General features: G+C 38.7%; 3 protein-coding genes and 3 long non-coding RNA genes across 8 annotated transcripts; 2 read left to right on the top strand and 4 right to left on the bottom strand.

The window, feature by feature from the left end:
• Positions 1–8,928: 8,928 nt before the first annotated feature.
• On the bottom strand, positions 8,929–9,483 carry LOC124192062. The gene is made up of 2 exons (XM_046585205.1): positions 9,335–9,483; positions 8,929–9,265 (listed from the first exon to the last, which is right to left on the bottom strand). The coding sequence occupies exons 1-2, from the start codon at positions 9,464–9,466 to the stop codon at positions 8,939–8,941; spliced, it is 459 nt and encodes a 152-aa protein (XP_046441161.1). The 5' UTR covers positions 9,467–9,483; the 3' UTR covers positions 8,929–8,938.
• Positions 9,484–27,484: 18,001 nt separating this feature from the next.
• On the bottom strand, positions 27,485–28,721 carry LOC124192164. Its single transcript, XR_006873598.1, has 2 exons — positions 27,911–28,721; positions 27,485–27,848 (listed from the first exon to the last, which is right to left on the bottom strand). It is a non-coding gene; the product is annotated as an uncharacterized LOC124192164 (long non-coding RNA).
• Positions 28,722–32,214: 3,493 nt separating this feature from the next.
• On the bottom strand, positions 32,215–39,113 carry LOC124192163. Its single transcript, XR_006873597.1, has 2 exons — positions 38,191–39,113; positions 32,215–35,872 (listed from the first exon to the last, which is right to left on the bottom strand). It is a non-coding gene; the product is annotated as an uncharacterized LOC124192163 (long non-coding RNA).
• A 655-nt stretch (positions 39,114–39,768) lies between these two features.
• On the top strand, positions 39,769–44,817 carry LOC124192013 (structural maintenance of chromosomes protein 4-like). Of its 2 annotated transcripts, XM_046585136.1 has the most exons (13): positions 39,792–40,059; positions 40,137–40,607; positions 40,687–40,898; positions 40,963–41,149; positions 41,215–41,709; positions 41,772–41,996; positions 42,072–42,401; positions 42,471–42,675; positions 42,747–43,015; positions 43,087–43,353; positions 43,432–43,691; positions 43,756–44,020; positions 44,086–44,817. In XM_046585136.1, the coding sequence occupies exons 2-13, from the start codon at positions 40,206–40,208 to the stop codon at positions 44,758–44,760; spliced, it is 3,792 nt and encodes a 1,263-aa protein (XP_046441092.1). In that variant the 5' UTR covers positions 39,792–40,059; positions 40,137–40,205; the 3' UTR covers positions 44,761–44,817. The 2 variants fall into 2 exon arrangements, with proteins under 2 accessions (XP_046441091.1, XP_046441092.1); XM_046585135.1 differs by having other exon boundaries at positions 39,769–40,607.
• Positions 44,818–44,857: 40 nt separating this feature from the next.
• On the bottom strand, positions 44,858–48,584 carry LOC124192014 (protein spinster-like). 2 transcript variants are annotated; one of them, XR_006873548.1, is made up of 8 exons: positions 48,500–48,584; positions 47,618–47,757; positions 47,342–47,557; positions 47,069–47,269; positions 46,844–46,978; positions 46,075–46,336; positions 45,875–45,978; positions 44,858–45,800 (listed from the first exon to the last, which is right to left on the bottom strand). XR_006873548.1 is itself a non-coding variant. In XM_046585137.1 (8 exons), exons 3-8 carry the CDS (start codon positions 47,548–47,550, stop codon positions 45,681–45,683), a joined length of 1,032 nt encoding a protein of 343 aa, XP_046441093.1. In that variant the 5' UTR covers positions 47,551–47,557; positions 47,618–47,757; positions 48,500–48,581; the 3' UTR covers positions 44,858–45,680. The 2 variants fall into 2 exon arrangements, 1 of the variants encoding a protein (XP_046441093.1); XM_046585137.1 differs by having other exon boundaries at positions 45,875–45,975; positions 46,071–46,336; positions 48,500–48,581.
• A 1,481-nt stretch (positions 48,585–50,065) lies between these two features.
• LOC124192220 lies at positions 50,066–51,905 on the top strand. The gene is made up of 5 exons (XR_006873617.1): positions 50,066–50,227; positions 50,291–50,692; positions 50,771–50,811; positions 50,902–51,251; positions 51,361–51,905. It is a non-coding gene; the product is annotated as an uncharacterized LOC124192220 (long non-coding RNA).
• The last annotated feature ends 19,743 nt before the right edge of the window (positions 51,906–71,648 follow it).

Below are 71,648 nucleotides of genomic sequence, written 5' to 3'. Positions count from 1 at the left end.
ACTATGGGAATTCAGAACTGGTGTTCGATCCGAAATGGAGGAATAAATGAGTTAATAGACTTGCGACACGGCTTCATTTACCACGTCCATTCCGATTCCAGGTAAAAATTATCTTCATTCTGTGTGAATACGCTATATTTAAGTATTTAAACTATGTTAATAAGGTGGCGCTGCTCCCGACATCGGCTCATAGCAATCGATACGTTATGGTTTCCTTTGAAAGAAATAAGTATGCGGTTTTTGGGAAGCATTCTCATCCCAATGATCAGCAACTTATAGAGAATCCAGAGATGGAAATATGGTGCCGCATCGAAGCCATAACCTTATTGTAAGCCGTAAAATAGCCGTAAAAAGTTAAAAATTCCCACGCTTTAAGGGTGGTAGTACTGTATAGCACAAGAATTATTTCTTTGTCTCTTCAGTAAACTATATCGCTTAATTACTTAAGAATGTTGAGTAATGGGCAAGACAAATCTTATTTCGGAGAAGAAAAGAAACGCCGATGGACTCGCTTTGTTGAACAATATGGAATACTGTACGGTGAATTGGAAGAATTAATAAATCTTAAATTCTACCCATTTAAATCATACTCGATTCACTTCCTACACTTACTCCTTAGGGACATGGTAGAGCCTGAGCCCAAGGAGTACTAATCAAATCATTTTATTCCTCAATTTTTTTCTCTCGTTTAGAATTTTCGTCGTTAAGAATTTTGCCTTTTGCGCTAAGCTCCACCTCCTGTCTGGAAACTGGCTTCATTCGAGATGGCCAATTCCAACCATAAGTTCTCCATCCATACTAATACACCATGGTATTATGGTCTGGGAAGATTCATCAAAATTATGGGTGGGCTGTGGCCAGGGCGATGAAAATCCGGGCCACTGTTCGGGCTAAAGAAAAAAACAAAACAACAAATATCAACCCTCCGAGGCAATTTTTGTTCGGGGTGGGCGACGGGTTGAACCGTCGGGTCCGCCATCTAAAAAGAAAAGCAGTGGCGCCATCTATTAGTCACATAGAGAAGCATGCATTCAATATGCCTGCGGCCTCGAGAAAATACTAAAAAAGGTTAGATCTATTGCCACGAAACGATGTGGCGCGACGGTAGAAACTTTCTATTGCCATCCTATCTATATTTAAGACATATTTTGTGCAATAGAGTTGGCTAACTTCCGAAGTTGCCAGTTTCATGAAATTGTGAAAAACGATTGGACACGAACCAGTAAACAGTTCTTGCATGGCGGCTTACGGAGTTTCCCCCGTTTTAGTTTTAGTTTTTAATTTTCCCATTGAAATTATCTCCAGTTCAATTCATAGTTAGATAACTAAATTCCATAGTTATCAGGCAATCTTTTATGATTTATTTCGTCTCGATAGTCATTGTAATTTATTTATTATTAATTTTTAAGTAAAAGGCATTTTGTTTTCAAAGACCCCGCAACGGTTTCGGGAATCAACCGCGTTTGGATTGGCTACGACTTTTAACAGCCACTGAATCAATTTGAAGTCGATTATTTGATTTGAAGTTGCGGGTATTGTGCACAATATCTACAACAAGAAATTCAAATATTGTTTTTGACGATTGAATTCGTAAATAGTTATAAATTCAGCTAGAACGTACTTTTAGACTGTTAATGCTATGCCTGACTGTTCTTCTTAATTTGCACCATAGATTTAAGAAGAACAAAAAGATGCTGATGATGTTGTTTAATTGCCCCAAGTTGTGTTACCTTTGGAATTAGTCAATTGAATAAAAAGATGAAAACACCACAATAAAATTTTACAAGTGCCAGCTTTGATCTATCTTTAGTAAGTAACCACAAGAAAATTTTAGCCATCGATATTGGGGTTCGTTAAGGTCAGGGACATTGAGGTCAGGGAGATTCAGGCCGGGGCTTGAAAGTCCCGGCCACTGGCCTGAATGTCCTAATCCTTTCAGGCCACGGTACTAGTATTCCATTTTCCTCTTACGTATTCGCAGAATACGTAAATATATTGTAATAAATATAATTAAAAAGACACTATTCAGTGCTTTCTTCTATCCCAATTTGTCTTAGCATCAATGGCGTCTCTTTTTTCTTCGAAACATGATTTGGCCCTACCTTAAAATATCTGGCAACGATCTATCCGGCCCAAAAATCTCGAACGTTGATTTCAATTCTGCTTCAGTAACATCGGGACACAGATTTGAAACAGAGAAATTTTCTTCTGAAATTTTGAAGCAGACAGGAGTTGATAAATAAATGAATTCATGTGATTGGCAAACGAACCTCACAGCCATGAGGTGGTGGGGGATTTCGATTAGCGGTTTGCTGATTCCAACTTTCCTGCTTTTATCTCATGTTGACGAATGCTAGTTTAGCATTGATCAATTTCGATGATACACTTCTGTTGCAGGACGGGTAGAGTTAAAAATAGAGATTTCTCTACAGAAGATTTTTTGGATGAGTTCAAAAACGGCACTGTTTTTCATTTTTCTTTCTATTTTGCCATACACTCTGAATCTTGAAGAATCCAGTTTGGAGTGTTCATAAATACCAATTCATTAAGTCCAGACTATACTTCAAGGGCTTTGAGACAACATTTAGAAAAATAGTGCATTTTAGTTACTGTTTTTCAATTATTTTAATTATAGGAAAACCATATTAGTTTTTTTATTGTATTTTTTCTATTCCGAACAGTGGAAAATTTATTATTGGAAAGAATCATAGCTATCGAATGTTTTTTCTTAGGCTTACTAACAAACACTACCTTCTTGGCCACCTCTGCCTGCTCATTTAAAACTTTATACTTGCATTGGAAACTCTTTTCCTCATGATTGTTTTATTTGGAATATTAGAAAAATTAATTTTTAGAAAAATTTAAATAACTATAATTTAAATCTTCCACCACTACCGCGTAAATTGCTAATATTCTGTAATAAATATGGATGTAACTAAAAAGCAACTGCATTTTGTGTCTAATTTGCAATTTGATATTTTACAACAAAAATGGAAGAGGTTAGTATTTTATTTATGAATTTAAACTTTGGAAAAAGATTTTTATTTGTTAATGTTTATAACTTGAAAAATAACTACAAAAATTGGTAGAATTGAACGTTTCGGGCTTAAAACAGTGTGATTCTGGATTTTGACTAGGCTTTTAGAGAGGAAAATGCCAGAAAAGGTAGACGTCATTCCCTGGTACGTCAGATCGTAGCGAAGACTGTTATTTCTTCGTGAAATACAAATGTATTGAGCCGCACATGAGACGTAGGTCTATATTATATCACACGAAAGCGTAAGCGAGACTGCCCTCACACGGCTTCAATGCCGAGCGCCTTAAACGCTCTCCGTGCCAACTGGCGGGCAGCTCGACAAGACGGATATGGATACACAACAAAGACCAGTTACGCTCTGGCGCGCCAACTGTGACCAGGTTTCCAATGTAGGAATCGCATAATTTTCAATGAAAATTATGAAATCAAGTACACAAGTTCAAATAAATAAAACCAGAAATGGTACTTTTCGAGTCCTTTTTGGTAAAGCAACGTTATTGCAAGGTATTTCTATCACTAATTTTTGACAATCATATATATTATAAAGTTTTGTAAGAATTATCAACGAAGCCAAACCTGAAATTCATTTTTTGGTAACTTCTCCAGCGCAAAAGATACCGAAATATGATGATGTTTCGAATTTTTCTTCTATTTAATAGCTCAAAGATGCACCTATCATTTGATAGTTTTAATGGTTTTTTCCGACGATAAGGTTAAATGCTTCTTTACCTTTAAAATGACGAATAAATAAGTTTGAAAGTATTTTACAACTGTATGTGGTTTGAAGGATACTGGTTTAGAAAAAAGCTAAGCATATGTAATACCCAGATTGTGGGATTACAGAGAGTACCCGCAGACAAGTAGAAAGGTGACAAGCGGGTGTATTTGCCGTCCGGCAAACAGGAATGGAGTACAGCAAGAGAGAGCGAGACATGAATGCATGCGGTTTATATAGGGGGTTAATGAGGATGGCAGATGAGACGATCCGTGGCCGGCGTGCCAAGTCACATCGGGCTGGTGCACCGACTCGTTCCGGGCTAGCGCAGCGAGTCATCTTGGGTTTGTAAGTGCTGAGTCCGCATGGTGTCCGGTGTGACGTCGGGTTGTGACGCCAGGCTGTGACGTCCTCAGGAGCGGCCATCTTCGGATGGGCTGGGCTTTACACATATCGGGGAAAGGGTCGGTAAGAAACTACGATTTCCAGATGATAGCTAACTTGAAAAGTTGTAAATGGAGATCTCTTCAGAAGGAACGCGTTGAAATTGGTGACGTCATTTACATTGAAGCTAAAAGCGGAGCGGTTAAACGTCAAGGTCAATCTGCTACGTTTGCCACCGAGTTCAATCAACTAAGTTCTCTGAAAATTTGTAGAAGCGTTAAAGAAGAATCAAGCTCATTTTCCACAAAGTTTGGAGACTGCTTCCAATTTCTCCTTATTCAGCCAAGCCTGTCTGGTAAATACTGAGAAACCTTAAATAATTCCCCTTTTTTTGTAAGTTTTCTGAAAATTTGTAGAAGCCGGGATTTGTTCTTTCTTTCCATCAAGATAGCAGGTATAAACTGTAATAAATTCTTTATCGTATGTATTCCAATTCTTTGTTTTTTCAATACCGTTCAGACAAGAAGACAATGAAAGAAGCCCAGAATCAATCAACGGAGACGAAAACAGATTCACTTTTCCTTGCAATTAGAGAAAAAATTTCACCAAGTGTAAAGATTTGGTTGATGAAGGCGTAGATGTGATGAAGACTGGCAATTTCTTCTTGAGTGAACAGCAAACAATTGTCAACGTGCCACCTCTCTTTGCAGCTACTTTATCAGACCACATTCCATAATCATCAATCTTCTTATTGAAAAGACGTTGCAAGACGATCCAGATTGTCTGATGAAACCGACCGGCACAGATGCAGAGCATGATATTGATTACAGGAGCTCAAGGGCGCCGTATGTGTTTTTAAGAATAAGTCCCGAAAACACGGCTTAGACTGTTGGGATAAAGGGGCCGTACATAAAGGAAGTCCACTATTTTTTCCGCATTTTTGACCCCCTCCCTCTCCCACGTCCAAAAACCGTCCAAACGTTCAGACCCCTCCCCAAAAGGACGTCTAACAGTGACGCCCCCCCCCCCCTGAAATTAAATGTACAAATTAGATTAAAATTATAGCTTTTCCATAGGAAGAGGCATTGAAAGATGACGAAAAAACAATGAAACAAAAACAGCTGAAATGAGTTTCAAGAAAGAAAAAATGGCTTTCGTCTGCTTTTTATGCCGCGTATTTCAAAATTTTTTATTCTATTCGAATGGACGTCCATAAATTTTTAACCCCCCTCCCCCACGTCCATTTCCGTCCAAAAATCCAGACCCTTCCTCTCCCCCTAACGGTGGACGTCCTTTATGTACGGCCCCAAAGCAAAATTTTTGAAAAGTCTAATCCCATTCCGAAGACACCCGTTTCTCAATCCAAATGGGACAAAATTTATCCAAAGAGTAAAGGAATTGGCTATTCTGTACCTTTACTACGATGGCTAGGACTGCGCAGGGGAAAAAAAATCAAAATCAAGCCTTTTTCATGTGGCAACGCATCTTGGAGAAATATCGCTGCTTCCCAATCTTATATATTGTTTTTAATCTCTACAAATTGACACTTTAAACTGGGGACGCAAAAAGCTGAATATCTCCCACGTTTTTGGATCCACTTGATTTTTGTTTGAGATTATCGTAACTACTCACTTCATGGATTTACTCATTTCGGATCCAACGGAATTGCAAGATGTTTTGCACTTGATTGTTTTAAAATTCGTGAAAAACCTGAAGAAAGAAAAGCTGTTGAAAAGAGAACTTTGAAACCCGTGCACACTATTCAAGTTCAAAGATTTAATGAAAACCCTGGCTTTCTGTTTTGAATATGTTGTTAAAATTGACTCTCTCTCCTCATTATGAAAGACGGAAGGAGGAAGAGATCATTGCAACAATTCTTTTCCTCTCACGCCTTCTAGTTTGTATGTAAAAAACGGAAGCGGAGCAGCCGGAGCTATTATTTTTGTTGAATCAGGTGGGGATGTACGTCGAAGTGTTCCAAGATGAAAGGACAAGACCAAATCTTTTAATTGATTTCTGCGAAATCCACCAGGGCTCTGGTAACGATTTTAATTTGATTTTTTTTAAGGGGGGGGGGGAGTCGGAGCTTTTCCTAGTGAATTGGATGAGTTGGGCCCCCTTTTTGGAGCTTCTTTTCGAAATTGAGAATCGGGATTGCTACTCATGGCACTTACCAATTTTTTCTGCTGTTTCTTGATTGCTAACAATATTTCAATATTATGTAATTTTCGCAGTATAATCTTTGTTATATTTTACTGTGACTGTCTGTCATGCTAACAAATTGGAAATTCCAGCTAAATCTGTAATTTTTTTTATGGTCCAGAGTTAGCAATGACACGGTATGGTCAATTGGTTGTGCAGCCAAACCGTGTAATACATTTTTTTCCAGCGAAGAATTTTTAATGGCCATGGAGGAATATATAGAAGAAAAATTCGTTCCACTAGAGACTACAAGTTTAACAGTACATGGCTTCCAATACTACACCAATAGTCCCCATCTCACTACAATGTATACCGGTAATTATACAATAAATTCTTTTATTAACCAAGCTTACATTTCCCCTATCTGATGTAAGAAAATCTCTTTCCGAGCCATAATCAATCACCATCGACACATTTTTTTATGACTTAATTGTTTCTTTTTTAAAATAAAATCGTTATCAAGATCACATTGAGGGAAGCATCCAGCTCCAAAAGGAGGATGATCCTTTACAGTGGAAGCAGTTGACATTAATGACTGTCTATTTGATTTGTTTTTTTCATTTGATTCTTTTCACACTTCTTTATTTCTGATTCTTCAATTCTATCCCCGGGTACTGTCTTAAGTCAATAAGACGAATCCATGTAGACACAGACACAAACTTAAAGAGGAGTTTCTACACGAATCATAGTACATTGACAAATATATACTCGTCTTGTCACGATCCACGCGACTCGATCCAGGGCAAAAAGGAATCCCAAAAGGAGAAATCTTAAAATTAAAAAAAAAAAATTTTGTCGTCTTAATTTAGCATACATTTCGATTCAACAAGGAACAATCATGTTTGGCTGTTGGGCGATTGGCCTAGAATGATATTTCTTAATAACAATAACTGTTTGAAACCTTTTTGTGGATATCTGCGTCATTGTTGAATCAACTAGTTGTTAAATTCACTTTTTTAGAAAATTATGGTGGTCTTCAAGAGGTTTCAAGTGGTGGTTTACATTGTTTATGGTATGTAACTGATAAATGGTGTGTAAAGATTTTGTATCATAAAAATAACATGATCTGTGTGGAAATCACAGGGAAAACCACCAAAAATGACCTGATTCTGAACTGCAATGGGGTACTAATACATGGTCCTGTTTTCCTAATGCCAAATTATGAAGAATTTGAATTAGTTAACATGGCCCTATGACTCTTGGAGTATCCAAGAGGGAAAAGTTCTTGTCCTTCACCGCCCAGTTGAAAGCAGAGAATTCTCTTTAGTCATTGATATGTTCGTTTTTCTTTTCACGAAAAAATAAATCCAATGAAGAAGCCCTCGTTGAAGCAAATAATTCATCAAAACCTCGGAGGCATTTGGTTTCTCTTTGAATTTGGAAGCGACTGAACTTTGTGGAAGAAACTAATGATCGCCACATAAATTGATAATTGAAAAATGGCTATACGGAAGGAAGGAAGCGACAAAGGAGGAACATCGACTAATTTAAAAGTGACTACCCCAGTGTACCCTGCTAAAAAGTTCCCAGATTTATGGAAAATGGTCTAAGGACCAGCATTGCCAGTTCTAGAAAAAAACAGCAGAAAACTTTCGTTTTGATTTGGGTTCCTGGTGGTCGAAGTTGGAATCCGGGATCACACAGCAGACGACTGTCGTCATGGAAACATAATTTTACGGCACTTTCACTAAAACGTCGTTTCTTAGAACTGGCAAAGCTGGTCACTTCTTTCTGTAAGGGCTTATGGAGCGATGTTCCCCCTTCTCCTCATCTTCCGCGGCTATACTTTAAAATTCCAAACCAAAATTTAAAAAACAAACTGATATCCAGGCTTGCAGACTAAACTTTTACGCGTCTTTTCTTTTAAACCTTTTTCAATCACACCAATCGACCAATGCCAATTTGTAAAAATAAAAAATTTGGTGTATTTATTCAAAATAAGTGGATTTTTTTTTAGAAAAATGCGTGTGACCCGATATTTACCCTGGCCATCTCGTTCCGGGTTATCTTAATGTAGTTTTTTGGGGAACTGTCCCTGTACGAAACCTTTAAAGGAAAACATTCCCTTAATTTTATACTTTTAGGAAAATTCTGCCTCATCACTAATTAGGTCCTGGCCCGGGCTCACAGCTCACAGATAAAGACTACATAAAGCCTTTTAATATTACCATTCAGCCTATTCCCCATTTCCCAACACACCCACCGTGGCGCTTCTCGCGAAACGTCAGGGCCGGGCTCGAGGCAGGCTTCACTTCCAGAGAAAAAAGGCAATGGAAAGTCCTGCAATATGAGTGGCTAAACCAGTACTAGAGCTATAGAGTTGAGTCAACATTAACGATGAATGTTATAAAGCTATAGAATACTGCTATATCCCCCGCATGAAAACTCATTCTTAAATGTTAATAATAATATTAACGTAATTGATTCGTTTAACAATATAGCCTTTTCCTGTTGAACATGTCGCAAATATAGTCAACTGTCATCACTCGAACTCTAAGAATACTATTTTTAAAATAAAAATAAGTAAACTGTAGTCTTCAACTACATCCCATAAATGAAAAAAACAAACAAACAACACAAATCCGTTGACAAAATTTTATTTACCGAAAATCAAATATGGGTCTTATATGCAGGAGTAACAGGTAATTTTGCAAGGAAGATAGTTGAAAAAACCCACAAATTTCACACAAGTTGGCAGAATTGAGAATCAGATATTGCAGTGAAGAATAATTTAAAATAATGAAACGCAAATTCTCCTTTGAGATCCACTCAGTCGTCGTGAAACCGTCTATCCAAGAAACCTTTTGCTCTTCTGTTTGTCCATATCCTAATCTGTTGGTTGATGGAACTAGTCTTCTGCAACGAGTCTTAGTTGTTGGCCTAGGCCGAGGCATTGCCAAAATCGGACAAATTGCGTTTTCCAAATCCTAAAACATTATTAGAAAGCCTTTACAGTTAATAACCGAAGAAGAAAAGCAAGAAATCAATTTTTTTACCTCCAAATCAACACACCGGGATTTGAGTTCTTGAGGCGCATCTTTGGCAAATGTCTTGAACGCGTCCATAATGGGACGATAATCGGTGCAACGGCAGATATTTCCACCTAAAGAAGATTCGATTTCCTTCATAGTCACTCCAGCTCCACTTTTTTTGCAGCAAACTAAATTCGAGTAAAAAGATTTGCAAACGTTTGATAAAAATATTTTCCATATTTCATAATCCTTTTTTTTTGTTGTTGTTATTAAGAAATGAACTTACAAAGATAATGGCCAAACGAGTAAATGAAATTGATGTCAAACTTCTACTGTTTACATTGCAAAAAAACCACGCAGTTTGAAGAGCTTCTATCACGAAGGTGATTTTGTGATTTCCAACGATTTTTCCATGATTTGTTTTAATGGTCGCATGGTATTTCATTAGACTTACCGGTGCCTCCATGGAAGAGCTTTTATCTTCTGAAAAGTCTGCTAACAAAATAGAGAGAATACTAATCCTTTTGAAGAACCTGTTGGTAAGAACCCTTTTGAAGAAGAAGATGAAATTGAAAAGTCAGTTCCAACTAACCAAGTTCAGTTAACAATAACCGAGTCGCTCACAGTGTCACCGTTCCATGGATTAATTAGTCGCTGCTTTGAAAACCACCTAAATATATTTGTCGATAGCCAAGACAAGTAAGGTTTCATCGTTTATGACGTTCTTTTGTTTTTAGTTTGATAATCGATCTTTTATTTAGAAATCTGGCGGAACTGATGGATCGCTTTGTAGCAGATTTAAAAATCCGAGGTCCTTCACTAGCCCAAGCAGAGATAAAGGGTTGCTGTGTGTTACCTTGGTGTGCAAATCTTTTTGTTTTCTATAAAAAATGTCTTCTGCAATGTGCTCAGTTGAGTACAGGTCAACCTATGCTTTCTTTAACATCCGTCTTTGAGAAATACCTCAGAGAATACGCGTCATGATTACTTCAGAGTAATTTACCAAGGTACGAATGGTTAAAATATTTTGTTCTTAATCCTAAACAACAAATTTATGTTGATTAACTAATGATTACAGATCAAACAACACCAGCTCAATAACTCCAGTTTTACCCATGAGCATGAGTAGCTTGACAAAAGACTTTACTAGAGAATTGCGTGACTTGAGTTCAGGCGGTGCTGCTGGATTAATTCAAAATTTTCAGAGCCTTCTTAAGGAAGGTGACATGTCCAGCACTTCTCCTTAATATTCCAAAGACGATATTGCTCGAATCTGCACGTAAATCCATGTTATTTTACATTCTTGTGCCAATCATTCAGTAGAACGTTCGCTTATCCTTTCGGATCCTGACTACAGCTGAATATTGTCTAGAAACCACACAGCAACTGGAAGGAAAATTAAAAGAAAGGTTGCTACATTGCAACCTACATACATTGCAACACCACCTATCTCCGAGGGAGATAGTATCTCCCTGGCGTTCGTTAGCACCTCCTCTAAGAGTTCTCTCTCCTTTTATCCGATTTTTTTATATATTTTTTATATATATGATATAGAATTCAATCTATTGTTTGTTGACCATATTCAAAACTTAAAAGGAAAGTCCCGCTATTAGTTATTACAAAAACAGTAGTTACTTGGACGCTTGGTCGTTTTAGTAATTAGGGGCCTCAGTGTTGTAGCTCGGGGCAGCATACGTAGTCTATATAGTCTAAAACCAACTAGTGTATTAAGGTGTAGTAAGGTGTTGCGTATGTTGATGTTGTTGTGTAGTAAGGTAGCTACGTGGTCCAGTATTCTTTCGCTGCTGTCGTGAATCCACCATACCAAGGAGTCACTTGTACACTCGTGGTCGACCCAGCGAAGAATTGCGAAGAATAGCTTATTTATTTAATAAAGAAATGTCGACCCATAAACAATACAACACCCAACAGCATACGACCAGCATATGACGCCATAGTTAACTAGACCATTAATCAATGTATACATTGATTTTGAATAATAACTAGCATTAATAAATATAAAAAATAGTAGGATCGATACAAAATTTAATGTAAAAACCAGAATATTTAGATTTTTACCTATGATCGCGCACTGGTAATACGATGAGGGAGGCAGTTGGTGACAAGTAGCGCACTACATTTGTTGTGTCGGATATGCTCACTCGACTGATTTTCCTTCACCTTTTCTCTCTCCTTTTATCCGATTTCCTTTTCTCCCCCTCACCTCTTAAGCCTTGTGGCTTTTTTACCTGCTTGATAATGATGCAAAACTTCCGTCCTTATCCAACCTCTACCCCGCTGCACACCACTGCACTTATGGCAGCCATTTCATTCAGTGTGTTGCCGTGAGTTGCGACGGAGAGATTCCGTTTTTTTGTTGTTTTAAATTGTGTTTGTGTCAGTGTTAGTGTGTGTGTGTGTGCTTGCATGACCTTGAGACCAAAGGTAATGTCCAATTTTGCCATCTTTCCTCCTCTTGCTGTTTTTGTTTTTAACAGCCTAATTAAAAACAAAACATCATCTAACACATTTTTTTGGCTTCCAATTTTTGGGGTTTCTTCCGCCATTGCAAAGTGCCTTGTCAATTTTCTCGCTTTCTTGTGTTGTTGTTTTTTTACGGTGGCGGAATCAACTCTCGGTTCTTCTTCTTCAGATTGCAATTTAAAAAATTCGTGGGGGTATTTTATAAAAACGACTACGCGAGTGTCTGTGCCCACTTACCATTTCATGGACGACGCCGACTGTTTGATACTTGAAATTTGTACTATTTTTATTTTCAATTGGTGGCGGTTGCAACAGCCTCCTTTCAACCTGTTTGGCAAGCCATTCTTTTTCTCTTTTTTATTTTCTCCTTTAGATTTGAGGAAGCCAACAAACCGGCAACCCGGAAGCACTTGCAAGCTAAATCGTCGTCAACAGCAACAACAAGAGGTAGGAAGATTTAACAAACTCTTCTTCTTCTTCTTTTGGTGAGGGGGGTGGGAGGGTTGACTTGTAGAAAATGATAAAAGGTCCTGTTCACGTCCCTTTACACAATGTACACAAGGACGCAAATCATCATCAGTTTCCAGTCCGAGTCTCTCTAGTGGGATTCTGCGAGGCTTTGTCGTTTATTTTTACAGGTAAATTAGCCTACCCGACGAACGTGACGCGACAGGACTGACAGCTTGTTGTCCTTCTTTTTCTTCTTCTTCTTTTTTAAGGCCAGCAAAACCAAGTAGCACGTGTGATGAACTTTCCTTCCATTTACTACTCCCCTCTGTTCCTTTCGCCAGGTTTTTTTTAATGTCGAAATTTCTCTTCTTCTTTTTGATTTAGGTTGGGTGTTAAAAGGCGTACGACGTCGACTGGGCGGCCCATACGGCACGCTCTGTCACGGAAGCCAAGAGTGAAGAATATGTGAAAAGCCTCATAAGGTGAAATACAACAGAGTTATTATTGAAAACTGGACAACAGAGAAAACTCAGAAACTCGTGTCTAGGTGGGATAAAGCCCAAAAATGAGTTAAAATTGCTGAAAACTATAGAAAGATGACCAAGAAATCATTACTTATAGATCTAGCAGATATTGATAATTTCATCCGAGTCTCCAATCAATTTCTGGGTTGAATCTAAAACTAACACTCAGAAAAAAGCAACAGTTCTTGCAATGATAAAAGAAGGATTTGGGTTTATGGACCTGATGTGGGGTCAGAGTGGTTGGAGTTTCTTTCACAGTGGCAGCAAACCAGATTTGGAAATTGTGCAATCTTGTCTCATCTATATAGCAACTAAACTATCTATTATTCTTCGTCAGAATTGAAAATCAAAGGAGTTGATTATCAATAAACTCAGATACCATAACCCTTACACTGGACAAATTCTGGATAATCCTTTCAAATTAACCTCATTATTCCATCTAGGATAAAAATGATGGGATAGGATACCCTTTAGCCTTACTTTCACTTTGGTTTATCGTCTGCTCTACAGAGTGGTCCTCTCGCAAGAGCGTCATGACATGGGATCCAGAAGAAGAAAACAACAAATTTTGGGAAACGCCGAGGTTTTCCAAAAGCTGATAAAATTTTCGCATGTCAAGCCATCCACTTCTTTCAGAAACGCCGAGCCGAACTCTTAAATTTATTTTGAAGTTTTCCCTTTTCTACCCCTTTTTGCTCCCAATCTCCCCGTTTATTTTGCTTATACCTGTAAAAATTAATCGGCATAAAAATTTCTCAGGGATAACTTGCTCTACTTGGGTCTTTCAAAAATGTTATTTCAACAAACAAAGAGAACACTGAAAAAAGAAATTTTTATATTTCCCAATAAAAAAAAAGACGAAAAGCCTCTTTAAAAATCTCGAAGGCGCCACGAAGAGGCTTGGTCGTTTTAAGTGGAACACTGCCCTTTAATGAAGAAATGCCTTGAAAAAAAAACCCAAATCAATTAGATAAAAAGAAAAAAACATAAAACTTACTTCTTATATTGAATTTATCAATTTCTCGTTGAGAATTCCCCTTACTTCTGAGGGCACACAAGAAAACATGGAGTTTTTGTAATCCTCCAAGTGAGCAATTTCCCTCTTTTTTTCGGTAATTTTATAATGTAGATGCTCTATTTTTTCCCTATTAGAGGCATCCCACAGCTCCAAACCCCTGCACCAAATTTTACGAACAGAGTGGTTAAGCTAACACTTGTGGTGGAGTCACATAAGAAACATCAATCTATCTGCTGACTCCCTTTACACAAGAGCCAGCACGAAGAGATAGACTGTTACTGTTGGTGACTATCTAAGTGTTATGCTACTACATCCAGAGGGCTAAACAACAAGCAAAAACAGTCGTTACATAAGGAAAGAGTGATTTACATCAACAGTTAAACAAACACAAAGACTAATCAGTTACCTGATTTTACTCATCAGTTCTTCAATTTTTGATGAGCCGACTACTAACTCCCGTTCTTGTTTCTTCGTCAGTATTTTGCTGATCTGTTCTTGGTGAACCAAGAAAGACCGCAATTCTTTCTCCTCGACATTTTTTAATTCGGCTTCTCTAAGGCTTTTGAGAATGACAAAAATGGCCGAAGGTGGCCCATGTATGTAATAATATTCACCTGATGGAGGTTCTTCTGAGGGCACACCAGTAAACACAGAGTTTTTGAAATACTCCAAGTGAGCGTTTTCCTTTGTTTTTACTGTAATATTATGTTGTAGATGTTCTATTTGCGCACTTATAGAAGCATCCGATAGCTCCAAACCCCTGCAATGGAGAAAAGAGTGATTAATATCATCAGTCACACAAACACAAAGACTAATTAGTTACCTGAATTTACTCCTAATTTCTTCTAAGACATGCCTTTAAAAAAAACCCGATTCAATAAGATAAAAAAAAACATATAAAACTTACCAATTGCTCGTTGAGAATTCGCCTAACTTCTGACGGAACACCAGAAAACACGGAGTAATATCTAGCACATTGTTTACGGAATGTAAACGAAAAACATTGTAATGTAAAAATGATATTTATTAAAATATTTGCGGTGAAATCACAGGGGATGACAGCAATTTTACATCACACACCCCCAAAAATGACCTGATTCTAAACTATGTGAATAGAAACCCTTCGGGAAAACTCTCCATTGGCAACACATTACAAGTTTATGGTTTTTTCAGCAAATGTTTCAAGTTCTTTTTCCCGAAGATGTGCCTTTAAAAAAAACAATTCAATTAGAAAAAGAAAAAAAAAACTTAAAAATACTTACGAGCAAAGATTTCAATGTTGAGTCGCTCGTCAGGCAATCCACCTCTTTTAGCTTTTTCGTTTCTTTAATCAGCCGTTCATTTTTAAGATCTAAATTTTCCAAAGTTTTTTTCAAGCATTCCATCTGAACATCGGCAGCGACGTGTGACAGCTCTAAAGCGCTGCAAATAAGAAAACATAGATTAACATCAATACACAGTTATACCCAGTTACACACACAGAAAAATACTAATTAATTAACTTATTTTCCTCTCTAAATCATTTTTTTTTCTCTGACATGGAATTAGCTATTTCATAATTCTTGTTCTGAAGGTTCTGGAGTAACTAATTTTTGCGCTCCGAAACTGAGTTTGAGGCTATTAGCTCCCTATTTTCTCTTAATAAATTTAAAAGCCGTTTCTCAGTTTCGGCGATTAATAAGGGAAAAGATTAAGGGCGTTTGATTTCTATTTCTAACTTTTCATAAGTTTTTTATGCTTCCAGCTGAACATTGAAAGTGTCACTGGACAGCTCTAACGTGCTGAAAAATAAGAAAAGTTAGATTAACATCAATGCACATTTGTACACAGTCACATACACACAGAAAAATACTAATTAATTACCTTATTTTTCTCTCTAAATCACATTTTTTCTCTGACATGGACTTAGCTGTTTCACAATTTCTTGTTTTGAAGGTTCTGGAGTAACTCATTTCTGTGCTCCGATACTGAGTTTGAGGCTCTTAGCTCACTATTTTCCCTTAATAAATTTCAAAGCCATTTCTCAGTGTCGACGAGAATTAAGGAGAGAAAGGAATCAGGGCTGTGTTTCTGACATGGACTTTGCTTGTTGACAGTGTTTTTGAATGTGAGCATTCTCCTAACGTGGGATTGAGATGTCCTGCTATCACTAACCCTTTTCATCCTTAAATTTACCTCGAATAAATCAATGTCATTCAATTTCTGCATTGGTTTGGCCTTGAAGTTTTCTGAAGCTATCTGTCACAGGAACATTGAATGGCCAGAATGTCTGTCAGCGTCCCAAGAATGAAATCAATTCTTGCTCATTGTAAACTGCAATTTGTTTATCTAATGCATACTCTTCTCCTGTAAGCAACATATTTGTAAATTATATTCGTTGTTTAATTTGTAAAATCCCTTTTTTCACCCTCTTTCTCCACTCTATCTATTGATCTCTACCTTTTCATCTCCTAACCCAGCTATCGAAGTAGCAAAACTATGTAATTACATCAGTTTGTAGATACAAAGGGAAACAGGTATCATCACATCCTTACAAATTCTTGGAAGTTGAACGGTCCGAACCACCAACCAAAGTTCCATTTACAACAATGGGAAAAGAAATATAGACAAATTTACATTGAGAATCATTATAGGGATAGATCTCTTCATATTTTAGCTAAATATTAAATTTTGACAATGAAAAAACTATCTAAAAATCGTCAAAATCGATCTGGAGGTAAAAACAGATCAAGGCAAATAAAATGGATACATCTAGCGATCTAGCGACTAGGCATTAGAAGAGGCAGTGCAATGAATTCATGGCTGCGGGGGATTGTTTCTAAATGTAAAAAAAAACAAAATCTTCTTTCTCGATTGGTTTACTTTCGAATCATGCGTGTTGCGGACAGATTGCTGAGCGGTTTAAACTTGATACCATGTCAACTGTTATAATTCAAATGCAATGGGTTCAAATTGGATCAAAAAAATTAAAAAAATGAGAGTTTGATTCTTTGCCCTTTAAATGGAGGCACACGAAGAGCCTTCTGATTGATTTGCAATATTCTGAGTTATGGTGACAAGATAATTTTTGTGTGCAATATGTATTGAACACTGCATTTTGACATCAGTCACTTTCAGGCTTTTAGAACTGTTAAAAGGAATCCTGTTTTCCAACTAGCCACTTTAGCTTTTCAGACATGATTTTGTTGAATCTCATTCACCGGGATTTGTAGCGTACAAACAATAAGTATGTTACGACGACATATTATGTGAAAAGTGATATACTTTAATGTTTAATTACTTTTCATTCAATAAAATTACTGACTGAAATTTTGTTTCAAAATTTTTATTTATTTGTTTATCTAGGCTTCTAGTGTAAAACACTTATTACTTGTATAATACACTAAAATTCCTGTTTCAAAGGCTATTCGTAGTTTTAACCCAAATTTTGGTGTAAAAATCGAGTTTTTCGTGCAAAGCTTCGAACATTTCGGTTAGGTACATTTTTTACGGGGTAAAAATAGCAAAGAAATTCATAAACTTTTTAACAGTGGGTTTATTTGTTTCCGAAGCCTCAACAAAGCCAGCTAGTGTAGTTCTACTAACCTTCGTTTTCCTCTTTTGTTGGACGACACAAAAGTTAAAAAGGGGGAGACCCTCGGCAAAAAAGGCAAAAAAACACTTTCTTGTTTAGGCCTGCACAGCTATGAAAGGAAAAAAAGTCTTTTTGTTTTGCACTGATATAAGATTCTGTAAATGTGTTAGTTTACAGTTACACTGGGATGCAATGGTATTTAGATCGTGTTTTTCAAAATCTTCAAAGTCTTTACCTTCCAAATCGATACAAAATGAATTGTATATGAAAGCCTTTTCAAAGTTTACCTTCTTGTTTATCTAACAAAAAGCTGGAAAATGACAAAAGATTTAAAAAGTTTGGTTACGAAAAACAAGGGCGGTTTATTGAGCTATTGGGCCAAACAATCTGCACTTTCTACTGATTTACGGAAAAAATTGTTCTGTTGGAAATTTCTCCCGATTCAGAATAATTTATTTAGACTTTGAATTATTCTTTTAAGACAATAATGCTGGTACCTCCACTGCAGCAACGACTTCTAAAGTAAATACTGCTCCCGTTCAAACCCAAATACAAGACAAAATTTAATTGGTTAATTATGATCTTGTCGGGCTGCTTCAGAGAGATAAAAATGGTATTTTAACTGAAAAACCATCAAAAGAATTAAAAGATAAGAAAACACCTTAAACGCAAGAAAGAAGATGTATACATAGCCGAAAATAAAAGTCGGCACAAAACCTGGCAGACCAAGTCTTGAAATGAATCATCCGTCACTACTGAAAACCATCGTTGACTTAGCCATATACAGCTCTGCGTCACGCGATTAACGCCAAGCTAATACATGTCGAAATATTAAAAATTTTGAGGAATTACACTCCGAAAAAGAAATGGTTTTAATTTAAGCTGCAGTGGGTTATATTTGCGATTCTTGCCAAAGAGGAGTGGTTCCCTCGAAGGCAGGCGACATGTTTTGACAGTCCCTGTCCGATTGATACGATCCCAGAATGACCAACAATTAAGAACATGACGGTAAATTTTATTCCTCAACCATTCGTCATTTAGAAGAGCTCGCTTCTTTAATTGGGCCACATGAAGTGAGCTGACTTAGCCAGGATGATAAAGCCCCTTTCGGCAGCGAAAAACCAAAGTCCTGTGCTGATGCATTATTTGTTGTACAGAATCTCCCTTCATTACCACGACTGGGTTGTGTCAGCTGGCCACAAACTAATACAATCAGTCTATGGTTCTACCCAATCAGTTATTGTGTGGGAACACAATATATTGTGTGAAAGTCGAAACTGTAAGATACTCTGGCCCAACATATATTATACCATCCGTTCTGGGAAAAATTATTCGTCAACCATCCTCAGTCATGGAAATAACATTCAAAGATTGTTCGACTTACAAGAATTTGATTCTTTCACCAGAATAGGCATTTATCGTTCAGTCAAACCTATCTTTATAACGTAAATGGTGGCCCAGCTGAAAATCTGTGCTATAGAAAAGTTATGGATATGACCATTCAGAACTTTTTGAAACTTGATTAAGATGCAATTGTTATTGCATCTAATCCATCAGTTCACAGTGCCTTCAATTGCGTGGAACGTCAAATCCCCCCCCCCCTTAGTAAAGAATTGAGTGAAGTTGTGCTGCCACTTACGGATCAAATTTGAATTTGAACGAAGACGAAACTCTGGACCCGGAGTTGGAAAGAACAAAAATTAACTTCGTCGGCAAAACTATGGTCTGAATGAGTATGTATAATTTTCAGTAGTGGCAAAATATATTACGCCAGAAAATTTAAAGCTCCACAAGGAGGAATTATTGAGAAAATCTCAGCAATGGTTTGAAAACACATTAGGTCAATACTTTTTTAAAATTGTAAAATGCAGCGATGTAGACTGTTGCAGTCAACCTCGAAGCTAATACTTTAATCTCCTGCAAGATCGATTTCTCCCTCCTCTCCTTCCACTTTCTCAAACAAGTTCATTAAACATCCAAAGACGGCTCGAAGCACATTTTTCAGCCTTTGTTTGTTTCTGTTAAATTTGAATGAAACACAAATTCATTTGACAAGCAAGTTCCTAATAGCGTTTTTTGCCCATCCATTCAAGGAGTTCTTATGGATTGAACATGCGAAACATGCCATCTTTTTCTTCTAGTCAAGTTATGCTGAGGAGTCACATTAATTCAATATTGCACTCTCAGGCTATCACGCGATGAATTCGTCGGATTCAACCAACCAGATAGTTGATCATCGGAGGCAGAAAGAACTGATTGCTGTTATTGCTACTAACGAGAACGGCGCATCTGTTAATTCTATCTAATTCTCTCTAAGCACTAATACAAGAAATAATTAAACAGCATTCCAGGCTTAAGCTTTTTTTAATTTTCATGGGTAAACGAGAGTGATATATTTAAAATTTTATTAGAAAATGCAAAATGTTGTAAACTACGATAATCCTGAACAATTCTATTATAAGATAAGTATTACTAATGCTAACATAATAAAAAAAACACTTCCTACTATCCTCTACGTTAAGAATACCCGTTGGCGCAGTATCCTATATTGATAAAATTGCAACTCGGCATCCGCAACTTGTCTATTCAGGTATTTTTCCGAGGCGTTTGCCTATCAAAATTCAAAAAAATAATAGAGTTGACTACTGAAGTCATTTTCGTTGTCGGTAAAATAGTAATAAGTTAGCTATAAGCTATAACGCAGGCACAGAGAGCAAATACTTAAAGATGATCTCAAGAAACATCTACTAGTCTATGAACGCAGATGATCTAATGATCAACCAAATCTACTTTTGAAATTGTCAACGAAACTCCCCATGCAGTGTAACCAACTAGCAGACCATTATGTTGCAATTTTTACTGAAAGTGGATGCAAACGTGAATATCGAAGACCGTCAACGTAACCCAGTTTTGCACCTTATTTCAAGGACGGAATGTCTGTACCTTTTTCAGTGGAAAACTCCCACTTATTTGTTGCATGCAGAAGTTTCCACTTCCACAGGCAAATAAATCATAACTGAAAGCTTCCATGACGACCGATGCAAGAGTTATGGCCGCATAGTTTTCCAACCTTTCCAAGACACTTCAAAAATAAATACCCAAATGTAGATTTCTGCAATCTCTTGGACAAGTACTTCAGTAGCATCAAATCCTTATCCTGTTTGTCCACCATTATAAAGTGTATGAATTGGGACTCCCATGTCATGACTCACCCAAAACAGTTCAAGTGTTGATTTCTCTTCATTGAATTTTTATTTTTATTTCATAGGACTATTTGAGCTGTTTATTCAGTGTTCAAAATTTTAAAAATATCCTACGCATTTTAAGTTCTTGTACATATCTGCCTAATGTAAGTAATTAAAAATTGATTAAAAATTCCCGACCACCTGTTGAGCAAATGGAGCAGTTACACATCCTGCGTTGCGCATTTTCCGTAAATGTGCCAAATCAAATTTGTGTCCAATCTGTGTTAGGCGTCTACAGCGTCTTATGGTAAAACCAACCATTTCACTTTTAAAATATTCTTTTCTTCTCGATAACTAATTTTTACCTCATTGTTGTACCTAACAGTAGATACGCTATTCACTTGGTGATAAACTAGTGCGCGAAAAAGGGAATTGGGTTCTTCAAAAGGAATGGTCACTTCGATGATTTCCGGTGGTTTGGTGGAGTTGACTACGATGTCTGGTCGAAGAATACCTGTTGACGCGTGTTTCTTCGCCCGATTTTTGAATGGTGTCCACTAGCACCTCCAAAACCTCGTCGTGGGCACGACCACTAGCAGGAAGGTTGACGTGGCAATTGCTGGTGACATGGGATTTGGTTTCTATGTCTGCTTTGCCCCTGCGGTCAGAGAGTGTTATTCCCAGTGCACCAAGGAGAGGCAGGATGCCAAGACGGCTCTGATGGATCAGTCGCCGTTCATTAAATGACAGACTAGTGCGGCAAGAAGTTAGTTTAGCCATGTCGTTAGAAGAGTCCGGCAACTCTACCCTGGTGTCGAGCGCTAGCGAGAGAAACTTTCCAACAAGTCCGGATGACAGAGCAGAGGACACGGACGGCTTTTTACAGAAGGGGAGGAGAATACGTCAGCAATCATTTTGGATAACGATTCATCGCCGGAAACATAGATCCTAACCTTCAACCTGCGGGCCGCCTTCCTTTTTCTAGACCAGGTATTGTTTCCACTCTTATAGAATCGACGGGTGTCATACAGTCCTCCACTCGTTGATCCAGATAGAAAGTCGGATATGGGAGGGGGTACCACGTGTGAACTGCCAAGTCCCTTAGAAATGTGTTGCTCAAGTTGAGATGGAAAAATTTAATAATCGTGAGGTGGATGATTTTTTCTGTCAATTTGTTGGAATGCCCAAGCAATAATCCAAACATCAGCATCAAACTTGAGCTGAGAAATGCCTAGCCAACCTGGTCAACATGGTCTTCAAGCTGGTCTTTTGGCAAAAAGAAAGACAGTGTGAGCCGTGTGGAGGACGTTGAATATATGGCGAAGGAATTCAGCACAGCGTGTGTTGCGCTCTTCTAAAAAACGACTAGTCCCCATACTCGCCCTCAGTCAGTGAGCGAACTTTAACCTCAAGGATAAACAGGTTAGTATCTGGATAAGCCTAGCCTTTCGTTATGACGAGGGAAGAGTACTCGGTAGAATAAAACGCAAACCAAGAGCAGAGGTCTTAACCAGCATGCCGTCGAGAGTGGATTGAAAGTCGACTTGGGAAGGAACTAACCAAGGAGATGTCATCGGCGTAGGCGGTGGCTTTGAGGAAGAAGGAAAACAGAGAAAAATTACCGTTATTGGGACCTTTAGCACACCATACAAGGCATTATAATGGTTCCAGTTTGTAAAGGAATACAATAAACTTTTAAAATTATACATTTTTCTGTGGATATAATCTTAAGGTTAGTGCAATATGTCACAGTTAAAAGCATAGACTTGAGACATGTTTTTTTTATTGTAGGCAACAAACTGGTCAACAATAAGAAAAATACATATAGGTCTAATGCATTTCATTTTATAAAATTTGAAAAAATTAGCTTCTACACGAGTGTATACAGTGATCATTTCCAGATATGAAAGTCGACCTAACGTTTGCTAATGTTGATAAATGTAAGAAAGGAAAAAAATTTCTGGCAAAAATGGTAGGTCAAACTCAAAAGACATTTTGCATACAAAGAGATAAAGCAGCAGTAATGCAATAATGCCGCATAAACTAATTATTTTTTTCAGGTGTTTTTAAACGAATGGTTTGGCCTTCTCAAAGCCCCCGCCTAACCCCTTTCGAGTAGATTTGAGATTTTGTGAAAACAAGATTGGAGTAATCTGATAAAGTTAGCAAGAGAACTATTTGGAACAAACACGACGAGAAGGCGTGGCATATAAAGTAACGCCTAGATTGCAAGAAAATATACAAGCACTATGAAAGATAGGTGCGAAGCTGTAATTTTGGCTAAGGGTGGACATACTAGATATCGATTGTTTTTTTATATTTTGAAACCAACTCAGATTAAATAAAATCTTTAATTAAAATTGCATCGAGTTCAATCATTTCTAATACGTTAGATTTTCACAGGTCCCATGTTACTTGAAACCTTCCCCTCATTAAGTATCTCTGGTTGTTTTCAGTTTCAGCGGCACAATTAGACTTCATAAGAAGTTGTGATTTTTTATCCCTAACTTTTGAGTGAGCCAACTCCAAGAGACATGGAAGGGTTCTGATACAATATTTAAAAAAATATATCCATAGTTATATTAATCAATAAAAGCTGCAAATTTTAGCACAAAAGATTTAAAAATGATTTATTATTTATTTTATATTTTTAAAAACCAACAAAATTATACTACGCAGACGGGAACATAGAGGGTGTTCTTAATCGATAAACGATGGTGTAGCGACCTGGAGGTGCTCCTAAAAAATTACAGTTTATAACTTTAAAAGATCTATTCTTCTTCTTCTCTGAAAAAAATGAGAAAAATTCTAGTCTTAACCGTTTCCAAGTATAGTAATGTTAATAAGGGTAAGTGTTATCACGTATAGGACCAGAAGAAAACATGCAAAAGTGGGGAAATGTTCTTAATTGGTTGATGGGTACTGTATAGCAAAGTTAAAAGTAGCTTACAGTTTCAATAAATAAAGTTTTTGTTCACTTGACCATTTGTGTTGGAATTTATTGATTCCTAATATATCGACCCTAATGCCAATAATATTCTTGTGTAATTTTTAGGGACCTCAACAGAGATCACTTTTTTTACCCTCTCTCTATCCACTCTATCTATTGATATCTACCTTACTTAGCCCCTAAACCAGCTATCACAGTAGCACATTTCATATATTTTACGTCAGTGTGTAAAAACCAGGGCAACAGAAACAACTAGTGCCACCTCTTTAATTATTCTTGGAAGTTGAACGGTCCGACACCACCAACCAAAGTTACATTTTCAATAATGGGCAAATAAATGTAGAAAAAATTTACATTGAGAATCATTACATGGATGAATGTCTTCATATTGTAACTAAATATTAAACTTTAACAATAAATAAACTACCTGACACTGCCAAAATCGATAACAAGGCCAAAACAGATCGAGGCAATATGAAAAAAATTATGAAACATTTCAAATGTAAAATTATTCGTTCAAAAGTTGAAGCATGAATAAGTACGGTAAAACTGAATAAAAAATATGAATAATAACGGTTTTTATGTAAACAAAATGGGAACAGAATTAATTTAAATATTCTAACATTTTTTTAGGGCTGATAGAACTGAATGTTCCCAGTAACTCTTAAGATAATATCCTTCGGGCGTTTTTCAGCTACGATTTTAAATAATCTAAAATCTGATAAACTTAATGAAATTGGGACTGTTGTTGGTCCCTTCTAGCTTCAGGGAATTATGGTAGCCTAGAAATTATGGTTATAGATACAAAGAAGAAATTTGTTTCATTACTTTTTTTTATTTGTTTTTCGTTACCTTAGCAATAGTTGAGGATTTTTTAAAATTAGCATATAGCTTGGTCTGTTTTTCCTTTTTATTGTGATGATCCTTTGAATAAATGGATGCGACGATGTAAGTCGACGTAGAGTGGACGACGTAGGGGCATCATGGGGATGATGAGAAGAGAAAGACTCAGGCAGTGCGGGGCACGGCGGTGAATGTAACGGCCAAGGAAGGAGAGACGAGCGTGCAAAGGGAAGAAGAAAAATGTGATTCGGAGAAAGAGACAGATGTGAGACGTTACATTTAGGGCATATTCTCATGGCATTCTTGTATTCAATTTTTGATTTTTTAGGGTCTTCAAAATAACCTGTTTTCCATTAGAAATCATATTATTTAAAATAATTTTCCTCAATGGAAAAAAAACATGAAAAGTAACGTTTTTTACATGTCTATGAATTCCTGCTTTTGTAAAAAAAACTTTTTCCAATGTTTCAGTGACACTATGGCAGTCAAATGTCATTGAGGATGAAAAATCTCGTTAATAACGAGATTGTAAATGCTCGAAGCTTGTTGAAGTTGTCAAAAATATTGAATAATATGCAAGCTACAAAAAAAAGAAAAATACAATTGAAAAGAATAAATATATCATATGGAATAAATTACTAGGTCCCTCTTATTCGAAACTCAGTTCGGCGAACTTTGTTTTTACAAGATTCACTAATAGAAATCCTCTGGATTTCACCTAGGCACACTGTATGGCTTGCTCATAAGTTTTTTCTCCAATTAAACTACACGAGGTTATTACGAATTTTCAGTTTTCAAAAGAAAACTATCTTCCATTAAGCCAGATAAAACGCCAGTCAAGATGAAGCCAATGTGATGGACGGGAGGGTCAGAATTCTCCATTACTTCCACAGTCAGAGTTCTCCATCACATTCACAGTTCAAAAAATGTTAATGGAAAACTTCTGGTGAAGGAATAAATTAAACAGATCAGATTTCAGTTAAAACCAGAGGTGGGCTAGCTCAGGCGGGGGTGAGCTTTTGAAAAACAATCAGTCTAACGCTTATGAGGAGTTGCGGCCATCGACCGCTACGATTGCTAGGAATAGGGGGCCGTCGCTGAGCTCACCCGCGCCTGAGCAACCCGTGTGGCTTTCGGCGTGTCATAGATTCTGCGTGCCATAATAGAAGCGTCCTGTCCTTAATTAGAGTAGTCAATGCTACATCCTGATTTTCAAAGTTGCACCAGCACCACTTGGCTGGCACTGGCACTGGCACTGGCTCCTAACTCCTGTTCGACTGTTTAAGGGTTTCTAAAAGTGGAAGCATTGGAAAGAAAAATGAAAATTTCATTTATATAACGTGTAATGAAATGTACTATGGCACCTCTTCGTCTACCCCCACCAACAACGTGTAATCAACCATCTCCCCCATGTTGGCCATATGACTGGCCAAATTTTGCACTAATAATCGTTCTTGCTGGAGTAGTGTTTGTATACGCTTTATTAGGTCACATAATATCCCTGCAAAATGCTTCAAAGGATAAAGAGCTATAAATTAGGTTCTTCGATTCCTCCAACAACTGTTGGATCAGAAGTTGTTGTTTACCAAATACTTTGACTGTCATCAAATCTGTCATCTGTCATCAAACATTAAATAAAAATTTCATCAAATAAAATCTTTGACATCAAAACTAAACTATTTTATTGCGAGGATAAGAGACGGACAGTCAAAAAGGCAGAAGAAAAGGCCAACAGCATCAAATACAACACATATACCACTCAAACATCAGCGACCAATCAATTTATTTATGTTGATTAAGATTAAAATGCAGTGTGAAAAAAAACGATATGAACAAAAAAAAAGAAAGAAACGGAAACATTGGTTTCGATTTACAACTTACTTCTTGGCGAGAATTGCCATAAACTCCTGCGACATGTTTGGTTCTCCAGGAGTTCCGTCATTTAATTTTGTATTTTGAACAGTAGATAAAAATAAATCTATTTATTAAAGAATTAGCCAACAAAGTCAAAAATAATGTAAAACTTTTACAACAGATGAAGATGGTGTCGATCACCATGGCATAGACGCGGTGAAGAAAAACAAACTAGATATAAAGTAAGTGCCTAACAAGGTGGTTATCACTTGGGCCATGTAGTAGTGGGTCGGCGCCTCAGCGTTTGATTTCTTTTGATTGATGGATTGATTGATTGAGTTTCATATGAATTCTCAACGAAAGAAGTGGGAGGAATCTAAGCAAAAACAATCAAAAGAGCTAGAACAGAAAAGAATGCAGTTGGAGGATCTAGGCAAAAACGGGGGGAAGGGAAAGACAATTCTCTATTGCAGGCCAAACTTAATTGATCCCAAAATCAACTTCAAAAACTTGCAATTGCCCAAAGACTCAATCCACTTCCCGGATATCTTTTGAGCATTTGGAACAATCAGCAATTTCTTAAATACTAGAAGGACTGCAAGGAACAAGAAAATTTTCCATATTCCTGGGTAAATCCTCAAAACGTGATCCACTGCCCTCTTTCGGTTTATTCACATGTTACTCGAATGCATCGACCAAAGAGAAGGAGTACGCGAAAATGGAAGAATGACTGCTGTCATCCGCTAAAGTGTTTTTTCCAACACTCGCACAGTTGCTTTGCTCGTGCTTTCATGTTTTCATGCAACCGCTGTTCCTGGTAATATTATATATTCCACAAATTAATTGAATTCTTACAAATATTTTGGTATTCATTTCAGAATGTTGGAGAAATTTATTCGTGGCCAAGGCCCTAGAAGTTCGAAAAATGAGAAGTAAAGTTTAAAAGCAACATTTCGCATGGTTGTTTGTGTTTCAATTAGGCTTACACCCTGGCGGAGCTAGTTCTTTCTTTACTCAAGGATTAATTGTCAATGAACAGTAGCTGACTGTCCCACAGTGGTTTGACAAATGGCTGTCAGTCGTAGAAAAAGAAACCGTTCGCTGTCGTAAAACAGGCTTTTAACAAAATTCCAAGTTGTTTTCTAAGAATGGTTGACTACTCTACAATTAATCAATAATCACTGTAGAACAAAAAGTTTTTAATTTTCATCGAGACTCGACTAACCATATTTTGCGTATTCTTTACCTTTTCTTCTTGTCGTTAGGTTCAAACTTCAAAATCAAACAGAATATTTAATCTGCTGTAGTTCTTTTTATTCAGAATAAGCTAGCATTATACAAACAACCATTCAGCTTTTACAGGACATGAAATTCATTTGTCTTTTTTAATCATACCTGATGTAACGAATATACTAAGATGCTTTACGAAATGTACGTGGATTGCGAAAATCTAAATGTTTCCATTGCTCGAACGTGTCACGTGACGCTTCAATCATAATGACGTCTAAAAAACAAGGAGTCGCCAATCCCCTATTAAGTGCCAGGGCAGTTGAGGAAAGATAAATGATGGCTGCTTTCACCACGGATTCCGGGATGATGCTTACAACAAATTGAAACTTGAAGAAGCTAAGCAGTTCTTGGACACCTCAAGCAAACCTAATTTAAATGTTTTATGAAATTTGAAACACATTTGGAATTAAATTATCTGTGCATGGTACTATTTTTCAATTAACAGATAATGAAAGCAGTGTCTGCAAAGGAAGATGATGCAAACACAGCTAGGCCATTGGTTGAGTCAGCATCGGGGCCATGGTTGGCCAACAGCAATCATCATCCTCAAGTTCCCGAGGTAGCAGCGAAAGCAGTTGCAGTACCTAAAGCTGATGTTGCTCTCAAGGCTCCAGCTGTTCCCAAAGCATGGAAGAAAATTATTTTATTTACAGCTTGTATTTTTTCAATTTTAGTTGGTCTTAGCAGAGGCTATTATTGCCAAACTTTCTGAAGTAATTTCGGAGACAAACAGTCAGGAAGAAAAGGATGATTCTTACAAAAAATTGAAACTTGAAGAAGTTAAGCAGTTCTTGGATACCTCAAGCAAACCTAATGTAAATGTTTTATGAAATTTGAAACACATTTGGAATTTAATTATCTGTACATGGTACTATTTTTCAATTAACTGATAATGAAAGCAGTGTCTGCAAAGGAAGATGATGCAAACACAGCTAGGCCATTGGTTGAGTCAACAGCAATCATTATCCTCAAGTTCACGAGGTAGCAGCGAAAGCAGTTGCAGTACCTAAAGCTGATGTTACTCTCAAGGCTCCAGCTGTTCCCAAAGCATGGAAGAAAATTATTTTATTTACAGCTTGTATTTTTTTCCATTTTAGGCGGTCTTAGCAGAGGCTATTATTGCCAAATTTTCTGAAGTAATTTCGGAGACAAACAGTCAGGAAGAAAAGGATGATTCTTATAAAAAATTGAAACTTGAAGAAGTTAAGCAGTTCTTGGATACCTCAAGCAAACCTAATGTAATGTTTTATTAATTTTTTGAAACACATTTGGAATTTAATTGTCTGTGCATGGTACTATTTTTCAATTAACTGATAATGAAAGAAGTGTCTGAAATCGTTCTAACTAATGAAGATGTGGTAATAATTTAACTTGTTAAGTTCAAGAATTTGTCCAGACTGAGTCGGTGAAATTGCCAGTGGATAAGCTATCAAGAAAAAAGGGTAGTAAGACTAAACAAACGACTACTTCAAAATTACTTAAATTTCGCGGACTGTACAAAAGAGAACGTAAAATTTTTTTTGATTTTTTTTCTTACTAATCTAATCGTTTTTCTATGAATAGTGTCAGAGAAGGTAAAGTTTCTTGGAGCCTTGGAGAGAGAGGATAAAGCAGATAAATTGGCCGCTAAGATTAGTGAAGTAAATATAAAAACTCATTTTATTACATAACATAATCTTAACTGTCATTTTTCTTTTTCTCAGACCCATAAGAAGAAACATTATTCAGAATAAGAAAACGACCGTGGGCCACGGAACAAGAAGACCGAAAATGCTTTGTGTCAACATTTAGAAACTCTTTCATATTTTTTAAACACAACCAATAAAATTCTGTGAAACTATCGACTAAGAACAACTGAGTCGGTGAAATTGCCAGTGGATAAGCTATCAAGAAAAAAGGGTAGTAAGACTAAACAAACGACTACTTCAAAATTGGATGAATTCAAGCAAGGTCCTAAGGTATTTTTTTTTTTCATTGCCAGGTTAAGACATTTTATTCCCTAGAAACCGATTCATGATCCCCAAGCTCAAGAAGGAATTGTTGGGAAAGATGACACTCAGTTAAACGACAAAAATCTTGAAATAGAAATCCTGAAATTGGAAATTGACAACCTACAGAGAGATTTACTTAATGCAAATGCTGAAGTTTCTAAATATCGTGCATTATGTATACGCGAATGTAAGATTTTTTTTAATTTTTTTTTTCCTAATTAAATCTATTTTTTATATATAGTGAAAGAGAAAGCAAACATTCTTGCAGATATCGAAAAGATCTTCTGATGAAGAAATATTAATTCAAGGATACCTCGAAGAAGCAAAGAGCACGTCAATTTTTCTGCAACAAGTGGCTGCGTGCAGAAAGATCCTGGACATCATAAGTTGGAAGTTCACCAGCTACAAGAATGGCACGTCAAAGACTTACAAACTGTTGTGATGCATCTTACATAACTCACTTCCATTCAAAGGAGTAAGTTAGCAAGTTAGAACTTTCACGTAAGCTCTTTTATTAAATTAAGTTGGTAAAGAAAAGTTGAATCCAGACCAAACTGCATTCCGGAATCAAAAAATATACATTTCCACTAACAATTCTTGCAAGGGATAACTAGCTGTTTTATAGTTGGAGGTTTGCTTTGAGTTAGAGGGAGCTTTGAATTATCAAAGCCTCTAAGCTGCCCTCTCGGATCGGCATATCGGAAAGAAGTGAAACTTTGCTTTACTTGGTGAGTCTACCTGCCTCCGCCTCGACCATCTATCGGCTGGTATAAGAACCAAAACATAAAATACTTAATGACATCCAGTGGTCGTGATTGAATTTAGTTTAAGGGTAAGTCCAAGAGATTTGAGGTTCATAGCAGTGGTTAGCTACGGGAACGTTTTACGCATCGAATCGCCGGGAATATTCCGTAATTTCGATATTGTAATTACCAATAAAGGAGGGTAGACCTTCTTAGTCTGGGAGCTCAGCAACAAAAACATGATGATAATTTAGCAAAAGGTTTAAGGCTGAAATATGGTTTGGGAAAGAGGGATGAGACACAAGAAAAGCCACGTCTGTCTACTCGCCGGGGCGTTCAAGCGTGATTGGATCCCGAGGTCATCGGGAGCCGTAAAAAAATCTACTTTGTTTAGCAAGCCCAAATTATCTCTAAGAAGCAAGCTAACATTATGTTGATCAATAATCCCGCATGGCAGACGTCAAATTACGGGACTATAATACCAACAGATCATCTTAAAAATTAATAAAACCGTAATTTTGTTCAACTTTGTTTAGAAAATACAATTTTTTCATTAAAATATAGAGAAACATCTGATTTATTATAATCCCAGATTAAACACGTCGATATCTGAGTCCTTGGGGGCACCAGACGGCGGTGTGTAACGGAATTTCACGTAATTTTACTCCTTAGTGGATACCGGCAACACTGTATCCTGGGTGCTTAATTCAAAAAGATATCTACGTGATAGTGTTTATCACGTATCATGGTGTCAAACCGTTTGTTTTGTTGTGAGCTGCTGTGGGAGCTTATATTGTCTACATATCTCCTTAGCTAATAATATTACCGAGAATTAATATGGTTAGGGTGGGAGGTATGGTGGCGACGGTGGGGTAGTCGTAGTCACGCGAGCCTGGAGTTTTTCTTGGTTAATTTTTTCATAGGCTCACATATAAATAATTAACAATAAAGGCAGCATAATTAGGCTAAAATTAATCATCCTCGGAATCAACAGCACTATCATTGTCACTTGAAACATCCTCCACTTCTTCGTCTTCTTTATTTTGGGACACAATGATGTCTTCGATATTTTAAACAAGCAGGAGCTATAGCTACTCTCCGCCGCGTTCCTTGCGGAAGCCAGCAGAAGGTCTTATCTTTTTAGACCTATAGAAATATGGTTTCACGAAATATGAAGGCCGGTATAATTTAAGGCCAATAGATGAGAGCTTCTAAAAGAAATATGTCGTTTGCTATGTCGGTTGCTTCTCTCTATTTTTTTTTTTTTTTTTTTTTTTGTTTCCTTTTTTTAACACTGCATACACGCAACTATTTTTGAATGTTCAAATGAGATACAAATATTTAGGGGATTTCCAAACATGAGCTTTTATTGTATCAACAATATTAATCATTTGTCGCTGTCTATAAGCGTGTCTAGGTTTATATCTTGCAAAATGGCTTGGCCTACGTCTGTATATATCTTGTTGATACGTATATGTAATTCAAATCTAATTAAATTTTATACGAGATTAGAATTATTTTAATAATCTTGCTGCGCGATTCAAAACTTTTCGATCCGATGAACAGACAGAACAGACTAGAAACTGCACTCAACGGAAGGTTACATACCTGAAATAAATTAACTTGCTAAAGACTAAAATTAAATTTCATTTAGAACATTATTCATAACCAGTGATAAATATTTTTTGTTTTTTTGTTTTTAGGTGGACAAAGTTAACAACCGAGAAAATAGATGTAGGTATATTGTTTCACATTATAAAAAAGAACCTGTTTTAAAGCGAACGATAAATAAAAATCAATAAAAAAAACTCCGACAGTTTTGTATTGTTAGAAACGGCACTTACCCTGTTTGGCTTATGGCTGGCTTCGCTACGTCGACAATTATGGTGAAAGATTCGTTAGGTGGATGAAAGAGTTCCATTCAAGTCTATGGAGGCTGTCAGTGCTGGCCGTTGGACTTAAATCGTGACGAGCTAGAAGCATCAATCCATCCATCAACTTGGTCAATTTAACACTGAGTCCACCACTCAATCAGGCCAAAATTGGGGGTTTTGGGGGTTTACAATTTTTGGAAAAGGGTGACGAAGGCATCGCAGTCAGTCCCCGTATAAACCATTTTGTGCAGAATTTTACGGAAAATCCAATGGTAAAATCCGCAATGTTCTAGCTAGCATATTTTTTAAGTTATTTAATTAAAAATTAAGGGACCCCCCCAGAAATTGTAGTGTTTTTTTCTGATTTTTGACATCAGTTTTCGGGCAAACCGGACCTTTAAAAAAATCTAATTTTTCAGAATGAAAGATTTTGCCACCCTCCAGAGACATCTCGCCCCGTTTTTTTTTTTTAAACGGTTATTGGCAGAGATATTGGCAATTGAAAATCTTGGAAATTTTTCGACATTTTCTGAAGATTTTCGCCATTGACAGACTTCAAAAAGGCAAGGGAGATCTACTATTCTTCTGGCCATTAATTTTTTTTTCGAACTTCAACTATCGATAGTCAACCAAGCCCAGCAGTTTTACATCGATTCCATTCTTTTCTCAATCATTCAATCATTCAATCAATTGTCAGAGTTCTCCCATAAGAGGAAAACTCTGCGCATAAAGGGAAATACTAATATATATAAAAATTAGAACTAATATTAATAGTTGAGAACTCGTTGTATTACTTTAATTGACACATGATGTTATGGACAGTCAACAGACGTGGAAATTACTCGAGGGCGAAGAAGAGTAAAAATGGCGATCTACTAGAAGGACGCGATGAGGAGGGGACGCCACGGCTGGAAGAGCAGCAGCAACAACTTGGCACAGAAACTGACAAAAGACTGCCCGTTTTCTATTTTGTCAGCCTATTTATTAACTAGTCGGATGCTGGGGGTTGGCATCTATTTTTATGCGCGTCTACGTGGGAAACTAGGGGTCAATGCGCGCACTTGTTTTTCTAGGTCACTCTAGGCAGTGACTTTCTAACTCTACTTTTATTAGTTTAACAAAAGGAGGAAGTTAAAGTTAACATAGCTGCCCAACCTTGGGAGGTTTGTCACAGCGAGGGGGAACTTCTTATTCTGCGCCTGTTACGGCCACCTGATCTTTATCTGCGCTATTCCGGCGGTGGTCTCCGCTCGCAGATGCGAGGGGGCTGCTGATGGCATCTGCACGTCTCGGTTTACGAGGGGAGGGCTTGTTTCATCAACAAGTTTCCCTAGAACGTACAATGTCGCCTAGCAGAATCTTTACACAATCAAAAATTAATGGCCAGAAGAATAGATCTCCCTTGCTTTCTTTAAAATCGGCCGCTAGATGGCGTGGCGAAGTGACGTCTGTCAATGGCGAAAATCTTCAGAAAATGACGAAAAATTTCCAAGATTTTCAATTGCCAATATCTCTGCCATTAACCGTTTAAAATAAAAACGGGGCGAGATGTCTCTGGAGGGGGGCAAAATCTTTCTTTCTCGGCGAGATATTAGGCTGGACAAGTAGGAGGGAGCACAACGATTGAGGCAGCGGTACGTCAGCACCGCGATCTTGAAGTCAACCCGATAAGGGACTGGCAGCCAGTGAAGCTCCCGCAGATGAGTGGTCATGGCATCGCGACGTCGGGCTCCAGTGACGACTCGAGCAGCAGCATACAAGACCTTCTTTATAGGTTCCAACAGAGATGACGGGAGTCCGGCGAGAAGAGAATTCCCATAATCAATGTGAGACAGGACAAATGCGGAGACCAGTTGGACGGCAGCCGATCGTGAGAGGAATTTTCGAATTCTTGCAATCCTGCGCAGGTGGAATAAGGCACTTCTACACGTCTTGTTGATCTGCAGATGCATAGTCAAGTGCTTATCAATGGTGACCCCGAGGTTTCGAACAGAAACCCTCCTCCTCCCACCAGCACCAGCAATGTTGCCCCCCCCCCCCCCGGAGGATTCGACCAATCAGTCTTGGCGTTTTCCGTCACGGAAATGAAGCCCAACAAGAAATCAAATACGCTACTATTGGCTACATTGCAGATGGAGTGAGAAAAACAACCGAAAGTGCTTTACGTACATACTGTAGTAATACCCGGTCCCGTTGTTTCTCTGCCCGTGATAATCATATATCACAACAACAACAACAACCCAACCCGAAAATAAAAAAAGAAGAAAAGAGAAAAGAAAAAGACCAACGAGTTGCTTCTTTTGCTGGTGACAGAATGGCCGACCCGACGGACGGAGGTAACGCGGACAAGCGCTAGACCACCCAGCCACTAATTTATAGCTGCCGATAAGGTGGTGGGTTGTGGCCAAAGGGGTGGAACAGAAAAAAAACAATAAGAGTGCCCGTCCGTTTTCTCCAGATAAAAAAGAAACGAGCGCAATACGCAACTGGCCAGCAGCAGCATGCAGCCCCAGAAAGGTGGATGGTAAATCAAGTTTTATGTGACAACGATGATCCTATATACATAGTACGGCGTTACCCAATTAATTTCTCCTCCCGGCATGATGGACGTACCTGCACGGACCGATTCAAGTGGCGGACGCCGCTGACGTTGGCGACGATGCTGTTGGCCAGCAGGAGGCTGCTCGTGTTGCCTTCTCCAATGCCGCCCGTCTCGTTGTGCAAAATCACAAACGCCGATGAGGCGATCGATAGAAAGTCAACGGCGGTCTCGGTCGCCACGCGCTCCGGTGGCTGCTGGTACTGTTGCTGCTGCTCCAGCAGATCCCTCAGCGCCGTCTCCATGGTGATCCTATTTAGTGACACTTTTGGCTCCAATTCCAAACAGAGATTTTTTGCGCTATTTCTTTCTTTCTTTTTTCACCCTTCTATTCGGTTTAAAAGAGGTATGTATGTTTCTAATGTTCTTCTTCTTTTATTTTCCCACCGTTTGTAGAAATGGAATAAGGTGTCGTCCATCAACTGTCAAACACTCCGCCCACTCTCCACGCCAAGCGGGATCTTCCTACACACGGCAGGAAATTTAAAACGAAAAAGAAAAAGGAGGAAATAACTATCAAAAAAGCTGCAGCCGGGATATAATATGGCGCTAGATGCACTTTTGAAGGGAGAAGGCTATGCCATCACATTAGCATCCAGCAGTGTCGGTCGGGTTATGTTATAGGCACGCACGGTATGGGTGCGCGCTCAGGTTTCACGAACGTGTGGTTTTTTTTTTCTTCTTCTTCTTCTTTTTTTTTATTTCATTCGGCGTCGTTTTACGTTTCGAGGACGGCGTCGATATGTATGAGAGGAGGAATAGACATTTATAGATAGAGATGGATAGATATTCCCCCCGCTGATGAAAAGGATAGGATTTTGTGTGCTGTGCGAGAGTCTCTCGTCTATAGGAAATGGACGGTGTTCACATTGGCCGGGCCTGATGTGTGCTGGGTTGTGTCAACGTCGTTTTCTCTGTACACTACGCGCCGGTATAATAATAATATCGAATAAAAATCACAAAAGGTCGTTGATTGCCAAATGACTGCTGCTGCTGCTGATCCTCCTTTTTTCCTTCTTTCTTTTCAAGTGGAACGACAGCGAAGAGAAGCTCCTAGACGGGAACGACGGGATGACGCGGGACATCGGCGGGGCCCATTTCATTGGCCGTTAGATTGGTGTCCTCCTTACTGCTGGCCGAGGCCGCTTCTTCTCCGCCAACAACATCCCCCGCACATCCTATACTAAATAAGGAAGACAATGTAGATAAAGTGTCCCTTTATTTTCTTTTCGTTCTTTCTCTTTTCATATAAAAAATGTTATGCATAATTTGCTGTTGGATTCTCTCGGCACAGTTGAGCACACACAGAAGGACGGACAGACGGACGGGCCATGCAGCTTGTCTAATTTTACAAATGAACTGTTTTGAATCTCTTTTCTTTTTCTTTTCTTTTGGAAATTAAAAAAAAGAAAGAAAAACACCTGGCAACCGAAGGGAATAAAAGAGAAGTCTCTCGATGATGTAATAACGAGAAACGAAATGGCGTCATCATCATCGCGTAGATTAACTTAAAGTTATTAGCGAGAATTCGACGCATAAAACCCGGCGCTCAGCTTTTGTCTTGGATTTTTCTTTTTTCGAGAGACAAGACATTTCATTTTCCCCGTGGCCAGCCAACGGCAGCACATGAAGATGGCCCATGCCAAAACGGGGAGGAAAAAAAATTATAGTGCCGGACCATTGTGCACCGCCGCCGTCCGTCCTCGGCGTAAGTAACACCGTGAAAACGATTCGTTTGCGTTATCTAAGCGCGCAAGAAAACAAAAACAAAACGTACTTGGACTATAGCTTCAATTTGAGTCCGCCAGTGATAGAGAAAGAAATAAGAAATAAAAAAAGGAAAATAGAATCAGCCGTAAGAAGTTGAAGGACACATCACTCGCGCGCGTCCCTCTCTAGTTCCTGGCTGTCCGTTCGGCATAATCTTGCAAACTTCAAAGAATATAGGATATGCAATGAGCCTCTTATGGTTATAAACTAGATGGCTGGAAGACTTTGAACCAGGAAGGCAGGAACCAGCGGAGAAAAGAATAAGAAAAAACAAAAGAAGAAGAGAGTCAGGCAGTCAGCACTCAGCAGCATCGAGCCAAAAAAGTTTCCGACTCTAGAAAGAAGAAAATGCGAGTGCAGTTTAGAGCTCTGCAAGTCTATACCAAATAAAATTCGTTTTCCTTTTTCTTCCTTTTTTTTCTTTAAACTCTTTGGTCTTTTTTATTTGATTTTTCTACTTGGAAATTCCAGAAGCGAAAGAGTTTTAAATGTGTGTGACTTAGATTAGTCACTTTTGGGCAACTGGTATAGTATAATGGATGGCTGTACTCTATGTTGGCCGACAGGTCAAATCAACTATTACACCGAATTCAATGCTGCAAATGATTTCGATTTTATTTCTAGGAACAGCAACACCGCGGCGTGTATAGGCCAATGTCGTAGCCAATTTGGGTGCTGCTGCTTCTGCCGAGTCCGCCCTTTTATACTATAAAAATCTATCTCTGAACACGGCTAAATATACGTGGACAGAGAGACGAGAGTTGAGGAAATAAATGGGAGGACAATAGTCATCCTTGTGTTTCTTTGACTCAAATGGGCCACGCTCGAAAAAGGAGAGCCGGGGGGGAATCGTGTTCTCGCATACGAGATACGCCATGTCGTGTTGACAATGCTGAATGGATTCGCCATGATGGATCTGTCCATCTTGTGTCAATCGTATCGCATCGTCTTCGTCGTCGTCGTCTTTTCCCTGGGCTACTTTACAAAAGGCACTCCTCTTCTTATAATATAGCAGGCCGTCACACAGCAAAATACGCTGGGCTTTTACCTTTTTGAAGATCGTGTTCGCTTCTACTAATCCGGCGCTCTGCTGTTTCGCCTCTTCTACCACGCAGTCCATCTCTCAACTTCCAGCAGCGACAACAAACTTTTCAAATGAAATGGCCGTCTAGCTATAGCCTCTCCCAGCTGGAGTATTACTGCTGCACTATTATATAATGAAGTGACTGAAACTCCCCGAGTCTTATTTTTCTGTATCATCAAATCGGCCATCCGCGTCGTCATAATAAAAAGAACACGGTAATGGGAAAATGATAATAAGAAAAAATAAAGTCATTTCAAATTGAAAATGTTATCGAGTGTGAAATAAAAAGCGGATCCGGCGTGTGTGTGCGACGGAATAAAAACACACACTCGAAGCGATCATCCGCGATCATAAAGAAGAACCCAAAAAAGTCATTATGTTCTTTATTGACTTTGACGTTCTTCTCTCTTACGTAGATATCGCAGAAGAGCGAATTGACGCCGATCGAACAATGACAACACCCCCCCCCCCCCTTCATCTCTTCTGTGTACATACTTGTGAAAGTAGCAAGTTCGTCTGGCCCGTCATCCAATCTCTTTTGCACCCGACTGCCCGTCAAAGTGTATAAATATACTCCGCCCCGAATGAGCGATAAAAAGTGGCAACGTACACAACAGCAACAACAACCAAATAAATGCGCCACTCACCTCTCGACAATGCAGCAGCACCTCAACTGGCCATTTGTTTTGGGGCCGGACCTGCCCACCGCCCCTTCTCCAGTGAGCTGTTTGGGACTTTCTCAATTCTCGCCGCGAACAAACAAAATGTTATAACAATCGGGAGCGGAAATAATGAAACAAGAAAAGAGTTCACGCACACAATGTCACCCACCACCTCGCGACGACGGGCCACTCCGCACGGGATACTATTAAAGGAAATCAAAGCGCAGAAACTTTTAACTATTTTAGTTTTTGTTTTAAACGAGAGTAGAACTTTGGGTGATGTAGTCCGACGCTAATATCAAGCGGCAGTTATATATACGAATGAAGAGACTCTCTCGCGTGGGTGATTTTATTTGTTCTGGCACAAACTGGACGACTGCCCGGACCCCCAACACAAAAAAAAGAGGGGGGTAGGGGAGGGGATGGGGAACTTATATAGCGAAACGGAGGGCCGGCCAGCGTGGATGCGAGTAGCACGAAAAACAGAGAACAGCCAACTGAAGCACAACTGGGTGGAAATCTCCCGCTATATACTACACACGCCGCTGCTCACGCTCTCTCACTCCCGTTGTGACTGTACACAGCCAGCCACCAGCCAGCCAGCAACAACCAGCGACGACGGTGCATCGGCCGGCTGAAGCACCACCTCCCCGGCGCCCACCCATCTCAGGGAAAGGAATAGAAACCAAACCGCCTCCTGCGATCTTGTGTGTGTGTCCCGCGTGAACGCAAATCCCAATGACTCCCGAATTGAATGAAATTGACGAGCTGCTGCCCGGCTCCAACGATGTGGAAAAAAGTTTGCAATAGAAAGAAGAAGCTTTTCGATTGATATGAAGTCTGGTTTCTCTTTCCTAACGAGACACATTTTATTGGCTGCTGGGCGGAAAAGCAGCGTTACAATTTCTGACCAGCGCGATTGACGAATGTTTTATGTCCCGCTGTCGTCAATGTGTAAGACGCCAAAAATTTCTAGCAGAAAAAAAGGGCCACCTTGACTTGACTTTGACCTTGACTTTGTTTTGACCGAATTAGGACATTTTCAAGTTGGTTGTTTCTCAAGTCAGAAAAAAACCAAAACATTTTGTATGTACTGTGTCTTTTTTCCGGATCGACGGGCATTGGAAAAGATCTGTCGACATTGCGCAGCAGAGAGTCCCGACCCGTTGCCATTCATCAGTCTCAACGAGATTACGCGAGATTGATTTGATTCTCACCTTGCAGAACCGAGGAAAAACGGGGGTGTCATGCCAGTTCGATTGGATCGGATTTCGTGGACACGTTTGACGTTTCTAATTTTTTCTTCGTCGCCCCGCTCGAGTTTCTCTTTAACACGCCATGACCATTAATTATTTATAACACCTCGGTTTCCTGTTCTGGCTCAAAATATAGACTCGACCGAGTCGCCTTTGATTTTGAAAGCTCCACTCACTAGTTGATGAATGACTCGAAGCAGATGGTGCTTCTCTTCACCGCTAGGTGGCACCAATTCGAACACAAAAACCATGAAGTACACCTGTACTTGATGACAAAAACAACGCTTTATCGAGCATGGATCAACGATCAAGCATGGATTCGTCTGGCGGCATAATATTGCCATATTGGCGCGAAGCGTCTGTCGCAACTGTTGCAATAGACTGAAATGACTAGCTTGTTTTTTTACTTTCTGGTTTTAACCTGCAATTTTTTTAGTGGAAAGTTCCTCTTAAAAAGTTTAAGTTAATGCTTTTATTCAAATTTTCCCATAGACAAGTGAATCTCAGGGATTTATACCATACTTTTTCTTGACAGATCTTCCAGAAAAATTTTATCTAAAACTAAACACAATGCCACCTGAAAAAAATAGGTTGGAAGGTAATGAGAATCATGTTGTGGATAAGCATCAGAAGAAAACACACGAACCTGTTTCTGATTCTGATTCTGACCTAAAGGATCCAGATGCTGATGTTGTTGATGAAGATGGTGAAGATGAAGATGGTGAAGATCGAAATGAGGGTGGAATGTACTTTGGGGATATTTACATCCCCCCACCGCCAGCCCCATCTCTTACAATGGATGCCAGTGGCCCAAGATTAGTTATCACCCACATTGAAAACTTCTACTTCAAAAGTTATGCTGGGAAACAAGTGTTGGGTCCATTTCACAAGAGTTTCACTTCCATCATTGGTCCTAATGGCAGTGGGAAAAGCAATGTCATTGATTCCATGCTGTTTGTCTTTGGTTATCGTGCCAACAAAATTCGATCCAAAAGTGTAGCAGTCCTTATCCATAATTCTGAAAACCATCCAAATGTACAAAGTTGCTCAGTAGCTGTCCACTTTCAGATGATTGAAGATATTAATGACGATGAATTTAATGTGGTTCCTGGGTCACAATTTGTTGTCTCTAGATCAGCTTTCAAGGTAATAAAAAATACTATTTATGCCATTTTTATCTACCATATTTTCTTCATACTAACAAATTTCTTTTTTTAACATGCAGGATAATTCGTCATTTTATCAAATCAATGGAAAACGAGTCCAGTTTAAACATGTCGCCAAACTTTTGAGAAATCAAGGTATTGATCTTGATCAAAACAGATTTCTCATCTTACAAGGAGAAGTAGAGCAGATTGCCATGATGAAACCAAAAGCCCCCAATGAGCATGACGGTGGCATGCTTGAATTTTTAGAAGACATCATTGGAACTTCAAGGTAGGGATTGTTTATAATCAAATTATGGTAAAATGTTATCATTATTTGCTGGCCATCGATATAGGTACAAACAGCCAACCGAGGAACTCAGTCAAAGAGTAGAAACGCTAAACACCCTAAGAACTGAAAAGCTTAATCGCGTTAAGCTGGTGGAGAAAGAAAAGGACGAACTTGAGGGCCCGAAGAACGAAGCAGTGGCTTATATCAAGTTGGAAAATGATCTCGCACAGTTAAAATATAATCTCCAGCAAGTAAGAAATAAGTTATAGGTTAATCTTACTGCATTTAAACGTTACACTGTTTATTATATAATTAGCTCTACACTCATCAATTCTTGAAAGTGATCGCCGACAGTGAACAAAAGAAAGAAAAAGTGAACGAAGAAATGGGCGATTTGAAGACCAGACTAGAGGAACTGACTTTGTTCAAATCCGAAAAGAAAAAGGATTTTAAGCAATACTCCAAAGAGTACGAAGAAGCCAACCGGAAGCTAGAGAAATCCGTGGAAAAAGTGGCTAGTTTGATCAAAGATGACGAGAAGATGGTTGAAGACTACCGTCTCATCAACACGAGCCGCAAAAAAACCAAAGAAACCATCGTGAGCGAGAAGGCCAAGTTTGAAGAGTTGAGCAAAATTCCCGAAAAAAATACAAAAGAAATTGCAGAATTAGAGAAAGTGCTGGTGGATTTGGAGAAGAAGAAGGAAAAAGAAGAAAAACACTTCAACGAGATTATGTCAAATTTGCAAACGGAAACGCAGGGACTTCAAGACGAGAAGCAACAGCATGAACTGGAACTGGTTCAACTCAAGGTAACGAAACTATCAATTAATCGATGCCAATTCCCCTTAATTAAACTTTTAAAATTATGTAGAAAGCTGTAAATGAAACGCAAGCTCAGATGGACGTTGCCCAGTCCGAGTTGGATATTTACCTCAGCACAGAAAAGAAAGAAAAAAACGTCCTCGACTCTATGAAGGAGCAACTTGAAAAAGCATCGCAAAATTACACGGAACGTCATCGTAATCTTCAAGAACTTGAATCCAATAATCCCAAGTGGGCAAAGTCCCTTTCGGAAAAACAGACTGAATTGCAAAAGGTTTTGTTTTTTCTTTCCTATATTTCCTTCTTATTTCTGTTTATTTTTAGTAACTTGTTCTCGTTTCTATCAAAGGTCACTAACGAGGATAAAACGAAAAGCGAAGAACTCAGGAATATACGCATCCGACTGGAGCAAAGCCGATCGACTTTTTCTGCCAACACTAGCCGAGGACGCATCCTTGACGGTTTAATGGAGCAGAAACGAAAAGGAACGTTACCCGGCATATATGGACGCCTGGGTGATCTCGGCGCTATTGATGAGAAGTTCGACGGGGCCGTCTCGACAGCGTGTGGCCCTTTAGATAACATCGTCGTCGATACCGTTGATACCGCCCAAAAATGCATCGCGTACCTGAAAAACGGCAACTTGGGCAGAGCTTCTTTTATCGCACTGGAGAAAATGGTTGGTGATTGATTTTTATTTTGCGGGGAATTGCTGTCAATTTAATTTTGCCGTGCACTATTCCTGCAGCATCACTTGATCGACGTCGCCCGGCAACCGTTTGACGCTCCCGAGAGCGTCCCACGACTTTACGACCTGATCCGCGTCAAAGACGAGCGAGTCAAACCTGCCTTTTATAGCGGTCTGAGAAACACGCTGGTTGCAGAACATCTGGAACAGGCCACTCGCATCGGCTATGGTTCTCGTACCCGACACCGCATTGTCACGTTGAAAGGTCGGTCCCTATCTCGGTGCTTTTGTTCTTCGTCGCTTAATGATCAAAAATTTGTTTTCTCCGTCGTCTAGGTGAGTTGATTGAGCCATCTGGAACCATGAGTGGAGGAGGTAATGGATGTCAGCGCGGAAGAATGGGCCGGAATGTCACTACAGACACTTCGGGCAACGAGACCTCTGCCAAAGATATTGTCTTGATGGAAGAAAAGATGCAGCAACTTACCGAACAGTGCAGCCAACTGCGTCAGAAGAAACAGACCCTTGAAGATGAGTTGATTGAACTTAAAAAATTAACCCGGGATGGAACGACCAACCTTCAGAAGTGGAAAATGGAAATTAGGGTAAGACAGAGCTACACGTGTGGATTGTGAAGGCCGGATTATTGCAATAGATATTTTTTCGATTGATTTAGGCTTCCGAGGAACAACAAAAGACTCTAAAGGAGCAGATTAACATCCAAGAGAAGAAAGTGGCTGATTCGATGGCGGATAAGAAGCAGGTTAGGACAATGGAGATGTCCATCGCCGAAAAACGTAAAGGATACGATGCCGCTACGGAAACAGCATCCAAAATACAGTCCAAAGTTCAAAAAGTCCACAGTCAAACCATGGAATTGACAGAGGGTAAAATGAGTAAAGCAAGGGAAAAATTAGATGCTTTCACTTCCCAGATATCCAAAGTGAGTACACAACATTAATTCGTGTTAAATCAGCTACAGTATGGCTAACAAATTCGATTTTTGTTTGATTCACCATAGGTAAGCTCGGAAAAAACAAAACTTCGTGTGGCAATCAAAACTTCGGAGCGCAATGCCAAAAAGTCGGAAGACAAAATCGCCACTCTGGAACAGGAGGTGAAAGATGCTGAGGACGATTTACGGAAGTTGCAAGAACGCCGTAAGGAGATCGAAGAGGAGGCCGTGAATCACAAATCTTCTCAACAAACACTAGAGGCAACCGAAAAAGAGATGAAGACCCAACTGGTTAACCTCAAATCCGAACTTGATGCAGCTCTCAAGTTTGTCAACCCTCATTAGTTATCGCCAACAAAACTTTGAGTTAATCCAAATTTTCTTGTTTAGGGAGGAGAACAAAGTTCGAGCTGAAAAGATCGACTACGATCAGAAAATTGAAAAGTTTGACGAAGCGATCACATCTCATCGAGCCGAAGTTGAGCACTGGAAGAGAGAAATGAGCAAAATCAAACTAAACGCAGTAGATGGGAATCCGGCGCCAGAAATCAAGCAAATCGCAGAGGAAGAGTTAGATGGAATCCGAGTGGATACGTTTCAGAATCAGATAACCAAAACGAAGGCAGAGTTAGGCAAAATGTCTCCGAATTTGCAGGTAAGAATCCGTTTATTTGTTTTCATTCATTCCGAAACGATAAAGGTTTCAAACGTTTATTTTAGGCTATTGCGGATTACAGAAAGAAAGAAGAAATCTACTTAGCACGAGTTGCCGAACTGGACGAGGTCACTCAACAGCACGACGAACAGCGAAAACATGTCGACGGTCTGCGCAAAGCCAGACTGAGCGAGTTTATGACTGGATTCGCCATCATCACCACCAAATTGAAAGAGCTCTATCAAATGATTACGCTGGGAGGTGATGCTGAGCTGGAATTAGTCGATTCGCTTGATCCATTCAGCGAGGGCATCGTTTTTAGCGTGAGACCACCGAAAAAGACGTGGAAGAATATTTCCAATCTATCTGGAGGCGAGAAAACTCTCTCTTCGCTGGCCCTCGTCTTTGCTCTTCACTATTACAAGCCGACACCACTGTACGTCATGGACGAGATTGATGCCGCCCTCGATTTCAAAAACGTCTCCATTGTTGGAAACTACATCAAGGAGCGGACTCGCAACACCCAGTTTATTATCATTTCCCTGCGTTCCAACATGTTTGAGCTTGCCGATCGATTGGTTGGCATCTACAAGACTCACAACATCACCAAATCCGTAGCAATAAACCCCAATACCATTGAGAAGCGTTGCGAAACAGAGAACACCAATCCTGCTTCAAATTCCAACACTAATGTTACTGCTGTTTCAAATGTGACCGTAGTCCGTAGCTTAGATTCCTAATTTTGCCTTTTTATATGTGCCCAATGAACCAAGACAATGAAAAAACTCGTGCCATCATCCACTTCTCTTTTTTTAAGTCCATTACCCAACATCAAAGTTTAAAGCCCTTCAGCTGAAGTGTGCGTTATTGAAACGAAGCCAAAACTCTGCATAAAGGACACTCGTGCACTGTGACATCACTTTAAAAGTAGGACAAATTCAGTACTTTGAAACCAAACGCAATAGGAAATCAAATCAAATCAAAACATCACAGATCTACGCATCAAATCTTATCAATACGATCTCATTTCTCAATTGTCTAATAGGTTCGACGATAAAGTCGGCCCGACTAACCTATTTTTTTAGACGTCACCAAGTCAGAGGGATGGCCGTTCCACATCAAGGACGCGGGCAACTCCTTCATGCTTACGGCTCGGAAAACGGGTGGGCCGTCTGTGCGTTTTATTTTTATGGTGAGCGTTGATTAAAAACATGCATACAGGACACACAATCCAGTCGGGAAGAAAGAACCCATAGAAAGCAGAAGGAGCCACATACATAAAAAGACAAAAGCCACCAGAAAGAGTATTAGTTCACCGACGTACCATCAAAACGATCATGCATCTTCACTTTAAAGCGATACAATCAATTTCGACAATGAAATGTTAGTATAAACGGCACTGACTTGCTACTGTGCGATCAACTTTGGCTTTGTCCTCCACGATGTACGTATATTTAAAAAAGAATCTTTTCAGTTGGGAAACTTGGATTTCTCTTAATGAAAAGAATTCATACCATGCTGTTCCGAAAAAGAAGAGAGCACCGAGAACTTCCACGACTATCGTGATAGACATGGCCCACTGTAGGGCTTTGAAGTCGCCTTCAACAGTGGTGAGATCTATAGATGACGTTCCTGAACTGGAACAGTTTGCGCTGACATTCTAATCAGGTAAACTCGTAACAAAGTCGCTCACAATTGACGAAACAGTCGAGTTTAGAACCATGGCGCCTTCGACGAATGCAGCCGGAGTCGAAAAGGATTTCTTCAGAATTTCGGAGATCTAATGACAATATTTGAAATAGATTGATAAACTAAAAGAGCATAAAATCATATGATGATAATTTCTCGTTTTACCTGGCCAATCAAATAAGGAGAGCCGGCGTCACCCAGTCCGTGTGAAAATAGAATTTGAAACGCTTCAGCGGTTGATCGTCGCGTTGGGATTACCGTATAGCCTACTGGAAAAAATATTTAAAACAAAGTTAGACATAAGCGGAAAAATAACAGTAACCGACCACCAAACGAACGGAAGAACAATGACAATAATCACATACCAACAGGATATCAGCCACAATTGCCCAATTCAAATTGAGCAGGACTTGACCAAAGAAGACGACCACAAAGCAAGTGGTGGTGTTCCATCCGGCGATAAACAACGCAGCTAGCACGAGGGGAGTGGAAAACAGCATACCCATACCGAAAACGATGGGATCGGCCCGCTGATAGCGGACGCGCAATTTTTGGCCGAGGAAAGATCCAAGGGGCACGCCCAGCAAACCAGCGATCATGGCAATCAAGCCGAAAATGTACGATACGCTAGGGTACAAAAATCAAACACAAACAATATTTAATGACGACACTTTTGACGGATAAATCATGGGAAACAATTTCACTATCACTTGATAAAAACCCATTATCACGACCACAACGTAATCGACACGATTTTAATTTTTACCAAAGTAATGTCAGCTACGAGGGACCAGTTCAAATTTAAAAACAACTGGCCATAGAACATGAGGGTGAATGTAGTAATGGCCGATGCACCTGAAGCCAGAATCAAGGTGCCCACCATGAAGGGTGCGCTTAACAAGAGGCCCACTCCGCAAACAAGCGGATCGGCAGTCGGATAGTCCCGACGAAGTCTCTGCCCTAAAAGAGATCCAACTAAGACACCCAGAATTCCGGCCAACACAGTTTCAGCGCCGAAGATGAGCGGAATGCTAATCGTAATTAATTGGCAACCCCATTTAATTTTCAAGTTCAATAAATCAGTTTAGATATAGTCTAGCAAAATCGAACGAGTTAAGATGGAAGTTGACGTACTCATCCAATGAAACATCCTGGTGACCTTGTTGAGTGGCCAAACCCAATGCGATAAACTTGGGACCCCACCATGCCAGAGCTCTAGCGACGAAGGCCACCGCTGTGTAAGCTGCTGTGGACATCACAAAGCTTTTGCTGTCGTGACAAATAAAACGAAAAATTAAAAAACGCTGATTAAGCGACACACTCGCACAAGGCCATAATTAAAAATAACTCTTGACTGACTTTTTGCCGAGTGATTTAATGTCGTCCCACCAGCTCGTGGCTGAAAGATGGGCGCCTTCAGATTCGCCGCGTGGAGGATCCTGGACGACCAGCAAAATCAGAAGCACGGCTACGGCCCCGAAAACTGGCGTGACTCGAAGGCCCCAATGCCACGATCCCATCACTCTAGATGCTTCTGAGCCAACGATGTAACCTAGTCCACTGGAAGTTTTTGATACTACGATTAGACACAAGCTCCGTCAAGAGTAACGAGGACGAAGATTAATCATTTACCTCCCGACCGGAGTTGCGAAATAGAAGAGGGCTAGAAATTTTGAGCGAGTATCGCCAACAAATAAGTCTGAAATGATGGTAGGTGCTATGGTTGAGTAGGAAGCTTCTCCCACACCTACAAGGCTCCTCATGACCAGGAAAGCCCAGAAATTTGTCACGTAAGAGCCAAGTAATGTTGTCAGGCTCCAGACGAAAATACCGGCAGCCATGATAAGCCTGGATGGATAAAAATGATATTGGAACGAACGATCCGGAAATCAAATAACACGAAAATACCTTCGAGAGTATCGATCACCCAGGTAGCCAAATAGTCAAATACGGGGCGCAGATCATGTAAATGGCGACGAAAGCTGTTTGAAGCAGGCCACTTTCTGTATCTCCGATATTTAGATCGCATTGAATTTGGGTTACAATTCCTGTTAAAACAAAAAATCAAGATTAAAATGTGAATAACTAAATATCAAAGTGTTTACGTGACGCTTTACTTCGCTGCGACGGATGAGGATACAAATAACATAACCTTCACACATATACATTTTCCAGAAGAAACAATTTTAGACAGCGCTAAATAGGCGACTTTCCAAGTTGTATGTTTTTTTTTATGCCTGCAACGTGGCTATTTTTTATCTATTGAACATATGCCAATAGGTTGGGCGAGGCAATTTTGAAAGTGGGGTGGCTATTTCCGCTCAACTACTCATTGAAAAGTTGCAAATTGTCATCAAAACTAGTAGTCTACGCGAAAGAGCCCAAATCGAGTGGAGGAAGCAAAACAAAATCAATAACAAATGCTGCTTCCTAGTGTCACAAATAGGCATTCAAAGTTGTGGAGGAGCGTATAGCGGATCGTCCCACGTCAGCTGAGAGCCAATCGGAAGAAGAACAAGGACCACGCCATCTGACGTCACTGAACGTGAAAATATTAGGGCCAACACATGGAATGATGGAAATTTTTCCAACACTGGCCACTCCCACATGACCACCACGTCACTGACACAGGTGCACGCGAGCAAACGAAATGATGCAATTAGTATGCTTGAAAGATTTACCAAAAAGAGATCACATACTACATAGATAATGGGATTTGCATTTTGCTCGAAAAGATGACTAGAAAGACAAAATCCTACAAAAAATCAAAGATAATGATAAACTATGTACCAGCTATTGTATATCTGTCCATTTAGTTGATTAAGTTGACAAAACAGAGAATGGTGACTGTGATTATCTGTCGTTTGGTCAGGGGATGGCCAACTGTTCGGTTTTCTCCAGTTTTCTCCAGAAGAGCTGTTGGCAGAAGAATCACTTGCAGAGGGAATTCCTTTGCCGTCAATTTTTGTGTTCGATCTGGATAATGAGCTTTGATCCGCTGGAATCTATCGACACTTTTCCATCTTGCCGACTATTGGGGTTCCTTAACGAACGCTCGTATACTTCATGGTCGATCAACTGTTGAGCAGACATATTAGCACGAATTCCGGACGAATCCATGGTCCTTTCCTATTTGTTTTGTTAATAAACCGCGAAAGTTAGTTAAAAAACGGACCGAAGATATGCACCGACGAACTATCTGTCACTGACTCTGAACCGGCTTTTGGAATCGCCTAATACCTGTGAGGCTGTGAATGGGGGCCAAATAGAGTAGATCGAGCAATATCTGCAATCGCGTATTGCATATATAAGAAAGTTTCTCTCGGTTTCTCTCGACCTGCTTGTTCAATCACGCACTTACAATAACGTATTTTGTTACACATCAGCCAAAATGATGAATACATGTAAAAAAATATTGAAGAATGAGAAACTGTTGGTCTGCGCTATTTTTGTGCAATTCCTTCTTGGATGTACACGTTTACTTTATTGGTCGAATACGGAAACGAATCCAATGGAGCTTTCCTGGGAAACTGTTTACATGGAGTGTTTGTACAAGTGAGCGGACCAAAATCCGGAAAAAATTCGCTACCCAACAGCTATTACAGTAATTTTTCCTTTTTCAATAAAACAAGTTCGAAAATATTGATCGTGTCATAACTGTAAGACGGCCTAATGAAAAGAAATGATCTATTTCCAACGGCGTTGCATGTTCAACCGGTATTTTTTATCATGAAAACTTGCAAAAAAAAAAAATAATAATTCCACGCATATGTTGACGAAGGTATTTTAATGCGGAGAAAATATTTAGTGTTTCAGGATATTCACGTGATGATGTTCATCGGGTTTGGATACCTTCTAATATTGACGAAAAGGTCCGATCACAAGTCTTTAATTTCATATTTTCTTGTCACGGCAATCAGTCTTCAATGGGGAACCCTCTGTTATGGATTTTTTCGCACGATCAATGGGAATATTCATCTAATCATTAATACATAAATAACCAATACCATATTACTTGAATATTACATACTACTTACGAATGCCAGTGAACGAAGTATTTTTTTAAATTCATAGTTTATTAAATGCTGATTTTGCCTGCGCCGCAGTTTTAATTTCGTGTGCAGCGGTTGCGGAGTTGACGACACCGCTGCAAATCTTCTTGATGTCTCTGTTGGAAATTATCTTGTATTCCACCAATAACTGGATCGGATCTTTAGTGTTGCAGGTAACTTAAAAAAAAAGGGAAAATAGCCATAGGCTGCATCCATTTGTTTTCAACATACTATACCACTATATTATATATTTTTCAAACGCATCCGTATTAAAAATTCCAATCCATTATGTATTACCAGGCATCAGATGTCGGATCGTCCATGTTCGTCCACGTCTTTGGGGCGTACTTTGGTTTGGCTGTTAGTTTCGTTTTATATCGCGGCACGGCTTATTGCGCTGACAGACAGTCCAGGAAAGACGAAGCCAACAGTGACTCAATTGGCGAAACCCTTTCCACTGCTGTTGGTATAACGCATAATTTATCCTCCAATAAATTTCTCATGTAAAATATTCTGGGGACAATAACAGGCACTATGTTTCTGTGGCTTTTGTGGCCTAGTTTCAACGCGTGTTTGGCAAAAGGTGATGCCAAGCAATTTCGAGCCATCATCAACACCTATTATTCACTATCGGGAAGTTGCGTGACAGCGTTTGCCGTCTCGTCTCTTGTTTTCAACTGCTTCGTGTGCGCTGAAGATAACAGACGACGCAGTTTTAACATGGCAAATATATTACTAGCCTACTTAAAAGACGGATGAAATTTGGTTAGGATAATTGAATGCCGATATACAGGTTGTTTTTCAAAACTCGACCCTTGTTGGTGGAGTTGTGATCGGTACATCTGCCGATATGATGATCAACATATGGGGAGCCATGATAATTGGTGGTTTAGCTGGAGCAGGATCTATATTCATAAATCGTTTTTCAACCGTAAGTGACGATTTAGATATCATGGCATTAAATTTCGGTCGTTTAATTAAGTTTCTAATCGCGTGTTCTTACTTTAAGACGAAAGCTGTTCACCGTATAATTGGAATACGCAACGCATGGTATAGATAATTTTGAAACATCTAATTGTCAGATTCACCAAACGCTGCTGTGCTAACAAAAAATTTTTAAATATGGTTCCGGATGTCAAGGGGAGTAATCTCTTTGCACGGAATCCCAGGTATTGTAGCTGGTTTTGTGGGCGCAATTGTATCGGCCGCTGCGACTAAGGAAGATTATGGTTTCAGGTTCTAGATCTAGATAACAAATAATTTTGCTGGGTGTTGATTTGAAGAAGAAATTTTCTTGGGTCACGACAGCCTTTACCGACAGTTTTCAGCACGATCTCCACTCAATAGTTCCAGCGAGTTATCAAAAATTCAGTACTACGATTTAAAAATTGACCCTGGTCGAGAAAGAACAGCTTTACAACAAGCAGGATTTCAGATTGTTACACTTATCGTGACCCTAGTTATCGCAATTATAGGAGGCCTTGTAACAGGTGAGCTGCCGACTTATTTATCGTATTACATATGTATATAACTCTTTGAAGTCTGATAATTGTGGATTTATCAGTTGTTGATTATGGATGCCTTTTGGTGCTAATTCAGGGACGATTCTTTCGTTGTCTTTCTTCCGTCAACCGTATGAAGAAAATGACTCGCAACCTGATCAGCTAACGCTTGTTGTTGACCAGTTATTGCTCTCTGAAAGACGTTTAAACGTTATTAATGCAACCAACTAAACTAGTGCAATCGTTATTTTGACCGAGAATTTGTCGTCCACTTGTTAACTGGTAAAGCCGTTTGAGCTGGTAAAACACTAAAATTGATAAAGCAAATGCTGACGTTTGGTTTTATTACTTTTCAAAGCGAAACTTTGCGTTTCTTTTTCTCTCCTAAGTTTCAGACAAGGAATACAAAGTGTAATATGTAAAAATAACAAATATTAATTTAAAAATTCATTATAATAGAGAAACTGAGAAAGTAACTGACGCGTACCCCCCACCTACCCCTGGTTTGTGAACGCACTCCGGAGGAATCCGCCATGTTTCCACCTTGTTCGTGTTTCTCTTGAGTGATTCGCATAGGGGGGATTCCTTATGAAAACGACCAAAACCTGTGGCGACCATCTCACGGATTTGATCGCCACTAACCTTTTTCGATTCATAATAATAAAAATAAAAAAAAATTCCTAGAGTGATTTTGAAAAAAAAATGGCGCGTTCGCCTAGCGCGAAGGTTTGAATTTTTTAAAAGTCCGCTTGACCATACATAATTCAAAAATTTTTTTAAGCACATTTGAATATAATTCAGAACATGTTGTCATAAGGCTGAACTAATTTTTAAGAGCAGGCGAGACAAAATTGAACGTTGCGCCACTTGGTGGCGCGAAATTTAAAAAGTGAAAAAATTTTCAAATTTGATTTGAAAAAAAATTTAGTTAAAATTAACACAGGTTTGTGAAATTTAGTGAAAATGTGAACGAGACATCTGTTAATGAGTCGTCCAAATTTCAGACTCGCAGCTTGAATTCACATTTTTTGAGTAAAAAAACGTCAATTTTGAGAAAAAACGCATTTTTTGTACTTAAAGAAATATAAAATAATACGTTAAACTGAAGTTAAGAGTCTGAAATTTTCATCACACATTACTTAAAGCCTCGAAAACATTTTCACCAATTTTCATGAACCTGCGTCAATTTTAACTTAACATTTTTCAAATCAAATAGACAACGAAAGGATGCTGAGTTGCGAGGTCTGGAACAGGTCGAAAATCTCGATTTGGCTCAACATGCCTGAAATTATCACAGCCCTCTTATGGAGCTTCATTTTCTATTAAATAATACAAAGTGAAAGAACAGGTTATTTTAGTGTTTAATGTTTTTAAAGGATTTATCATCATTCTGGCAAGTTACTTATTGTTTTCTGACTTCACTGGACATTGTAGTTTATTTATTATTAATTTTTGTAAACGTCCCTACCTTCTTTCCAAAAATATTGCCATTTCCTGCCCCAAGGGAAGAATGGAAAGAAGAGACGAAGGAAGAAACTAAGAGGAGACAAAGGGGCGGCGCGGGGTTCTCTTATCTCTTTCCTTGGGGCAGGATATTGTCTTTGAAAACAAAATGCCTTTTACTTAAAAATTTTTATCTGGTAGAGATCACTGAGTTCGGAAATGAATTTCTCCTAAATCTCGATCGATTCTGATTTCACGAGCTGGTCCAATTTGGTATCGGCTAACGAAGTGGTTTGCATGGATTTTTTTCTTTTTAGCATTGTAAAAAAATGCGATTTTTAAATCGCAATAACTCCTAAACTAATCAAATGAAAAATAAAAAAATTGGACAATAAATTGTTGGTGTAATTTTCAATACACACTCTAATTTTTATCAAAATATAAATTTTTACGCACCATCGATTGTTTTTTTTTGGCGTGGAATGTCCCCTCTTCACTTCGTTTTCATCTTCTTCGTTGTCTCCATCACTCCCTGAAAATTATTTTACTGATTGCAATGGAAAATCATTGCAATATTTTTAATTGTTTTACTTAGGTTTAATGTTTATACCTTAAAATTCTTCAATATCATCAGCATAATTCCACTCCTTTCCATGTTCCGAAGGATCAGAAGTATTTACTGCAAATAAAAAACCAAAAGTTCAAATTTATCCTCTGCAAATAGCAAACTTCAGGTATGTATAATTGAAAAAATTCAAATTACCATCTTCAGACTGTATGTTGACAATCTGCAACTCTTCATGTTCGTGAACATCTTCATCCCCTTCATTCTTGTTATCAGAACCTTTAAGTAATTTCATTTTTATCCTCGAAATTTCATTTGAAATTGTTACTTACTTACTTCATTGTGTTGCTCATATGAAGTGGTCGGATTCGCATCTTGGTAAAGTCAAACATGAAATTCCACTCCAAATTAGACATGCTGCATGACTCCGAGAAATTATTTTAAATATCATCGCTATCAGATTCGGCTGTTTCATCTACTTTCTTCGTTTCTATATATTTTTTTCTTTTTTTAATCACACGAGAGAAGTCAGGGAATAAAGAGAAAGATATTTATGTCAACCAACACTTCGTCATCGATTATTATTTGAAGGTATTACAACTTCTGTTTACCTTCATTACTTTCAATGTTAGATTCAGTGTCCAGTTTTGCAACGGAGATGTTTTCTTTAGAGGTATTTGAATCAGAATAATGATCAGAACTTTTGTCATTATAATCATAGTCAACCGACACTTCGTTATCTTCCAAAATTATGTATTATTAAACTACCAATCAGAGTAGGTAAAATTTTATAAATGTTGTTAACATAATAAGTAATTTTTTTTCACTTACCAGGGCATGGTGTCTCATGGTGAACATTATAGCGATTGAAAAAATTGCTGCAGTTTTTAAGGTAGAGTTTGTAATTATTTAACTTGCGCGTTGCACCAAAAACTACCCTTAGGGATTTCCATTTTATCTTTGAGAATTTCCTTTTTCGTCTTGACAGACATTGTCTGGACAAACTTGGCAAGCCGCGGGACGGGGGCCCATATTAGCCCAGCATTGAGTTCTAATACGCAAACGGAGACTGTTTTTGAAGGAGCAAGCTTGGTAGCCGTCTTAACATGCCGGAGCAGCATTCAGCCATTCTGATAGACCGGAAGACAGGAAGCAGCACACGCCTCTTATGGCACGCACGCAAAAGTATGCAATTCGGTCCGTACTATTTCTTGCGTTTGGGAAGAGACAACGGGCAAACAAGATCTCCTTTAAACGTCCGATTCTCTGAAAATATTTCTCCTATCACACCTTTTCTTCACCAAACACAGCATCGTCCCACTGGAGCCCTCTCCCGCCTAGCTCCCGTAGTTTAATTTTAGCCTTAACAGTCATCTAGGAGTCAGTCCCTAAAGGGTCAAACAATCCAGCTACTTGGGCAGCAACCCTACTCTGGTGTAGTTCACAATGGTCACTTTCAGGTGATACACCAAATATTTAAGCATCTAAGGCCAATTGTAAATCAGGTTGACCAGCAATAAGAATAGATTTACAGACATATAAGTTCGCTTACTTTTACCGATACTTTTATTAAAGCAAAAATAGCAAAAGCAGACAAATTTTTCATAGTTGTTATTCTTCATATCACTGGTTAAGTGAAATTTTCATCAGAGTTTTTTTATTTCAAATGTCTTCCAATTTTATGCGTCTCTGATCTAGAGACATAAATTCGCCACGGGAGGCACTCATCGAAATTCTCCCAATCGAATCCATCCATCCCTGTAATCGTTAAAGAAGCCAATCTCATTCCTACACCAGATGATGACTATAAGGAACAGGGCATTGGGCTTGAGGGACTTATTTTTGCTGGTGGGGAAGTGAGAGATGGAGGAAGTAAAGAAAGTAATGTGGGTGAGAGGATTGAAGAAAATTGGGTGGAGAGTGAAGAAAATGGGGAGGAGAGTAAAGGAGAAAGTGAAGAAGCGAGTGAAGAAAATGGGGAGGAGAGTGAAGAAAATAGGGATGTAAGTAAAGAAGAACATGAAGAAGAAAGTGAAGAAAACAGGGAGGAATAAAGACAATAAGAATTGTGAAGAAGAAATTAGGGAATAGAGTGAACATGAAAGTGAAAAAGAAAGTGGAGTAAATACCAAATAGAGAGAATGCAGGGAAAGTGAACGAAATCGAGGTGACGTGACCCTCGATAGACGAAGCCGTCGGCGTTGCCGTTCACCGTCACGCACAATTTCTGCAGGAAGTCGTCAGGTACATAAAGACTTTCGAGAAATTACACAGCAATAAAGATCATTTCGTAGTGGGGTTACCAGACGTTTTTTAGGGGTTTTCTCCCACTCACAACAGCAGCCATTCAACTTCAAAAACACCAACATATTGAAATTCAAATGAGATAGCTTGCATCTCTTAGAAGTGAAAATTAAGCCTGTACAAGTACAAGAAGATCAACAGTATTCTTCTGGATCATAGCAAGGTTGATTCTCTATATGTTCCACCGATTGGCATGAGCAACAAGAGTGCATACGAGTACAATACATACGAAGGAATGGACTGGTGTAAGTAATCCTTTGAGCTAGAAGCATACATCTTGAAACATGACAATGCATCTTTAAATAAAACTAGTAAATATAGAGCAAAACTCGCCTACAATTGAACAAGATATGACGCGCAAACTGAAATGGCTAAACGTCAAGATGAAATAGAAGTGATAGAGTGTAGTGACTTGTCACTGTTACAACCATCCCACCTAGGACATGTGCATGTGCGCACTCCTGTGTTCTCTTCATATTCATTATGTGGATATTCATATGTGGATTCATTATGTTTGACGAACAGAAAGAATGCTCATTCCATTGGAGAGTAGGATCTAATGTCAATCGGAATGTAGCCTTTGCATTTGCATTCCACCGAATGGGGCTAGGTCTCAACTACAGCATCACAGTTGAAAAGAAAAATGAAGATATACAGGTCTTCAACGGATTTCCAATGCCGAGCACATCGGCATGATTCTACTCTAAAATGAAATTATGGATTGAATGACAATATGAAGGCAGAAATGAAATGACTGAAATGGATAAATGAAGCATAATATTGATGAATTGTTGCTAAAATGTCTGCCTTCACCAACTCGTGACTCAAAGATTCATTTTGCATCGCCGGATTCAATCGCAAAATATTTTGTTTGAGAGTTGCTAGATTGATACATGGCAAATTGCCAAATTGAATCAGTTGCCTGTTGTTCACTGGAACTATAGCGATCAATGGAACCCAATGGCCATCAACTGATTGTCTTGACCACTGTGACTGCGTGTCTTTCCGGTAAAGCTGACGTTATTGACGTTTCACCAATAAAATGGATGATACTGGACAAGTTGCCATCCGTTGTGAACCAGTTTGTAGTTCATATAACGTATTCGATATTTGCATTTGGCCCACTTCGCTCCAAATGTCACGTGAAATGGTACACAACGAGACAGCTCAACTTGTGCACCGAATACTTTTAATCGTGAACAATTTGGTAGGTGAAGTTGCGTGACCGCGTACCAGTCATTACTTTTCGCACTCAGGAGTATGCTATGGCGTGTTTTTCCGGTTTTCACATTGCAGGTCTAATTTCACTCCTATGAAATCAATAATTTCAATGAATAGTCAATAATTTCAATTATGAAATCCTAATTTCACTCCTTAAATCAATTAATCTGGTCCATCGCTTCATTAATTCATTATCATAACCTCTAGTAATTGGTGGTCAGCTGCTTCCTGGATTTCCGCCGCTAAAAAGATTGACTAGCACTTCTGTAAAGAAAAAAATATATTATGAACAATTCTTATCATATATAAAAATTTATTCCTTACCAAAGATGGATTTTCAATTTGGTTTTCTTCAGCCAACTTTTTGTTTCTTTACCAGCTCGAGTTTTGAACAGCAAATTAAATTTGGCCCACAGACCAACCGACATGACGAAATGCCACGCAGTAAATACAGCATCCTTAAGATCCTTCCCAACTAACTACTTTGTAGAATTATAAAAAATCAAATTAAAACATTTTCAATTTATTTTACAAATGATTGTTTGAATGCTGCAATTAATTGTTTAATTAAGCGTCAAGAATATCAAACACCTCCAAATGTTCCATAGACTAGTGTCTGGCCAACAAAAATATAATCCTTCTGATAAATTTATTAGAAATTTCCCTTTCCGGTTATACATCGTTTCAGGGTTTCACGTTAGACTGTCACTTAAAGTGGCCCTTGCATGTAAATAAAAAAATTGCGGCTGGAAAAAATAGCATTTTTCTCGATTAAATTTAGCTTAAAACCTAACTGGGACTACAAAAAACGATTCAAATTTCTCTATCTTACAGCTATTAGCCAATTGTACTGTATGGCTGCTCCGTTTTGGCCATTTTCTTTTTACTGAGAAGGAAATTAAGCAGCTTTGATCCTTCCAGTGCACAATTAAGCTTATCTCGACTAGTGCTTTTTAAAACCGTCTCCTCTGAAAGTTGTTTTTTTCCTTAACATAATTCCTATTGATCTGCGTGTACGTGAGATTAATCAACTTCGGTACTGCACTGCATCTGATGGTTGGTTTTCAGCGGCATCACTTTACTGGCTTAGTAGGATTCTGCCTTGTTCAATACCCTTTCCAAAATCCGACTCTCACAGTCTCACAGATAGAATGTTAACTATTCTTTGCCACCGTACATATTTGCCCTTGCACTGCTCCGTCCGACGATTCTTATTTAACTTTAGCTCTCTCTGCTTCGTAATATCGATACTGCCTTCTATCGACTTGCATTACTCACGTTCTTGATTTTAATAGTGCTGCTGACTCTGTTTTTCTTGCTATGCAGCTTTCTGTCTTGCACGCGATAACCAGAGCCTGCCAAGTGATAGGGGGTGGGTTTACTGCTAAAAAGTGGCCAACAACACCACAGATTTTAAGTTCGTCCGCTATGGCTCCACGCTTTCTGAGTCTGTGCGACTATGTGCAGACTTGCTGGCACCCCTCCGCGATAAAATTTGAATTTTTATTACCAAGTAAAACGAAAAACTTCGGCTAGCCACCATGGGATGATGTTTACCAGGAGATAGTTTTCAGGCTGTAACCCAAATCCTACCTACCAAAGCCTCTTGTCGTAACGCCATAAAAAGTCTGACTCAGAGTATGTGACTGACAGAAAGGCAGACCTGCTCAAATGTTCATTCTGTCAGGGATTTTTTTCCCTCAGTCGAATCAGCTTGTGAACCCCCCCCCCCCCCCACCAGCTTTGTGCTGAAGTAACGTAAATTCTTACTGGTCACTCGCTTCTAAACACTCATCAATATCGGTTTGATTTCCGTGTTGCCCATGCGGTTATGTGCCAGAGACGGTTGAACACTTTTTTTTCTTGCTTCTTCTTCTCTAATCAGCGTATTCTATTTTGGTTGGCGGCCTCTGGCCCTCGTTCACACCATGCTGTCTGTAAAAACTTCAATCTCCTTCTCCCTAAAGAGAAAGAAGAAGAGAAGCTTACATAATTTAATTAAAAATAAAAGTTAATTACTTAATATTAAGTTTTCGTAGCATACATGGGATACCTGTTGGTTAGTGAAACAGGCTCATCATTTAGTAGAAGCTAGAACTAGTAGCAGCTAATAGCAACAGTAGCTAACAGCAACTAGTAACAACAGCTAGTAGCCGCTAGAACAGGCTAAGCGGCCTGAACAGGCTCAGCGCTTTGAACTGGTGCTGTAAACAAAAAGAAATTAACACTTTCTTTGATCAATAAATAATCAGCAATGTAGTTAACACTTTCTTTTCAGAGTAGATGAAAGGGGTGGGCTTTACAACAATTGTGGAAAGTTTATTACTTTTTGAGTGTTTATTTTTTCAGTGGCCCCCAAAATGTTTGATAAAAACACACACCACTGCACACCCAAAAAGGTCTTTGATGGTCCAATGGAGATTTTTGCGGTGTATTATCCTATATCCACCACAGTGTCCAAGGATACTTGGGTAATATTGGCTTTTATTCTAAAACAAAAACAAAAAATTAGTCGAAGCCCAAATTTTAAAGCGCAATAATCTACTTAGTTTTTTTTTTAAATTTTAGGTGACAGAAAAAAGAACGAACGAAGAAACTGTACAAAATGCTTCTGAAATTTCGCGCGCTCTAATACGCACACGTGTTTATCTAGGATACACTGCTGTTTATGTCTATGTAATACCTTAATGCGGCTTAATATGCGATTGATGACCAAATCATGTAAGAAACTTTTGGGACCGTACAGTAATTTGGTGATCTGTTATATTTTAGTTGATTTATTACGCTATTAGAGTATCTATCTCTAATCATAAAAATATAAGTGACTCTAGAATTGTGTTTATTGTCCCAATTCCACACACAATCCCTCCATAGTTTTCTTTTGTTCAGTTTCCAGTACTTAGTTAAGTAGTTAAGTTATGTACTGGGTGAATATATCTAATTTTATATATACTAGAAGAGTTATCATTAATTTTCCATCTCGAGTATGGTCCATGTCCATTTAGTAATCATCTCAATCATGAAATTTTTTTTCATGTTTTAAAGTATATCGGGTGATTGATTAGTATAAAGGCTTAAGAGGACCAACAAATATGAACACTTAAAGCAACTAAGCAGTTTATACTTTAAATGCAATTTTTCTCTATGTGGTTTTAGTTTGATGAGAATGCTGATTATATGACTTGCATGAACCGACAAGTTTGATCTTCTTCTTCTTGGTTGGTTTCATTGCATTACCTAGATCGAGGCCCAAGTATATCTTTGGTGTGGAATTGGCCCACCTAGCTGCGTTGTATTTTTCACGTTTTATCAATTTGATTTGTGGTTTTTTCCTCTTGTAATTTCGTTTTTCACACCTGTTCAGGTCACCATATATTCGTTGATTTTAAAATTCTGATGGCTGGGCAGCTGGTCTCTCTAAAAAGGAGGCAGTAGCTATACAGTTGGTCTCCCCTCCCCTTCCTTAACCAGATCACGAGAAGAAAAATGAAGAAATTAAAACAGAAAAATGTATATTTCTTTCTCCCCAACAATGTTGTCGTTATCAGCATCATAGCCATAGGATGTAAAAATATTTGGTAAATATCGTTTAGAAAATCTGACGAAAATTCATTAATTTCAAACAATGAAACTTCATTAGTGTTCCATTTTTACAAGAATTTCCGAAATTCTTATTATCATTTCCCACGACAATTTACTTCAGTAGTTTGTGTCTAATATGGAGTACAATTGAAAGCAATTTTCGTATTTTTTCTTACATGAACAAGACGCAATGGCGTATCATAGCTATTGGCTACTGAAACAATATTTAGCTTAAAATCCACTTTGTTTCTTTATTGTGCGATGATTTAAGGGAAGTGTTTTAAGTTTCAATATCTTGTTTGCTTGTAGAAATTCTATTTTATCTTCTACTGTTGCCGTATCCCATTTTTTGGTACCATCCTACTTATACTTTTATCGTATCTCATACCATATATTCTGGGTAAGAGATCCTTATCCTTTCCTGGTATGAGTGGTTCAGAAAATTAACATCTACAGTAAGTCAATTCTGTTTCTTCCGAAGGCGACGAGACGGTCTTTGAGATGTGCCCCATTAGTTTCCAGTCTATAGACTCTACGACATTTTTCTGCATGCTTTTCAAATTCAAAATTCAAAACGGTTATGCGCTGTGATGACACAGTAATTTGCAGTTGAATCTTGCTGATTGATGGAACTGTTGGAACGGGACACTGTGGCACGTAAATTTGATGCACCAGAATCCTTACTCAATCCAATTCTTAAGAGAGTTTTCAGGTCAATCAGATCAGTATGAAGGACTGCTTCTAGAGAGGAGATTTTTATGAAACATGAAATGGAATGTTTTGAATTATATTTTCTTCTCGAAGAATCCTCCCTAATTGGAACTCCTTTTTTGTCTCTGATTAGACGATGAATTTACATTTTTAACCTTTTGAACGTCACATTAAAAAAAATAGCTAAGATACATTCGATTTTCTCCCATGCTACGCTTGATAAGGTCTCAGACGAAAGTGCAATACGATTGAGTAAATATAAACAGTGGTTCCTGCAACTTCAGCCCAGAGATGAACGAATAGTGTTGACAAATGCAACATACTTTTGGTGGATTCCAAGATTGTATTGGTTTTAGTATTGTATTGTATGATATGTATTGTATGTATGTTTTGTATTGGTATTATTGTAGGGTTTTAGTACCCAGCCACTCCAATCTGCTGAGGATTCTTAAGTGTTGCTGGTTGGATTAATATTTCCTCATTCAATCAGATCTTTTGTATTCGACACCATTGTCAGGAAGTAAAACGCCAATGGGTCTTCCTGTCTCCGTTTTAATATTTTGAATTTGCTAATTTGCATCTGATTTCATTTTTAAAGAACTTGGCACTACCAAATCTAGAAACGTCCCCCCCCACCCCCCACCCCTCAAAAAAATATGTATATGTAGACGGAACCATTGGTATTGGTTTACGTAAATGGATGATGAATTGATGATGAATGAGGTTGTTTGAATGTGGCCTAACGTAAGGAAGTCCCCATAGAAAGGTGGTGGACTAGACGAATTTGCAATGTTTAGTCCATCAATTATCTTAGAAGAATATATGTGATGTGTCTTGGAATGGCCAGCATGACCTAAGCACTCGTGCCAGATCTGCATTGAGTTAAAAATATGTCTGCTGACCAGTGCTGCAGTGTGGTTGCATCGGATACAGCGTATTTTGAATCCCAGAACTAAAATTGGGGAAAATATCGAAAGAAATTGATGTGTTGTGATGATATTTTTTTACGAACACAAATGCGTAAGGGAAGAATGCATCGTGACAACGGCACCCAGAAAAGGCTAATTGGTCGTATACCTTGGACACAGACGAAGGGGATTCTTGATCACATTAGCCTCGTCGATAATTAAAAGCTGCCCTAATCAGGAAGGTGAAACACATCACTCTCGAAACACGTCACTTGTTAAACATACTCAACGTCAGAGTGATAAAAATACTGATAGGTTGCTCGCCGCAATCGAATGAATCGTTTTTTTTTTCAAGCGAGTTTTCCAAAGGATTTTAAAATAAAACAATGGGTTACTGGGAGGCAATCCACGCCTAAGAGATTACATGACAACCTCTCATTGCGTCAACAGGTGACATAGTCACTGGAACTCGTGAGAAAGTGAAGGGTATAAGAGACACTTAGCGTAACCGTATGCAACAGCTGAAGAACGTTAACTCAGTAAAAATCGGATGGCTTCTTACATCAATTTGAGGATCTTTCGGCCTTTGACCGTGTAAGAGTGCGATGGGATGGTCCCCATATCTTTGGTAATAGCTTTCTTTTTCCTTGATCGTGGTCGCCGCAGGCGGGTGGAGCACCAACAAGTGTGTGGAGTAAGTCGCCAGAATGGAGGGACTGGAAAAACACCTTTCCGTACACGGAAAAGACATGATAGAGGACGAACTGGCCACTTCTGCCTAGTATCAGCGATCGAATTTTCCTTTAATTCTTGGACGTGGAGCTTTCGGGAGACTCGAACTGCAAACCGTGAAGAAGGATACAGCGTTGTGTTACTGAAAAACACTATAAAAGCTAAGAAAATGGAGCTTCTTCCTCAGTCTTGTTTGTTCAGTCATTGTCCATTGTAACAGTAGTAATACACCTAGTTAACTTGAAAACGCCTCGTTACAATTTTATAATAACACATGCTGTATATCCGTAGGTATAAAAGCGTGACTCAAACGGTGATTGCACACGTATTTGTATGCATTGCAATTATTGTATTTGCAATAACTTTGCTAGTGTTATAATACAGGGCTTCCTTCTACAAATCGTCTCTACAATTTTTTACCCAACCCCTTGTTACACGCTTGTTGCAAATGCTATATTTTTGGCTACAACATTTGAATTGGTCAATAGATAATCTCGTTTCCTGCTCTATGATTATGTCACTCTTGCTCTAACTGAGCTAACGCATGGTAACGCCTACAGGAGCCAACTTATTATCCTTCATCAAGTGTGATTCTGTTGGTTGTAATTTTCAGTAATGATTATACCGCCAGAAAATAATGGCATTCACAATGAAATCGAATGATAAAAAATTTGATATGATCTTGTTGTTGTTATGCATTTTGAAAGTATCCCTTTTGTAAAATTGGGATTAACGTGAATGGATAGTGCACAACTAATTTAACACACTTGTCAAAGTTCCAGACTTTTTTAGTATAGAAATTTAGTGAATTTTAAATTAAAATGTGTTTTTTAATTTTAACCGATTTCTCCCTTGTGCAGAGTTGTCGCATCTTCCCTGATACCCGCGAACTGAAGCAAAAAATAAGAAAAAAACAACAATGGGAAAAAATAAAGGAAATTTAAACCTCCCTCCTATAACACTAACAAAATACAGGTTTGGGATGATTGCGACAACTCTGCACTTAGGGAAAAGAGGGGAGAAAACGGTTCAAATAAAAAAAACGGATTTTGAATTCAAAATTTATTCGAGTTCTATTGACTCGAAAAATCTGGAATTTTGACAAATTCCAAAGCTAACGCAGCTCTAAATTTGAAAAAAAAATCTAACCTGTTCTGTACTAAAGGTCCACCAAAGTAGACCTTTTTGCATAAGGGATGTTCGCGTGTTCCGATAATTAGGGCTTGGATTAAAAAACACCCCTTCGCTTGATTAAAAAATTCTTTAAAAATATCATCCAGAAGCTGGCCCCTTTAACTCCCAATAAAAAAAATGATCGCTTTCCAACGAAAACTCTCTATTTGGGAGCGCCGACAAAATTGCCTTTTTTCATAAAATTGTCTCAAACGTCCCCGTACTTTAGGTAGCAACTGTATATTTTGTTATTGTCTCATTCAATTTCTTCACCAGATCACTGACGTTGGCATTGGGATTGGTAGAGGCAATACCCGTTAAAGGATAAAGGAAATAGGGGTAGAATTTATGGAGCAAGAAAGAATGTGACTTTCAGAAATAAAACATAGGTCAAATAACGAGCATGTTTCATTCTTGAGTTTTAAAAAATTACAATTTTATCATGCTGCTTACAATCACCTTTTCGAAGCCATCAAGCATGAAATTCTTGGATGTGGTTTTTTTTTAAGGTCAGTTCCTTCTAAATCTCTGTTTACGTCAGTGGATGCATAATCCACCCCAAGTTGGTCTGAACCGAAGATTGAAATTATTTAATTTCTGTGAATCAAAGAATATGCCTTCTGCGAAGTTCACAAATGCTGCACTTTAATAAAGTGGCATCAATTACACCACGAGAAATAGCAAACAAATTATTTCTGAAAGCAGAGTCTGCTGAAAGTTCAATCTTGTTCGTAACTCTAAACTTAAAAGAAATAAAAAAAACGTAAGTAAATAATTGTTTAAAGTTTTCGATTAATTTTTTCTTGAAGGATGTCAAACATCAGCGAAGTAATGTCCAAATTACTTGAATCCTTGACATCGCAACTATAGTATAGCTGGAAGTGTGCATTTAAGAAGCGGATTGAGAAATAAGCAAAATTTGAATTGTTGGTTAATAAACCTGGCGTGTTCTAAATTACAGAAAAAATCCATCATCAATGAACAAGCAGGTGAGGAGGCAAACATTTTTAAAGTTGTGTCGCAACCTCCACATTATTAGGATTGGGACTCAGAGTGTCTTGCATTTTTTTTTAAATAAGAAAGATGGGAATCGAGAAGGGCATCGGCCATTACATTAATAAATTCCTCAGCATGTAAATCGTAAGGGGAAGCTGTTTTTGCAGATCACTAATGCTTGCAAATTATCCATCGTGATTCTTTAATAGAGTAGTAGCATCAAAAATAATTAATTTTTGCTTTGAACCCTCCCAATACAACTTTTCACGACGAATCTTTAAATGTGTAGGTTGTTACCTCGAAAAATGTATTTCCTTCGATATTTAAGTTTAAAGTTGCATTTAGCTCCTTCCACCCCAAAGTTTGCTGTTCATACATCTTTGGTGGGAGGAGCCCAATAAGGGCCTTAAACAAAGACAAAGAGTTATGGACTGCCAAGCTTCTTTGTTAATCGATTAGTAAAAAATTGATTTAACAATCGACAAAGAATAAAAACAAGTGGCAGTCCATAGCTTTTTAGCCTTTTAGCCAAAATTTTCTCGACACTCGAACAAAACAGGGACACCTCGATCTCGCAACTTCAACTACCGTGTTTTGGGACCGGTGACTGAACCTGTTGCTCTCCTTGTTTATTATATATCAAATATTCCTTTAGTTTTCCATTACGATGATCCAAGAGTTTTATAAAAAGGAATCTGTTTTCATACGGAATATTCCACGTGTTTTAGAGTACCAAATATTGTGTGCATATTCCTGATTTCTCTCTTTTGTATATTTTTTTATCAATCGTTTTTTTCAACCTTAGCATGTTTTCCTTTAATTTTTTGTATTGATCTCCTGTTTGTTTTGAATCTCATATCCCCCGCAACCACGTACCCCTTAACGTGTATATGCCGTTTTGACTCCCAGATGTCGTCGTGTATGGTTTTGTGTATGTTTGGAATCCGGATATTCATTCACGACCCCCAGATGTCGCTGAGTATTGTTTTGTATATGTTTTGAATCTTATATCTACCCCAATTACGTAACCCTTAACTTTTATACAATACATTCACGATCCCCAGATGTCATTGTGTATTTTTTTTTATGTTTGCATGTCAGCTGATATAGGGTTGAGGCGGAGCTGGGGAGGCCCACCAAGCAAGGCGAAGTCTCCCACTTCTTTCTGATACATCGAGATGAAGTCGGTGTTTAGAGAGAGCATTGGCAATTCTAGCTACTTCTCGCAATAATTGTCAGCGAAATATATACTTTTTGAACTTTCCTTTTTCCTTTTTTATTCTTATTATTATTACTTCTTGTCTTCTCTTATATCTTTTTGTGATCTCACACAACCTTGGAAAAGACATTTAAAGGTTTTCAAAATAAAATTAGGTTTTAGTTAAATCGCTAAAACATGAAATTTATATTTTACTTATATTTTGGGAATGCTCGGGATGGATCCAACACTGGCAATAGGGATAGGGCACTATCCTGAATGTGGCGTGTAAAAATTACCTAAAAATAATTTTATTTTGTGCAAGCTCAGACTTTGGAGATGGCCAAGGCAAAGTACATTACTTAGTAGAGTGACAGTAGTGGTGGTGATTACAAATATCCACTGTGACCTCAGTAGGTGGTTGAGCTGGCTCAGACTTTGGTGATGTTGATGGCTTTGGCGATGGTGATGGCTTTGGATATGGCTTAGACGGTGGAAATGGTTAGTGCTCTCCCTTTTTGGTAGATAACCGAGCTTTTTCATTGCTGCTTTAAGCACTGTCCACAGATGAAACTTTAAGAGACAGGCCACTGCGCATCCGACCAATCGTTTGAAGCACAAAATGGGATCTTTAGAAAAAAAATTCACCTCCTTGTCCATGACCTTATCCAATGCTTTGCCCACTAGGCTTTCAAACACCTTCTCCACAGTTGCTCGGGAGATGTTGGATGACATCTAGCTGGAAAGCTCTGAGGCGGTTGAGCTGGCTTGAGCTGCGGAGAAGGATATGACTGTGCTGAGATGTGGTCTGGCTGATGCTATGAGCTGGCTGATGCTTTGGGCTGTCTAATTCTGATCTGGATGTGGCTGTGGTTGAGTTGGCCTTAGCGTTGATGATTGTGGGCTGCTATTTGGTAGATAATTAAGCTTTTTTAGTGCTTCTTGTAGCAGTGGCCTTACCTAAAATTTCAATAGTCAGGCCACCGCGCATCCAAAGAGACCCTTTAGACAACAGATCGGATCGTTGGAAAATATCCACGGCTCTGTCCATAGCCTTATCCACAGCATTTTCCACCAGGCTTTCAAAGACCTTTTCCGCAGCTTGTTGGGTGATGTCGTGTGACATCTGTCAACAAAAGGAAAAATTTATTTTCAATTTAGATGTTTTGTTATCTCTTTAATTGCAGGGGACGTAAGAATTAGAAAGACTAAGAATAAAGATCAGCAAATACCTCCCGGCAATATTCCAAATACCGAATAAAGATACTCCGAATATCTTAGGTTTTTAAATTCGTCTCTGGAGTGCTTCTTTGTCAGTTGGCCAATTGAATCTTGCAGATCTTATGATGATAGTCAATTTTTGATTCGTTTACAGAAACCCCCAAAACCGTCAGGTTGAGCTGCTTGGACTCCTCGTTCTTATTTAACCTTTACGGGGGCTGTTTTTGGGAAAGGAACTTGGTTGTCATTGGAATACTATCAGCCTCCCCTTCCATCTTGAGGAGGAAAGTTGCGAGACTGATAGGTACAGGCCCCAGAATAAACGAAATAAAAAAAGGGTTACAGATAATGGGATTGAAACAAAAAAATTACAGCAACAGCTTTCAGGTTGTTGTGACTCCCCTCGACGTTATTGTTGTTGCGAAAATATTGCATGAACCAAACGTTGCTATTGATGTTTGTCGTCGCAATGTAGTTGCTGAATCAAATCACGAGTGAATTCACTTCTATAGATCCTATGAAATCGCGCGGGGTTTTCACTTTGACGAACAAAAAGAATGCTCATTCCATTGGAGAGTAGGATCTAATGTCAATCGGAATGTAGCCTTTGCATTTGCATTCCACCGAATGGGGCTAGGTCTCAACTACAGTATCACAGTTGAAAAGAAAAATGAAGATCTACAGGTCTTCAATGGATTTCCAATGCCGAGCACATCATCTTCAACAGAGAGAGATGTTGACATATTTGTTGAAGATTCTATTCTTGGAATCTCCAGATGCTGCGCTGAAGATGACTCGTAAACGAAAGTCCAATTACGTTTACATGCGAATCAAGTATAGAAATATAGTAGACATGATCTTTGCAAATATACAACTCTATCCAATGGACGAAGACTCATACATATTCACATTAATACTCATATTCATTCATGTTCATATTCACACGTTTATACCAGCTATTGCATCGTCTTGCAACACCAGCTTGCCCTATTCGTATGTTAGCCTCAAGCTTGGTAAGGTGGAAGACATTATCCATTCCATCAGATCTGAACAAGATGTAATTGGCTCAGCATGAACACGACTCGAACAAAACATCCATCAAATATGGTAAGCATGGGACGATTCCCTTTCTTTAGAGCTTCACATCTGGATACAAACCGACCAACATCAAGGTCAACAACAAGCTACAACCTATAGCTTATTGGTGTTGATCTCTTTGCCAATCATATAATTTGATATTTTATATGAAACCATGATTGATATGACTGTCTCGGTAAATCTCTTATTTCTACCACTCCCAAGACATCGCATGTTGTAGATCTGTCTAAGAGTTGAAACAAGAGAAGCACATTCATATTCAACATTGAAGCTTCACACGTTCTGCACAAACGTTGGATCGTCTGGAAACTGACATGTCAACACGCGAATCTGATTCTTCAGATATGGACATATGTCTGTTGGTGCAACTGGCATCTCGATATTCAATATTCATATGAATGATCTCGTCAACTTCATGGACTTTATATATGTTCCTGAAATAGACTCCACATCTGACGGTTGATACAAATGTAATTGTTATTGTGACTAGAAAGTAGATCATTCTCATTTCTTTACAGGTAATGTTTTCAATATTGTAAATATCCAATGGTTTGAAAGACTACTATCTTTCTCTCAAAATAGTCAAACTGGAGAGAGACAATCTAAAATAATCAACCGAGTAACAAAGAAGGACTACAAGATGAAGTCTATCTCCAAAGAGTCCAAGTACCCCCTCACTGATTCAGATGATAAGTCCTTCAAGATTCCAATTAAAATTAAGAAAGTGAACAAGGAGAAGTATAGAAGTAGATATCTTGACTATGTAAGCAAGCCATCTGATATGTTTTTCCACTTCGATGGATTTCACCAGATGAATCAAACAGATAGTGAACACAACGCAAACATACTACATACTACCGCCGTTTAGTGCTACTTTAGACACACCGATTTAAAAAATGTTTTCGCTCGTAACTTTTTTCCAGGTTGTGCAAACTGTCGGGAAAAAGGGTACTTTCTCGGGTTCTTGTTTGTCTTCTGAGGTTCTTGTTTGTCACTATATGTGCCAAAACCGTGGATCAATTTTTGAGCAATTACTTCATGACTCGGGGTAACATGCCTTCGCGTCTGTCTTTGGCTTGCTTGACTATACCACCGTGACTCGATCCTCGCTTCAACAAGGGCTTTATTGACGTCCGTCGACCTCTTGGCGATATTAAACGGGATACTCCTGTTAATTCAATAAAATTCAAGGAATATTGAGTCAACCATGTTTTCCGTTGCAATTGTTTGCTACATTTCTCATTCATGTTATCGCAGGCGTCAAGGCCGAACCAGTCAACTCACCAGCCATTGCCGACACACCATTTCTAGCCGTTCCATCAGGCCAATCGCCTAAGCAACTGCTCCGTGATTTACAGCAACAGCTTTTCAAACTGTTCTCCTCGAAACCCAACAAGAAAGTTTGAATCCTCATGGGGTACGATTTTTTTCTAATTCCGCTGAATTAATTCACAAAATTGCACAGCAACTTGGTTTCATCTTAAGATGAGGCCAAAGATCCTACTGCCATTCCAATGGTGTGGGTTTCCTAATGGGTCCAAATGGAAAGGTACGACTGTTTTGGTTATCAGTTAAGTTACGACACAATCGGTGTCATTTTTAACGATGTCACCAAGCAGTCCAAGCGCGTCGATGGAAAGTAAGTTGGTGTGATTTTTCGCTTTCAATTTTAGACAAGCGCATTATTTTTTCTTTAGAGCCATTAAATTCGTCGATCAAGATGGCATTGAAAATTACTACACCGGGTTTTTTTTTGTTTTTAACACCGAGCAAGTTTAGGATCTCTATCATGTACTCGTCTCTTAGCACATCACATGACCGTTTGAACTTGATCTCTTCATTGAATATATTCGAGATCTCAAAGGAGAAGGCGATCTCATCGTTGATGTAGTGTATGAAGAAGATTCCCATAAGAATGTTAAGCATTTGTGTGATGATTTTGTCGCCGAGTTCAATCAGATCATTTGAGATTTCGGATAAATCATTTCCCCCAACTCATAGGGGAAAGTATCTTCAGGCTTTCTTCAGCAGAATTCTAATTACTCCATTATAATTCACAGTCATCCTCATCCTAACTTCATCGGACTTCATTTTCAGATTTACCAGGCCTAGATCTATTCTCACTGAACAGCTCCATTCAAGACATGATGACAAATATGGAATACATCTTGGCACATTCTTGCTTTGATGGACCATGCTTTCTTGGATGCAAGAAGGAGAGGGAGAACAGAAGATATCCAACTACATCTAATCCAATCCAATAGACGATATCTTGGTCATCACGAGAGACTGGAATTTTCTCTTGAATCTGCTTAAGAAGATCAGTCTCACTGAATATCATGTTTCTTGATTGATGCATCAACGTCTCGTATATCGCTAAGACAATTGAGGTTGATCTGCTTCACTTCATCAGTTCGATACTTGTGTTTGGGTGTGACTTCTTTCCAGTAATATCTAATCTGCCGTTGACGTATCAGGCGTTCAAGTCTATATTCGAACTGGATAGATGGATTTTTGACATCCATAATAAAATGATCCTGTTGAAAGATAATTTCATGAGATGTCTAAGCGCACTCTACCAGGTCTATCGAACTCAGCGTGTTTCAAACATAGCAGCAGCTCACAGGGGATGTCAAGTGTGTATGCCATCGCGGCTTAAGGCACAAAGATGGAGTCCTTCATTCTCTACTACATTGGATCTATATTGGAAGGGATACTTATATGTAAAATTATGTATATCCGGGAATCTTTGATGTGTTTGGAAACGTATGCATTTAAGTTGGAACATTTTTTGCTTCTTGCTTCAACAATCCCCTCAGCTATGGTCTTTTTTCCACTGGTGCTTCAGTGATTAAAAATTAGACAATTTTTTAGATTTTTTAACCACAATTATTGTGTACGATGACATGCGATGCATAAAAACAAAGTGAGAAAAATTTGATATTAAACCAAAGACACACAGACATAAAATGGATTACACAGCCTGTGACGAATGGGAATCCGCAAAATAGCTTCACTGAGGAAGACAACGGACGACTTTGAATATGGAAAAGAGTTTTTATATTGTTTCTCAGCGTAAAGATAGAACTGCACTTCAATGAATCCCACCAGTAAGTATGAATTATGCCTGATTCTATCGTCTATCAGGCTCTATTCCCCAAGAAAATGGTTGGCTTGGTAATGGTTCTGTCTGCCCTAGCATATATTACGTATCAGCTAGATAAGTATGGTAA

The sequence above is a fragment of the Daphnia pulex genome, chromosome 4, assembly GCF_021134715.1.
Source record: "Daphnia pulex isolate KAP4 chromosome 4, ASM2113471v1".
In the NCBI taxonomy this organism is placed as follows: Eukaryota; Metazoa; Arthropoda; class Branchiopoda; order Diplostraca; family Daphniidae; genus Daphnia; species Daphnia pulex.
The sequence above is the reverse complement of the archived record's forward strand: the minus strand, read 5'-3'. Positions and strand labels throughout refer to the sequence as shown.

What these genes read in the sequence shown, in the direction of transcription:
- LOC124192013 (XM_046585135.1), top strand. Translation starts at nt 40,032, where the DNA reads ATGCCACCTGAAAAAAATAGGTTGGAAGGTAATGAGAATCATGTTGTG. An exon ending in TCTCTAGATCAGCTTTCAAG is followed by an intron (nt 40,608 to 40,686) that starts GTAATAAAAAAT and finishes TTTAACATGCAG; the next exon opens with GATAATTCGTCATTTTATCA. An exon ending in AAATGTCTCCGAATTTGCAG is followed by an intron (nt 44,021 to 44,085) that starts GTAAGAATCCGT and finishes CGTTTATTTTAG; the next exon opens with GCTATTGCGGATTACAGAAA.
- LOC124192014 (XM_046585137.1), bottom strand. Translation starts at nt 47,550, where the DNA reads ATGGCTGCCGGTATTTTCGTCTGGAGCCTGACAACATTACTTGGCTCT. An exon ending in CAGGATGTTTCATTGGATGA is followed by an intron (nt 46,337 to 46,843) that starts GTACGTCAACTT and finishes TTTGTACCCTAG; the next exon opens with CGTATCGTACATTTTCGGCT. An exon ending in CTCCTTATTTGATTGGCCAG is followed by an intron (nt 45,801 to 45,874) that starts GTAAAACGAGAA and finishes TATTGTCATTAG; the next exon opens with ATCTCCGAAATTCTGAAGAA.
- LOC124192062 (XM_046585205.1), bottom strand. Translation starts at nt 9,466, where the DNA reads ATGAAGGAAATCGAATCTTCTTTAGGTGGAAATATCTGCCGTTGCACC. An exon ending in CCCGGTGTGTTGATTTGGAG is followed by an intron (nt 9,266 to 9,334) that starts GTAAAAAAATTG and finishes ATAATGTTTTAG; the next exon opens with GATTTGGAAAACGCAATTTG.